Source organism: Lolium perenne, chromosome 7, assembly GCF_019359855.2.
Source record: "Lolium perenne isolate Kyuss_39 chromosome 7, Kyuss_2.0, whole genome shotgun sequence".
Classification (NCBI taxonomy): Eukaryota; Viridiplantae; Streptophyta; class Magnoliopsida; order Poales; family Poaceae; genus Lolium; species Lolium perenne.
Window position 1 is genome coordinate 297684407 of NC_067250.2, and position 71602 is coordinate 297756008.

At 48.0% G+C, this 71602-nt stretch overlaps 2 protein-coding genes, 2 long non-coding RNA genes, 1 other non-coding gene and 1 pseudogene across 6 annotated transcripts; 2 read left to right on the forward strand and 4 right to left on the reverse strand.

Moving 5' to 3' along the window:
- LOC139833989 (metal transporter Nramp3-like) overlaps positions 1-6135 on the forward strand; it is an 8379-nt pseudogene extending 2244 nt beyond the window's left edge.
- Positions 6136-18212: 12077 nt separating this feature from the next.
- On the reverse strand, positions 18213-41245 carry LOC139833990 (uncharacterized). Its single transcript, XM_071824372.1, has 4 exons — positions 41198-41245; positions 29382-29910; positions 28702-29171; positions 18213-18233 (listed from the first exon to the last, which is right to left on the reverse strand). Exons 1-4 carry the CDS (start codon positions 41243-41245, stop codon positions 18213-18215), a joined length of 1068 nt encoding a protein of 355 aa, XP_071680473.1.
- A 5965-nt stretch (positions 41246-47210) lies between these two features.
- LOC127312099 (probable alpha-glucosidase Os06g0675700) lies at positions 47211-56471 on the reverse strand. 2 transcript variants are annotated; one of them, XM_051342559.2, is made up of 4 exons: positions 56239-56471; positions 49411-50075; positions 49096-49326; positions 47211-49024 (listed from the first exon to the last, which is right to left on the reverse strand). In XM_051342559.2, the coding sequence occupies exons 1-4, from the start codon at positions 56454-56456 to the stop codon at positions 47496-47498; spliced, it is 2643 nt and encodes an 880-aa protein (XP_051198519.1). In that variant the 5' UTR covers positions 56457-56471; the 3' UTR covers positions 47211-47495. The 2 variants fall into 2 exon arrangements, with proteins under 2 accessions (XP_051198519.1, XP_051198520.1); XM_051342560.2 differs by lacking the exon at positions 56239-56471 and adding an exon at positions 50564-50844.
- TRNAR-CCG (transfer RNA arginine (anticodon CCG)) lies at positions 50152-50224 on the forward strand. Its single transcript has one exon. It is a non-coding gene; the product is annotated as a tRNA-Arg (tRNA).
- A 5494-nt stretch (positions 56472-61965) lies between the features above and the next one.
- LOC139833354 (uncharacterized) lies at positions 61966-63621 on the reverse strand. The gene is made up of 3 exons (XR_011748964.1): positions 63376-63621; positions 63082-63274; positions 61966-62404 (listed from the first exon to the last, which is right to left on the reverse strand). It is a non-coding gene; the product is annotated as an uncharacterized lncRNA (long non-coding RNA).
- Positions 63622-65777: 2156 nt separating this feature from the next.
- Positions 65778-68330, reverse strand: LOC127312098 (uncharacterized). Its single transcript, XR_007858158.2, has 3 exons — positions 68029-68330; positions 67735-67927; positions 65778-67057 (listed from the first exon to the last, which is right to left on the reverse strand). It is a non-coding gene; the product is annotated as an uncharacterized lncRNA (long non-coding RNA).
- Positions 68331-71602: the final 3272 nt, after the last annotated feature.

A 71602-nucleotide genomic window follows, 5' to 3' on the forward strand; every position in this document is an offset into this window, starting at 1 on the left:
TGATTGGTAGTTCGTGCACTGAGTGCGATAAATCAGGGCCAGTTACCCCTGACGGACTATTGCAATTATTGTGGCACAAGTGTACGACCTCTGCAGAGTGTTAAACTATTCGAATAGCCGCGTCCGCGGTCATGGACAGTTGGAAAGGCCATACTGTTCCGTCATCAGAACTTTTCAAAAATGTGAATGGTGACTCGTGACTTGAGTTTGAAATGTGACTTTGACTTTGAATCACAACAGAGTTGTGGGAATGACACTAATGTTCCCACTTGAGTTAGTTAGACAATCAAAGAGTCTTTTATTACTAATGTGCTTATGAAATAAAACTGGCTTTATGCAAATGAACCTAGAGCTTAGCACCCCCTTACCATAGTTGATAGTACTTACATTAGTATTAGTTTGCGAGTACTTTAAAGTACTCATGGCTTTGTCCCTGGCTATTCAAATGGCCAGAATATGAAGATGAGCCCCAGTACCAGGATGAAGGACATCATGACGTCTACGATAACTAGGACTACTCCTGACGTCAACAGTTGCCTGTGGAACAAATGGACCGCAACCGCTACTTCGCTTCCGCTATGTGTTTTGTAATAGGATCTCCAGATCCACTATGTTGTATTAAGACTGGATCATGTGATCCTTTGTTGTAAGACGATCATGTTATGTAATGAATGATGTTCTGTGATATCAATCTATTATGTCTCGCAAAAACAATATTCCTGGGATTGCGATGTACGGCATAATAGGCATCTGGACTTAAAAATCCGGGTGTTGACAGATAGGTTCGCTTCTCTACCTTTGTGCTTCTCGTCCGGATATCATGTTAAGTGTGGGTATGTGCGCACGGTTTTAAGCGAATCCGAAGGAAAGCCATATCATGGCGGTGAAGAGGATCTTCCGATATTTAGTTGATACCCCAAACTTCGGTCTATGGTATCCAAGGGACACGGACTTCTCGTTGGTTGGCTTCACCGATTCGGATTGGGCGGGAGACAAGGTTGATAGAAAGTCTACATCCAGCGCTTGTCACTTCCTTGGGAGATCTTTGGTGTGTTGGTCCTCTAAGAAGCAAAATTGTGTCTCCGTCTCCACCGCGGAAGCCGAGTATGTTGCCGCGGCGAGTAGTTGTGCACAGATCTTATGGATGAGGCAAACCTTGCGAGACTATGGACTTGAGTATAGCAAGGTCCCTCTATTGTGTGATAATGAGAGTGCCATCAAGATCACCTACAATCCAGTTCTTCATGGTAAGATGAAGCACATTGAGATTAGGAATCACTTCATCCTGGGTCACATTGCTCGAGGAGATATTGTCCTATCCTTCATTGGCACCAAGGAGCAATTGGCGGACATCTTCACAAAGCCCTTGGATGAGAAGCGTTTCATTGAGTTGAGGCATGAGCTAAATATCATAGATCTGTCGAACTTCGCTTGACCGTCGTGCGCATATACCCATATTTAGCTAAATGTCTTGATGAAAAGCACGCATGAACATAGGGGGAGTGCGGTTTAAACTTATTGAGCTATCCCTCCCCCCATAATGCATAAAGAAATCCAAATCATACTCTATTTGTCAAATAAGTGACTAATGAGCTTCATGTTGAGTCTTAGTAGTGAGTCCTAGATATATCTACGCGACTTCACGCTATTATACTCTTACACGGTGGCTTCGGCCACCAACCTCCTCCTTGAGGAGTTTTTGGTTCTCTTTGGTTCTCTTTGACTTTCTTTTGTTTTTCTCTTCTTCTGCCTTTGCCTTCTTTTTCTCCATGTTTCTTTGTGGGAGATTCATCCAAGCTTGGCTTTTCATGTTGATTCTTGCAAGCTTGGTTGAGTAGTACCTTACCGGTCCTTGGGGCGCTAGCATGCTTCGTCTCCCTTTTTGGTGTTCCGATGCCAAAGGGGGAGAAGTTGATCTATTAGGACGGGTATTTGCATGGGGACTTATTCGTGGTAGTCTTTGGTCTTTGTTGTGTATCTTTTGTTGCATGGGGACTTATTCTATGGAGGCCCCTTATTGAGAGTTTGGGTTTTCTCAAGGCAAAGGTATGACAAATCCACCCAAAGCTCTTTGTGTTACCGTATGTTGCCTCCATAGTGTGCATATGCTATATGAACATGTCAAGTATCCTTGTTGCATATGTGCATGGTTTGTAGAATCTAGGGGGAGATGTTTCTCTAGGATGTGTGCATTTGTATTCAAATGCATATTTCAAATATGCACACATCTAGGGGGAGCTCCGTCTACTTTTTGCAAATCTAGAACCTTATCATAATATCTTATACTATATTGCAAATTCTTGTGTTGTCATCAAACACCAAAAAGGGGGAGATTGAAAGAGAAAGGTCTATATCCCGGGTTTTGTGTGTTTGATAACAACACTTGAATGAATTTAACCGTGTGCAAAGATTGTCTTTGATAGATTTGCAGGTGCACGGTGCCCTCGCTGAACACGTCATGATCGGAAGACTGAAGCGTAGCTTATAGGTTTTCTGGTTTTGTGTGTGTGTCGCGAGGTGACATGGTTGGAGAGGAAAAGAGGAAAAAGCAGTTTCTGCTTGACCGGTACTACCGGTACCAGGAGCGGTAGTACCGCTACCCTACTGGTACCGCCCTGCAGTACCGCTCTGGAGATTTGCACTGAAAAACCACACAGAGTGCGTTACGGTACCTCTACGGTACCATGAGCGGTAGTACCGCTTGAGAGCGGTAGTACCGCCTCGGTACCGCTTAGGTACCGTAACGCAAGTTACAGCACCACCGCTTTGGTACCGCTTTGGTACCGCGAGGGTCCAGGGACTCACAGAGGCCATTGCGGTACCTCAAGCGGTAGTACCGCTGTGAGTCCACGTGGCGAGATCTATGGGGGATTTCGAATCCAGAGCGGTACTACCGCTTGCCCAAGCGGTAGTACCGGTCGCGCGGAAACTGCACATAACGGTTGGATTTGGAGGGACCTATAAAAAGGCCCCTTCTTCCCCAGCTCGATTTTATCTCTTCTCTCTCTCTCTCTCTCCTCCATTGTTGCTGAGCTCAAACCTTGAGGATCTCCCCACCTACCCAATCAATCTTGCCCAAATTCGGAGGAGTGGTGGAGGAGGCCCCGATCTATACATCTACCAAGAGAGAATCCACCAATACCATCTAGTCCTTAGTGGATCTTGAAGTTAGGGTTACTATAGTGGGATCTTGGAAGAAGTGCTCCTATGGAGGCTAGCTTGGAGTTGTGCTAGCCCCATAGGGTGTTGGGAGCCTCCTAGTGTTGTGGAGCTCGCCCCAACCTTGTGAAGGAACCACCGCCTCGACCGGTGCCTTAGTGGAGAAGGGGGAGCCCCTTTGTGGAGCTCTCTCGAGGAAGAAGGTGAGGCCTTCCTTCGTGGTGTGGCCGTCTAGCCTTCGTGGCTAACACCTCCTCAACGCAGACGTACTCCCTTTTGTGGGAGGAACTGCGGGAAACAAACATCGCCTCGTCTCCGCGTCCCCCGGTTGTCCCGCTCCCTATCTTTACTATCATGCTTGGTTCCTTTGCTTGTTGCACTAGCCTAGGATCACACTAGGATCACCTCTATCACCAAAGCTATCACCTTTACTTCCGCACCGCACTAAAAATTGAAAAAGGATAAAAATTGCATAGCGACCATTCACCCCCCCTCTTGTTCGCTAAGATCCATTCAGAGGGGTCGGGCTGGGCCGGGAAAGTGTGGCGCTGATGCGAACGGCACCACACATCCTGCCACATCGGCTGGTCAACGGCGCGCAGCGTCGACCGCGCCACATCGGCATGGATGTGTGGCGCCGTTCGCATGGGCGCCACACAGAGAGGTGTGGCGCCGATGGCAAGGACGCCACACAAAAGGGTTAGTTCGGTAAAATAGTTTGGCCAGAGGGTTAGTCTGTGCTTTTCTTTCACAAATAGGTTATTTTTGTCAAAATCGCCGCGGGGAAGGAGCAAGAAGAATGGGGAATTTCGGTCAGTTCCATCGGCGAATTTTGTCCGGACACGCCGCTACGCGTGGGCGTACGTGACCGAGCGATCCTGATCGGACGGACGAGTCGAGGGAGCACTCTGTAAAACAAGACGGTGCCTGTGCAGTTATTAGATTTTTGCGTTCTGTATTATAAGAATCCTTCAAATCAAACATGCCCTTAGATGAGGATTTTTTCCACCGTTGCGCCAAGTGGCAGAATTCCATTATCTAAACATGTGCATCTGATGTCGTGACATGCATAGAATTTGCAGTTTTAATCCTGATGCCCCAAAATCAGTTTGTTTGCTAAATTTATTTCCGGATGCTTGATCTAGACGAGGAAAACTAATTATTGCTTGTTTTGTCCTATTGCAGAAAACTAGTTGGAAGAACTTATTTTCATACATAGGGCCCGGATTTCTCATCTCTATTGCGTATATTGATCCTGGCAATTGTAAGATTAGCTCTATGTATTGCTAATTTCAACTAGTTGGCTATCATTGTCATCTCACGATCAATAAAATTTGCCGATCTTGCAGTCGAGACGTACCTACAGGCTGGAGCACATTACAAATATGAGGTGCATCCTTTCTTCTCTTGTCTCTAGCATATTTTTGGGTACTGTCCATCCTATCTTTCCTTTAAAGTATGGAACTCTATAGATCAAACTTGCTATCTCATGATTATATCTGCAAGGAACCATAACTATCTCCTTTTGGTGCCAGCTTCTTTGGATCATACTTAATTACTTATCGCGTCCTGTGCTGCGCTTGTAATCCAGTCACTTGCAGCCAGCCTCGGGGTTGTGACTGGTCAGTATTATGAGATATGCAGCACTAGCACTTCTTTCTCTGCGCGTTTTCTTTTTCATGTGAATGTTGCTGGTATTTTTTATAAATTCCTCTGTATCATAGGGAAGCATCTTGTTGAGCACTGCAGGGCCGAATATCCCAAGGTCACAAATTTCATCTTATGGATTCTCGCGGAACTGGCTGTAGTTGCATGCTGAAGGTATTAAATGTGTAAAGTTGACCTTCTGTCGAATACGTTGCATTTTTCTAACTGAATTGCAAAGCTACCTGGATTCAATATTTTAGACGTTTCGGGATATTGCAGATGATGTCATACCATAAACCAAATCTATATTAAAATGGCAGTTTGTGATGTGGAAACTATCTGTTAAAGTTGCATATAACATACATTTTCAATTTTATGTGGACTCTGTGTTCTAATTTATCCTAATTGGCTTGGTGATTGCCTATTTATTTCAGTAATTGGAACTGCTTTTGCTTTGAACATGCTCTTCAAAATCCCGATATGGTGTGGTGTTCTCATAACTCGGCTCAAGACTACGATGCAGTTGTTCCTACAACAATACGGAGTAAGAGCATGCTCTGTTTTCTTTCACAATATTTTTCACAAGTTAGTATTTTTACCATAAACTTCCAGTGCTATTGGTAATTTATTATTTGCCTTTGATTGTTGACCTATTTGTTGTGACTTGTGATACAACAGAATCACTATTTAAATGTGCTTATAATGCGTTAGTTCAGAACATAGTTTTAAATAGCCGGCTACAGGCTATAGCTGCGGCCTCCCAAAACAGCTATAGCCTGGCTATAGCCGGCTATTTGAGGACTTTGACACCTTTTAGCGGGGTAATGCAGTTAGCCCTACCATGCGGGAAAGGCTATCGGCTATTTAAAACTATGGTTCAGAAGTAGTGCTTGTATTTGTCTTGTTTCTCATGTTACACATTGATTTCCTTTGTGCAGGTCCGTAAATTGGAATTTCTAATAGCATTTCTGGTATTCTTAATAGCAACATGCTTCTTGGTTGAACTTGGATATTCTAAACCAAATTCTTCAGAAGTTGTGAGGGGTCTTTTTGTTCCTGAAATTAAAGGAAATGGAGCTACAGGTCTTGCTATCTCACTACTTGGTGCTATGGTGATGCCGTAAGCTTCATATACCCCCAGTTCCCTCAAATATTTTTTTTAAAATTTCATCATCAAACCTTTTTCATGTTTTTGATAAAACAATGCAGGCATAATCTTTTTCTCCACTCAGCATTGGTACTATCAAGAAAAGTGCCACGATCAGTTCATGGGATCAAAGTAATCTTACTTTACCTTAACCCATTTTGTTAATCATTCTCATAATTGCACATTCCTATGTTGACCACGGTTCGAAAAAAGAAAATCCTATGTTGACCTGGATTTGTCAAACCTTGCTGGTCTGCTCTATTAAATTGACTCATACAGTCTATGTGTTCAGAGCATGTCTTGTTACTAATTTCAGACATACAAGACTTCGGCTGATCAAGTGCTGGAAGCCAACAGGCTCACAGCCAAAGTTCAAAATGAGAACACACTCCTGAAGGATGAGCTGAAGAAGTTGAAAAAGAAAATGAAGGACGAGAAAGAAGCTAGACGCGAGGCTTTCATCATAGCCGATGAAAAGGAAGGTGTTCTTCGAGAGTCTATCACGAACTTGCTAAGTAAGTTTCCCTTCATACTTTGCATGGTACTCTTTTCAATAATATCTTCTTGATTGCTTATTCATAATTTTTCCAGGTACTGCCGATATGTCTATCGACCGTACGAGTAAGCTTCGAGAAGATTCAATGTCGGATGCCCTCTCGTTTGCTACTGATTCCAGCAACCAGGTCCAGGGTCTTTTGAAGAAAACCAAGGGGGCTTTGTCAAAACTATTTTCGATGATGTTCCCGAAGTTGGACCAAAATAAAACCCTTGGAGAAATGGCGGATACCTTCTTCATCGACTCTTCCGAAGCCATAGAGGTATTGAAGTGGCGCTCCCATCTTTACGGGGCGGTTCTTACTTTCCAGCTTTTAATGGGGCATGGACTAGGTTCTGAGTTGGAGAAGCTGTCCAAGGCGTTGCCAGTAGATGCCAATGACTGTCTAGTCAACCTCGAGCCTTTCAAGCAATCGTTAGTGCTATGCGCCAATCGACTCCTCAAATTAGTTGATGAGGACAAAAACAAGGCTGCATCTGAAGCTTCTCCTGATTCATCGTCAGCTCAACCTTGAATTAAGCCTGGCTCGCTTGTTGTAATTTCGGATACAATTTAGTATTATTCTATACTGGCTCTGTTGCTAGTATCAACAATCTTTTGAATGTAATATATCCTCCCGATGGGAGTTTTTTTCGCCTTTTATCGACACCTTTCTAAATTAAGAATTTTGCTGCAGATTCCTTCAACTTCTTCTCGTGTCGAAACTTCTTTGAATGGTGATGAATCTGAACTTGTCAGTCGCTTACGCGATCAAGTTTCTCGGTTGAACAAAGACATATCCAATCTTCATGCTATGGCAGCTTTGGTGAAAAGAAAAAGTGAAATTGCTACTGCGGTTGAACATCATGCTTTGGATCGTCTCCGTGTTGCCACTGAGAGTTTAAGCTGTAAGCCATCGACCACCCTTGTTTTCAGCTGACTCATTCGTTGAATAATCTTCTGCTGATTTAATTCTTTGACTTCAACAGTCGTAGCTTTTGATGAATCAGAAGAGAACAAGCGGATCCATGAAAAGATTGCAGCGATGACCGATGTTACTCACCCAAAGCATGAACTGTGGTCCAATCGGTCAAAGGCTGTAGCCATAGCTAAGTTTGAGCATCGAGTCGAGAAGGTGCATTATTACTTTGACAAATATCACGCTCATCTCTCCATGGTGTGGAAGACTATGTTTCCATTGGATCAAGCACCCGAGACTTTATCTGCTTTATTCAATCGGTTCAAGACTCCAGACAGAATTCGATTACTGGTGCGTAAGGAACTTCTTGCTGGAGCCGAACTTGCACTTGCTTCAGTCTTAGCATGCCACCCAACCATAGATTTGGAAGCCATAGCAAACGCTAATGTAAGATTAGATCAATATTATTCCATAGCCAGGCATCCTGCATACGTTATTATTTCTCGAATGGAAACAGGAGTCGAAAGGGATTTGAAGGCCCGAGAAGACCAAGAAGCCTTGCCATGATGAAGTTTTGTAAAGATTTTTCCTTTTTATGATGACCTTGCGTTGCAAGGAGTAATCCCGTATGTACTTGATGTGTTTTTAAACATCATTTGTTTTTGAACTTATTAGTTCGATTGAAAAGCTTTGTCGAGGGCAACTGAGTGATCAAGTCAGTTTGCTCACTCGACGACTCTGTTATAATTGCATTATTTGCAGAGTCGATTCGTAAGTTTCGTAAGAGCGACACCCTTCGAGTAAACGAGGGATTTAGGCGCTTTATTTATTTGGCTTCGTAATACGGTGCACCGGTATGAGCCTTTTTGTAAGTAATATTGTTTCCATCAACTGCAGCACTCGCGAATTTACTTGAGGCTTGGATGGTTTGTAATGTATCGATAACCATAGCTCCCGGTGGGAGTATTAATTAATTATCGATACTGTAGTAATTCCTTGCAGCCCCCGAGTATTATCGAGTCGGCTGTGTGACACGTAGTTTTAGCCGAAGCTCCCGATGGGAGTAGTAATCAATAAAAGGGACCCGAACATCCGTTCGAGTAACGAAATAATAAAGATGTAAGCTGAACCAGAAATTTTACTCATAATATGTAACGGGCTAAGAAGCCTTCATGTAGCGAAGAAGAAAAGGTCGAATTCTATGCGTAGAATCGTCGCAAGTGTGCAACATTCCATGGGTTCCCAACATCTTTGCCCGAAGTAGGGTTCTTGAGACGATAAGCTCCTCCTGGTATTACTTCAGTGACGATGAACGGTCCTTCCCATGGAGATTCGAGTTTCAAAGCTCTTTCTTGTTTCAGTCGTAATACCATATCACCAACGCCGAAGCTTCGGTTGCGAACTCGTCGACTGTGGTAATTCTGTATCGCCTGTTGATATACTGCCGTTCTGGCTAAGGCGATGTCTCGAGCTTCATCAAGGAGGTCCACAGCATCTTGTAGTGCATGGATGTAATTTGTCTCTGTATATGCAGCCACCCGTGGAGCTTCAAAGCGAACATCGACTGGTAAAACTGCTTCGGCTCCGTAAACAAGGAAGAACGGAGTATTCTGTGTTGACCTATTTGGTGTAGTCCGCAAGATCCAAAGCATGGATGGCAATTCTTCGACCCAAGCTCCAGCTGCACCTGTGAGGTGCTTTTTAATGCCATCGCATATTAAGCCATTGATCCTTTCCACTTGCCCATTGGTTTGAGGATGTGCAACCGAAGCAAATTTGAGTTTGATACCACTGTCATCACAGAATTGATGGAATTCCTTGGAATCGAAATTAGTTCCATTGTCTGTAATGATGCTATGAGGCATACCGAAACGACAGGTTATTCCTTTGAAGAATTTGATGGCAGTTTTAGCTGTTTGGTTTGTGACTGGCACGACTTCGATCCATTTGGTGAACTTATCGACTGCGACCAATAGATGTGTGTGTCCACCAGGTGATGATCTCGGCAGTGGACCAACTTGATCGAGTCCCCATTGCGCAAAGGGCCAGGCCAAAGGTATTGTCATTAGATCCGTTGCAGGCGCATGCGGCTTTGGTGCGAAACGTTGACAAGGGTCACACTTCCGAACCAAATCTCGTGCATCGGATGCTGTTGTTGGCCAATAAAACCCCGCTCTGAAAGCTTTTGCTACGAGAGCCCTACTACTTGCGTGATGACCACAAGTTCCTTCGTGTATTTCTCGAAGTAGAGCCTTTCCATCGTCAATAGCGATACACCTTTGAAAGATGCCAGAAATGCTTCGCTTATAAAGTTCACCATCCACTATGGTAAAGGCCTTAGACCGGCGCACGGTGCGCTTGGCTTCCATCGGATCATCTGGTAATCTTTGTTCCATCAAATATGCTAAAAAAGGCTCAGTCCATAGAGGTTCGAGGAGAAGGACTTGCTTTTTAGGTTTTAGCGTGGGATCTTCGATATCTTCCTGGAGCACAGCTCCCGAGCCAGCAGTCGACACTTCTGGGGGTGCCGAAGTTTTTTCTTTAATGGATCTTTGAGCAATTACTTCATAGAAGACTCCATCTGGAACAGGGGAACATGTGGACCCTATGTTGGCTAAAGCATCGGCCTCCTCGTTGCTACCCCTACCGATGTGTTTTAGCTCGCAGCCTTCAAATTTGGCTTCCATGGATTGGTATAGCTTGATTTATAAGCAATCATGTTGTCACTGACTGCGTCGCATAAATTCATCGACTGCTGTATCACAAGATTTGAATCTCCATAGATTTCCAAACGAGTTGCTCCGCATGCCTTGGCCATACGCATCCCGTGTAATAGTGCTTCATACTCTGCTTCATTATTTGTCGGCAGTGGAAAGTTCATCCTCAGAATATATCTCATTTTGTCTCCTTGTGGTGAGATCAGTACTACTTCGGCTCCTGCACCTGTACTCCGCTTCGATCCATCAAAATACATCGTCCAAGATCCGGACATGTCGGGTGCTGCCGGGATTTGCGACTGAATCCAATCAGCCAAGAAATCGGGAATGACCTGAGATTTAATTGCTGTCCGGTTAACATAGGTTATGTCATGTGGCGCTATCTCGATAGCCCATTGAGATACTCTGCCCGTAGCCTCTGGGTTGGTGAGTATGTTCTTCAATGGTGCTTCGGTTACCACGATGATCGGATGCTCTGCAAAGTAATGTCGTAGCTTGCGCGCTGTCCTCCACATGGCATATGCCAGCTTCTGGTGATGAGGATATCGCTGCTTTGCTGGTGTGAGTACCTCGCTGAGGTAGTAAACAGGACGTTGTACACCATGGACTTTCTCTGCCTCTGCTCGCTCGACAACAAGTACTGTGCTAAAAACCTGCACCGTCGCAGCTATATACAGCACCATTGGCTCCTTTTCCTGTGGAGTTACGAGTACTGGGGATGTTGATAGGATCTTTTTTAGGTTATCGAAAGATTCCAGTGCTTCAGTTGTCCACTCGAACTTCTCAGATTTCTTCATTAACTGATAAAAGGGCAAGGCCTTTTCTCCCAATTTTGCGATAAATCTGCTAAGTGCTGCCAACCGTCCTGCCCATTGCTGCACCTGATGCAAATTCTTTGGCGGTTCCATGTCGAGAATAGCTTTGATTTTTAAAGGGTTGGCTTCTATTCCTCTAGCTGAAATAAAGTACCCGAGTACTTGGCCTCCTGGTATCCCAAAGAAGCATTTCTTCGGATTCAGCTTTATTTTGTATCTGTCGAGATTGTCGAAAGTTTCTCTCAGATCATCGATGAGGGTAGCTGCATTTTTGGTTTTGACGACGATGTCATCGATGTAGACTTCAATATTCCGACCAATTTGCTCTCCAAGGCAAGCTTGCATGCACCGCTGCTGACGTGCGACGGGGATTGCAACGGCGCCAGAAAGTAGCTTCCTTGTGACGGTAAAGCACTCGTCCGTTGGGAACCCCAAGAGGAAGGTGTGATGCGTACAGCAGCAAGTTTTCCCTCAGTAAGAAACCAAGATTTATCGAACCAGTAGGAGATCAAGGCCACGTGAAGGTTGTTGGTGGAGGAGTGTAGTGCGGCGCAACACCAGGGATTCCGGCGCCAACGTGGAACCTGCACAACACAATCAAGATACTTTGCCCCAACTTAACAGTGAGGTTGTCAATCTCACCGGCTTGCTGTAAACAAAGGATTAATCGTATGGTGTGGAGAATGATGTTTGCTTGCAAAGAACAACAGAGAACAATGATTGCAGTAGGTTGTATTTCAGATATAAAAGAATGGACCGGGGCCCACAGTTCACTAGTGGTGTCTCTCCAATAAGATAAATAGCATGTTGGGTGAACAAATTACAGTTGGGCAATTGACAAATAGAGAGGGCATAACAATGCACATACATATCATGATGACTAATATGAGATTTACTTAGGGCATTACGACAAAGAACATAGACCGCTATCCAGCATGCATCTATGCCTAAAAAGTCCACCTTCGGGTTAGCATCCGCACCCCTTCCAGTATTAAGTTGAAAACAACAGACAATTTCATTAAGTACTGTGCGTAATGTAAACAATACAAATATCCTTAGACAAAGCATTGATGTTTTATCCCTAGTGGCAACAGCACATCCATAACCTTAGAACTTTCCGTCACTGTCCCAGATTCAATGGAGGCATGAACCCACTATCGAGCATAAATACCCCCTCTTGGAGTTACAAGTATCAACTTGGCCAGAGCCTCTACTAGCAACGGAGAGCATGCAAGATCATAAACAACACATATATGATAGATCAATAATCAACTTGACATAGTATTCCATATTCATCGGATCCCAACAAACACAACATGTAGCATTACAATAAGATGATCTTGATCATGATAGGCAGCTCACAAGATCTAAACATGATAGCACAAGAGGAGAAGACAACCATCTAGCTACTGCTATGGACCCATAGTCCAAGGATGAACTACTCACGCATCAGTCCGGAGGCGGGCATGGTGATGTAGAGTCCTCCGGTGATGATCCCCCTCTCCGGCAGGGTGCCGAAGGCGATCTCCTGAATCCCCCGAGATGGGATTGGCGGCGACGGCGTCACAGTATGTTTTCTCGTATCGTGGCTCTCGGTACTAGGGTTTTCGCGATGGAGAGTTTAAGTAGGCGAAGGGGCAGAGTCGGGAGGCGCCCGAGGGGCCCACCCCATAGGGCGGCGCGCCCAGGGCCCCCACCGCACCGCCATGTGGGGTGGCCGCCTCGTGGCCCCTCTTCGTCTCCTCTTCGGTCTTCTGGAAGGCTCCGTGGAAAATAAGACCGTGGGCTTTTGTTTCGTCCAATTCCGAGAATATTTCCTGTGTAGGATTTCTGAAACCAAAAACAGCAGAAAACAGAACTGGCACTTCGGCATCTTGTTAATAGGTTAGTGCCGGAAAATGCATCAAAATGATATAAAGTGTATATAAAACATGTGAGTATTGTCATAAAACTAGCATGGAACATAAGAAATTATAGATACGTTTGAGACGTATCAAGCATCCCCAAGCTTAGTTCCTACTACGCCTCGAGTAGGTAAACGATAACAAGGATAATTTCTGAAGTGACATGCTACTATCATAATCTTGATCAATACTATTGTAAAGCATATGAGATGAATGAAGTGATTCAAAGCAATGGTGAAGATAATGACTAAACAACTGAATCATATAGCAAAGATTTTTCATGAATAGTACTTTCAAGACAAGCATCAATAAGTCTTGCATAAGAGTTAACTCATAAAGCAATAAATTCTTAATAGAAGGTTTTGAAGCAACACAAAGGAAGATATAAGTTTCAGCAGTTGCTTTCAACTTCAACATGTATATCTCATGGATAATTGTCAACACAAAGTAATATGATGAATGCAAATAAGCAAGTATGTAGGAATCAATGCACACAGTTGACACAAGTGTTTGCTTCTAAGATGGAAAGAAGTAGGTAGACTGACTCAACATAAAGTAAAAGAAAGGCCCTTCGCAGAGGGAAGCAGGGATTACTCATGTGCTAGAGCTTTTATTTTGAAAACATGGAAACAATTTTGTCAACGGTAGTAATAATTCACATGTGTTATGCATAAGACATCCTATAAGTTGCAAGCCTCATGCATCGAATACCAATAGTGCTCGCACCTTGTCCTAATTAGCTCGGATTTCCATGGATTATCATTGCATTACATATGTTTCAACCAAGTGTCACAAAGGGGTACCTCTATGTCACCTGTACAAAGGTCCAAGGAGATAGATCGCATTTGATTTCTCGTTTTTGATAGATCTCAACTTGAGGACATCCATACCGGGACAACATAGAAAACAGATAATGGACTCCTCTTTAATGCATAAGCATTCAACAACAGATAATATTCTCATAAGAGATTGAGGATTAATGTCCAAACTGAAACTTCCACCATGATACATGGCTTTGGTTAGCGGCCCAATGTTCTTCTCTAACAATATGCATACTCAAACCATACAACTCATGGCAAATCACCCTTACTTCAGACAAGACGAACATGCATAGCAACTCACATGATATTCAACAAAAGTTGATGGCGTCCCTAGAAACATGGTTACCGCTCAACAAGCAACTTATTAAGAAATAAGATACATAAGCGACATATTCTTTACCACAATAGTTTTTAAGCTACTTTCCCATGAGCTATATATTGCAAAGACAAGGAATGAAATTTTAAAGGTAGCACACAAGCAATTTACTTTGGAATGGCAGAGAAATACCACATAGTAGGTAGTTATGGTAGACACAAATGGCATAAGTTTTGGCTCAAGGTTTTGGATGCACGAGAAGCATTCCCTCTCAGTACAAGACTTTGGCTAGCAAGGTTGTTTGAAGCAAACACAAGTATGAACCGGTACAGCAAAACTTACATAAGAACATATTGCAAGCATTATAAGACTCTACACTGTCTTCCTTGTTGTTCAAACACCTTTACCAGAAAATATCTAGACTTTAGAGAGACCAATCATGCAAACCGAATTTCAACAAGCTCTACAGTAATTCTCCACTAATAGGTTCAAACTACATGATGCAAGAGCTTAAACATGATCTATTTGAGAGCTCAAAACAATTGCCAAGTATCAAATTATTCAAGACCATATACCAATTACCACATGAAGCATTTTCTGTTTCCAACCAAATAGCAATAAACGAAGCGGTTTTCAACCTTCGCCATGAACATTAAGAGTAAAGCTAAGAACACCAGTGTTCATATGAAACAGCGGAGCGTGTCTTTCTCCCACACAATGAATGCTAGGATCCGAATTTATTCAAACAAAAACAAAAATAAAAGCATACAGACGCTCCAAGTAAAGCACATAAGATGTGACGGAATAAAAATATAGTTTCACTAGAGGTGACCTGATAAGTTGTTGATGAAGAAGGGGATGCCTTGGGCATCCCCAAGCTTAGATGCTTGAGTCTTCTTCAGATATGCAGGGATGAACCACGGGGGCATCCCCAAGCTTAGACTTTTTACTCTTCTTGATCATATTATATCATCCTCCTCTCTTGACCCTTGAAAACTTCCTCCACACCAAACTCAAAACAATCTCATTAGAGGGTTAGTGCATAATCAAAAATTCACATGTTCAGAGAGGACACAATCATTCCTAACACTTCTGGACATTACTCAAAGCTACTGAAAGTTAATGGAGCAAAGAAATCCATTCAACATAGTAAAAGAGGCAATGTGAAATAAAAGGCAGAATCTGTCAAAACAGAACAGTCCGTAAAGACGAATTTTTTCGAGGCACTTAACATGCTCAGATGAAGAAGCTCAAATTGAATGAAAGTTGCGTACATATCTGAGGATTACTCACGAAGTTTTTCAGAATTTTTAGATTCTCTTACAGAGAGAACAGCTCAAATTCGTGACAGCTAAAAATCTGTTTCTGCGCAGAAATCCAAATCTAGTATCAACCTTACTATCAAAGACTTTACTTGGCACAACAATGCAATAAAGTAAAGATAAGGAGAGGTTGCTACAGTAGTAACAACTTCCAAGACACAAATATAAAACAAAAATTGCAGAAATAAAATAATGGGTTGTCTCTCATAAGCGCTTTTCTTTAACGCCTTTCAGCTAGGCGCAGAAAGTGTAAATCAAGTAACATCAAGAGAAGAAGCATCAACATCATGATTTTCCTTAAAAACACAACTTGTCACAATAGGTATCTTAGATGCTCCATTATCTAAATTTCCCATAGTGGTACTAAGGGCTTTATCAATTTTAGGCTTATAATAGTTCTTTGGCTTAGGCACCTTAGAGACATACATGAACTTTTGCTCCTTACCCACATAAGCTTTCTCCTTAAACTTAAAAGAAGAAAAAGTTGAACCCAAGGTTCCCATAGCTTCTTCAAGTTCACCAATCCTATGGGTTTGATTATCATGGATAGCACAAGTTTCTAAGACAGCAATTCTTTCATTAATTCCTCCTAGAGATTTATCAAGTTTATCAGTGTTATCAAGTAATATTCCCAATTTAGTCTCAATACTTGGAAGATTTCTCTCTATGGCCTCCAACTTTTTCATGACATCTTCAAGAGAGATTTCAATTTTAGCTTCATTAACAGGTGGTATTCCAACTAGACTCTCAATAATGCAACTAGCTTCTAAAGCAGGAGTGCCTAGGAAATTACCTCCCGCGAGAGTATCAAGAACATACCTATTCCAGCTAGAGATACCAACATAAAAGTTCCTAAGGAGGATAATAGTGGAGTGTTTCTTAGTGCACCTATGATGAGCATCACTAATTCTATACCAAGCATCTTTAAAACTTTCTCCCCCTTGTTGCTTAAATGAACGAACTTCAACTTCAGGATTACTCATTTTAGCAATAAAAAATAAACTAAGCAAAACCGAATTAAGTAAAGTAAAACAAGTACTAATTTTTTTGTGTTTTTGATATAAAGAAAGCAAACAAGACAAAAAATAAAATAAAGCAAGACAATAAACAAAGTAAAGAGATTGGATGTGAGAGACTCCCCTTGCAGCGTGTCTTGATCTCCCCGGCAACGGCGCCAGAAAATATACTGGCAGTTGCCGCGGGAGTTGGCAATCTCTGTGGTGTAACTTTTCTTCAGATTCCCCGGCAACGGCGCCAGAAAATATAGCTGCTGACGTGCGACGGGGATTGCAACGGCGCCAGAAAGTAGCTTCCTTGTGACGGTAAAGCACTCGTCCGTTGGGAACCCCAAGAGGAAGGTGTGATGCGTACAGCAGCAAGTTTTCCCTCAGTAAGAAACCAAGGTTTATCGAACCAGTAGGAGATGAAGGCCACGTGAAGGTTGTCGGTGGAGGAGTGTAGTGCGGCGCAACACCAGGGATTCCGGCGCCAACGTGGAACCTGCACAACACAATCAAGATACTTTGCCCCAACTTAACAGTGAGGTTGTCAATCTCACCGGCTTGCTGTAAACAAATGATTAATCGTATGGTGTGGAGAATGATGTTTGCTTGCAAAGAACAACAGAGAACAATGATTGCAGTAGGTTGTATTTCAGATGTAAAAGAATGGACTGGGGTCCACAGTTCACTAGTGGTGTCTCTCCAATAAGATAAATAGCATGTTGGGTGAACAAATTACAGTTGGGCAATTGACAAATAGAGAGGGCATAACAATGCACATACATATCATGATGACTAATATGAGATTTACTTAGGGCATTACGACAAAGAACATAGACCGCTATCCAGCATGCATCTATGCCTAAAAAGTCCACCTTCGGGTTAGCATCCGCACCCCTTCCAGTATTAAGTTGCAAACAACAGACAATTGCATTAAGTACTGTGCGTAATGTAAACAATACAAATATCCTTAGACAAAGCATTGATGTTTTATCCCTAGTGGCAACAGCACATCCATAACCTTAGAACTTTCTGTCACTGTCCCAGATTCAATGGAGGCATGAACCCACTATCGAGCATAAATACTCCCTCTTGGAGTTACAAGTATCAACTTTGCCAGAGCCTCTACTAGCAACGGAGAGCATGCAAGATCATAAACAACACATATATGATAGATCAATAATCAACTTGACATAGTATTCCATATTCATCGGATCCCAACAAACACAACATGTAGCATTACAATAAGATGATCTTGATCATGATAGGCAGCTCACAAGATCTAAACATGATAGCACAAGAGGAGAAGACAACCATCTAGCTACTGCTATGGACCCATAGTCCAAGGATGAACTACTCACGCATCAGTCCGGAGGCGGGCATGGTGATGTAGAGTCCTCCGGTGATGATCCCCCTCTCCGGCAGGGTGCCGGAGGCGATCTCCTGAATCCCCCGAGATGGGATTGGCGGCGACGGCGTCACAGTAAGTTTTCTCGTATCGTGGCTCTCGGTACTAGGGTTTTCACGACGGAGAGTTTAAGTAGGCGAAGGGGCAGAGTCGGGAGGCGCCCGAGGGGCCCACCCCATAGGGCGGCGCGCCCAGGGGCCCCACCGCGCCGCCATGTGGGGTGGCCGCCTCGTGGCCCCTCTTCGTCTCCTCTTCGGTCTTCTGGAAGGCTCCGTGGAAAATAAGACCGTGGGCTTTTGTTTCGTCCAATTCCGAGAATATTTCCTGTGTAGGATTTCTGAAACCAAAAACAGCAGAAAACAGGAACTGGCACTTCGGCATCTTGTTAATAGGTTAGTGCCGGAAAATGCATCAAAATGATATAAAGTGTATATAAAACATGTGAGTATTGTCATAAAACTAGCATGGAACATAAGAAATTATAGATACGTTTGAGACGTATCAACCGCTGATAAGTTGCACCTGCATTTTTCAGTCCAAAAGTCATGACATTGTAACAGTAAACGCCATGCGGAGTTATGAATGCGGTTAACTCTTGGTCTTCTTTCTTGAGCTTGATCTGATTATACCCTGAGTAAGCGTCGAGGAAGGAGAGACGATCGCAGCCTGCTGTGAAGTCGACTATTTGATCGATGCGAGGCAGCGGAAAATGATCCTTTGGGCAATGCTTGTTGAGGCTTGTGTAATCGATACACATACGAAGAGCTGCCGTATCTTTCTTTGGCACCATGACTGGGTTAGCTACCCATTCAACTTCTTTGAGCTCTCGAATAAAACAAGCCTTGCGGAGTCGATTAACTTCTTCGCCAAAAGCTTTTCTTTTTGGTTCTGAGAATCGACGTAACGTCTGCTGTACGGGTTTAGCTTTAGGGTCAACATTGAGGGCGTGCTCAGCGAGTTCCCTGGGAATACCTGGCATGTCGGATGGTTCCCATGCAAATATTTCCCAACGCTCACGAAGGAACTCGATGAGCGCGCCTTCCTATGCATCAGCAAGATTTGCCGACGTGTTGACCGTTTTCTTCGGGTCAGAAGGATGCACTTGTTGTTTCTTTGCTTCTTTGCAACGTCAAATTCGTCGGATTTTACGTTCCGATTATCGGCAGGAGGCTGTGTGTGATCTGTAACAACGTCGAGTGCATTGAGCTCTTCCTTAACTCCAAACTTTGAAGCAATCTTCTGGAAATCCCTGTCGCAGTTATCAAAACGAGAAAAACTTCCGTGAACGGTTATTGCTGTCCCGTTATTGCCTGGCATCTTCAACTTTAAGTATGCATAGTGAGGTACCGCCACGAATTTGGCAAACGCTGGCCTGCCAAGGATGGCATGATACTGTGACTCCCAATCGACTACTTCGAATTCGAGTTTCTCCTTCCTGAAATTGCTAGGTGTGCCGAAGACTACATCCAGCGATATTTTGCCAAGGGGGTAAGCGGGTCGGGTCGGGATGATGCCATGGAAGCCTGTATCAGATTCTTTTAGCATATCAACCGTTAAACCCATTGCCTTCATTGTGCTTGCGAATAGTAGATTCAAACCGCTTCCTCCATCCATGAACACCTTGCTCATGTTGTATCCTCCAATCTGCGCCTCAAGAACTAAAGCATCGTGACCGGGCCTTGGAACAGCTGTCGGGTGATCTGCTTTGCTAAACAGTATGCTTTGATCTGACCATTCGATATAATTAGGTACCTCGGCCATAGCAACCTCTGCGTATTTTACTTCCCGTGAGAACTTTTTGGCTTCTCTCTTCGAAAAGCTAGTTTTATGGATCATGTTGACCTGTCCTCGGGACGCGGGATATACTTCGGTTGGTATGTACACATCTTCTTCTTCCGGCAGGTATTGCTGCTGCTGCTGTGGGTGACTATAAGCTGCCGCCTTTTTTCCGCCGAACGAGCTTTTGCTTCTGTCTCAGTCCTTAGGTCACCGCAAAACTTCTGGACTTCAAGGAACTGCCGACAATTTTTGAGCAAATGAGTAGCCTTTTCGAGGTTATCCTTTGGGTCGATGTAAGAGTGCAAGTAACACGGTGCTTCAAGCTGCTCCGTAGCCGATAAGTAAGGCATACGAAGGCGGTTCTTGCTTGATTGCACATTGTAGCATCCTCGTTCGCACTGTCGAAGGCGGCTCGCAGCTCGCTTCTCTTCTTCACGGCGTAGATCCCTTCGTCTCTTCCGTTGCTCCTCTCTGCTACCAAAGCTGCTTCGACTGCTCTCGCCATTATTCCCAGGCAAGGCTGCCAAAGCTACTGGTGAAACAATATTATCTGGAACCGAAGTCCTTAGGCTTGGCGTGTTTCAACTGGGAAGTCGAAGAAATCCTCTGGAGTCGATGATGAAGTGGACACCACCGAAGGTCGTATCCATGTTGCTGCGTGACTCCGAAGAGATTGGACGTGAGGCCTCAGTATGTGGTGTGAACTCGAAGGATCCACAACGAACTGAGTTTCTTGGGCTTGGTGGCATTGGTGAATCCAGCACGAACGTGTAGGATAACGTTGCATAGAAAACAAAAAATTTCCTACGGCGAACACGCAATCCAAGCCAAGATGCAATCTAGAAGACGGTAGCAACGAGGGGGTATCGAGTCTCACCCTTGAAGAGATTCCAAAGCCTACAAGATGAGGCTCTTGTTGCTGCGGTAGACGATCACTTGCCGCTTGCAAAAGCGCGTAGAAGATCTTGATCACGATCGGTTCCGGCGCCACGAACGGGCAGCACCTCCGTACTCGGTCACACGTTCGGTTGTTGATGAAGACGACGTCCACCTCCCCGTTCCAGCGGGCAGCGGAAGTAGTAGCTCCTCTTGAATCCGACAGCACGACGGCGTGGTGTCGGTGGCGGTGAAGAAGTCCGGCGGTGTCGGGGGGAAGACCCCGGATAGGGCAATGGACGCGGAGCAGCCGGCTGGCCACTGGCCGGCTCGCGGCAAAGGCCGGCTGAGGAGCAGCCGGCTGGCGCCGTGGCCGGCTGGTCCGGAAGCCGGTTGGCTCTAGGTCCTAGTCGGCCTGGCTGCGGCCACCAATGCTGTAGCTGGGCCGGCTTCTACAAGCCATATCCGACTGGGGTTTGTACCTCAGACCGACTCGAGGCTGGCGAGTCTTGCACTGGAAGGAACCGGGTTGGTGATCCGGGTTCCCAAAGTCCACGCTGACTCCATCTTCCGTAAAGCGCGGGCACCGTGGAGCAATAGTGCCACGCGCCGGACAGGCCGTCGGGGCTTACGACGATCCGTATCGCTACATGGGCGACGGCGACAGGGACACCTCCTCCATACCGCTGACCGTGGCAGCCGGATGGGACAGGCCACGATGCTCAACCACTCCTGACGTCACCGCCTCGGGAAGGAGCGGAAGCCGAAGCCGGCCAAGCCGGCCAGTAGACTATAGGGTCTTATGTGTAAAAGTGCTGGTGCCTATATAAGCCGCACTACCCCTCTAGTGCAGGGAGGATCGATCATTCTATTGCTTTCACCTACCTGCAGAGCTGCCCTGTGAGAGAGACCATCGTCTCCCTTAGCCTCTCAGGGCCAGCCGGACACAGCTCTAGGAGCACCACTGTACTGTGTGATCATCATATACACTCATAGCAGGAGTAGAGGTTTTACCTCCACCGGGGGGCCTCGAACCTGGGTACGTCGCCGTGTCGCTCGTGCCCATACCCGCTTCCGGATACCGCCGTGAGATCCCTCAGGAACCACTTCGATTAGCCACCCTATGGCATATGCCGTGACGATACCACGACATTTGGCGCCCACCGTGGGGCCTTCAGCATCCTCGGCCGGTGTCTTCATCCGGACGGGCCTCACCATCACCACCGGCGAGCGAGTCGCCAGTGCTTGATGCGGAGATTCGGCTCCCTCAATCGCGCTGGCCGACAACGCTGGCTGCTTCGCTGACCGGCCCTTCCCAGCCGGCGGCAGCGTCATCTCCTTCGGCGGCTTCGACGTTTACGTCGCCACCGTCGCACCGCCGCGCTACCCGCGGCAGGTGCTGCGCTGCGCTAGCCCTCCTCCGCGAGCCGGCAGCAGCGCTCCCGCCAGCCCCGCCGTCGTGCAAGTCATGATGGCTGGCGACGAGCTCCCCGAGAAGAACCCGCGCACCCGCGGCCCCGGCTTGGAGCGCAACATCGACCCCAACGCCTCCGGCTCGGGCCCGAAGGCGCCACCGCCACCGTCCCGGCTGGATGCAGTCCGGGCAAAGCTGAGCACCCCGCTCACGCCTGGCGGAGATCCCACCGCCGTCGAGGCGGACCTGGAGGCGCACCGCCAGCTCCTCCTCAAGCAAACCGAAGAACTGGCTGCTGCTAAGCGCCAGATGGAGATCACCCAGCGCGAGTACAACCGCGCCCACGGCCTCACTCCAGGCGGCGACGAGCCAAGCCGAGCCGGCCATATCCGCCGCAGGGGCCGCGACCTTGGCGCTGAGATCGCCCGCGACGGCGCTCCTTCGCCGGCTCCGTCCATGGAGCTCCCCGTCTACAACACGCCCGACAAGAACGTACGTGCGGCAGAAGCCGCCGCGGAAGAGCTGAACCGCCTCGAAGGCGAAGAGTTACGCCGCCAGACCAGGCGGGTGACTGAGCTGCTTAACGCAGCCAACAGGCAGATCGCCGACCCCAGGTATGTCAACGCCCCCAGAGCTTCTCACGCTCGTGGAGCTGCAGGCAACGACAGGGAAGGCGCCAGGGACACGGCCGAGTCCGCCTCCCCAGGACCAAGCCGACGCCATGACTCCCGGGCCACGCACAGCTCGGGCCAGCCAAGCCACCAGCCGAGCGGCAGCGGCCGCAGCCGGCCCCCTCCAAGCCGGAACCAGGAGCAAGACTCCGGGCCCCGCCGTCATCACCGGCCGGCTCCAGAAACAAGCGGCGCGCGCCAGCCGGCACACTCCCGGCTGGGCCCGCGCATCGAGCCCGCCGACGCCCGAGATCGCCTCGACCGGCTGGTCGAATCCCGCATTGCGGAAGAAGAAGCTCCAGCCGGCCCAAAGTGCTTCGGGCCCCGCATCGCCAACGAGCCCACACTCGAAGGCTTCACGCTCCCCCGCGACACCCCCAAGTACGACGGCACCGCTAAGCCGGAGGACTGGCTGCAGGACTACTCCACCGCAGTCGGCATCGCCAAAGGCAACAAGCGCTGGGCCGTGCGCTACTCCCCCCTGATGCTGGTCGGCTCCGCCCGCACATGGCTCAACAACCTGCCAGCCGGCAGCATAAACGGCTGGCTCGACTTCGAAGCGGCCTTCATCAGCAACTTCACCGGCACCTATCGCCGGCCGGGTCGCCCCCAGCAGCTCGAGATGTGCAAGCAGGGCCCCGACGAGACGGATCGCGCGTACCTGACGCGTTGGTGCGAGATGCGCAACTCCTGCGAGGGCGTGCACGAGATCCAGGCCATCAGCTTCTTCATGGGAGGCTGTCGGCCCAACACCATGCTGTGGCACAAGTTGCGCCGCAGTGACCCCAAGTCGATGGCCGCCTTGATGGCCATCGCCGACAAGTACGCGCCGGGCAGAGGAAGCCGGCAAGGCGCCGGCTGATATTTCACCGGCTCCAGCAAGGCGGGACAACAACAGGCCGGCTGAGCACAAGCCGGCCGAGGGCGGCTCGCATGGCAGCCGGCGGGACAACTACCGCGGCAAGCGTCACAGCGACCAGCCGGACCGCCGCACGGCTCCGCCCACGTAGCCGCCGTGGCAGACAACGCGGCAGGCGGCAGCCGCCGCCAGAAGCAAGACCGGCAGTGGAAGCCGAAGTACACCTTTGAGCAAATGCTCGACTCGCCGTGCAAGTACCACAGCGGCAAGAACCCCTCCAACCACACCACCCGCGATCGCCACTTCATGAAGCGGCCGACAAGCGGTGAACCTCTACCGCCTCCACCCCGCCTCCACCAGCCGGCGGGCCGGTGGCCAAGCCGGCGCAGAGAACGCCAACCTCGAGCACCACGAGGCTAACCAAGTGCACCATGGCGGCCGATATCTGGCCGAAGACGCCACCTACATCATCTTCACCTCCGAGCCCGAGGACAGGACGAGCCAAGAGCGCCGTTCCCTCGAGGTCAACGCGGTCATACCGCCGGTCCCCCAGTACCTAAACTGGTCAGAGCAGGCCATCACTTTTGATCGCCGCGACACGCCGGCTGTCCTGCCAAAGCCGGGCAGCTACGCCATGGTCCTCGACCCCACCATCGGCACAACCCGGCGCAGCGTGCGTTTTTCGCGCGTCCTCATCGACGGCGGCAGCAGCATCAACATCCTCTACCGCGACACCGCCCGCAAGCTGGGCATCCAGGAGGCCGAGTTGCGCCCCACCCCCACCGTCTTCCATGGCATCGTGCCAGGCCATTGCTGCCAGCCGATCGGCCGGATCACGCTGGAAGTGATGTTCGGGCAGCCGGACCACTTCCGCACAGAGAGAATCGAGTTCGAGGTGGTGGACCTCGTGAGTCCCTACCACGCGCTCCTGGGCCGGCCGGCCCTGACCAAGTTCATGGCGGTGCCCCACTATGGGTACCTGAAGATGAAGCTGCCTGGCCCCAAGGGGGTCATCACCGTAGCCGGCGACTATCGCCGCTCCATGGACTGCGCCACGCAGAGCTCCAAGATGGCCCAGACGCTGGTCATCGCTACCGAGAAGCAGCTCATCCACGACGCCGTTGCCCTCGCCAAAGCCGCGCAGACAGACATGCCGGCTGCAGGCAACCCGGCTGGGATGACTCACTTCCAGCCGGCCGACCACACCAAGAAGATCCTGCTGGACCCGGCGCAGCCGGACAAGTTCGTCACCATCGGTGCCGGCTTGAACAAGAAATAGGAAAGCGAGCTCACCAGCTTCCTCCGTGAGAATCGGGACATCTTCGCATGGACTCCAAGAGACATGCCGGGTGTGCCGAGGGAGTTGGCTGAGCACCACCTCCACGTCCGGCCTGAAGCCAAGCCGGTGAAGCAGCCACTCAGGCGCTTCGCCGAAGAACGAAGGAAGGCCATCGGTGAAGAAATCGCCCGGCTCCTAGCTGCCGGCTTCATCATGGAAGTGCTGCACCCGGACTGGTTGGCGAACCCGGTCCTGGTGTTGAAGAAGAACGGCTCCTGGCGCATGTGTATCGACTACACCAGCCTGAACAAGGCGTGCCCAAAGGATCCCTTTCCCCTGCCGCGCATAGATCAAGTCATAGACTCGACTGCCGGCTGTGAACTGTTGTCTTTCCTAGATGCCTATTCAGGCTACCACCAGATTCCTTTGAATCCGGCTGATCAAATAAAGACTTCGTACAATACACCCTAAGCGGCTTACGGCTACACCACTATGACATTCGGCTTGAAAATGCAGCGCCACCTACCAAAGGTGCATGCAAAAGTGTTTGCAGGATCAAATCGGCAGAAATGTTCACGCATATGTGGATGATGTCGTTGTAAAAACCAAGGAGATGCCTACCCTCCTTGACGACCTGAGAGAAACCTTCACCAATCTGAGAAGATTCCGGATGAAGCTCAACCCGGCCAAGTGCACATTCGGCGTGCCGTCTGGCCAGCTCCTCGGCTACCTCGTCTCTCAGAGGGATTGAAGCCAACCCGGACAAGATCAGTGCCCTGGAGAAGATGGAACTGCCGCAGTGCCTCAAGGACGTCCAGAAGTTTGCTGGCTGCCTGGCCTCCTTGAGTCGCTTCGTCAGCCGGCTGGGGGAGAAGGCACTGCCCCTGTATCAACTAATGAAGAAGGCGGACAAATTCGTCTGGTCACCGCAGGCGGATGAAGCCTTCCGTGACTTGAAGCGCGTGCTCTCAACCGCGCCAATCCTTGCAACGCCGGCTTCAATGGAGCCGATGCTGTTGTACATCGCAGCCACCAACCGAGTGGTTAGCGTTGTCCTGGTGGTGGAGCGCAAAGAAGCCGAAAACAGAGAGAAGCTGGTCCAGCGCCCAGTCTATTACCTCAGCGAAGTGCTCTCCCAGTCGAAGCAAAACTACCCCCACTACCAGAAGGTCACCTACGGCGTCTACATGGCGGCCAAGAAGCTCAAGCATTACTTTCAAGAACATCCCATCAGGGTGGTTGCCACAGCGCCTTTGGCGGAAATCATCGGCAGCAAGGATGCCAACGGCCGGGTTGCCAAGTGGGCCCTGGAGCTAGCCGCCCACACTATCCTCTACGAGCCACGCACAGCCATCAAGTCGCAGATCCTCGCGGACTTCTTCGTCGACTGGGCTGAGATGCAGTACCTGCCGCCTGTGCCGGATTCCACACATTGGAAGATGCACTTCGACGGCTCGAAGATGCGCAACGGCTTAGGAGCCGGCATCGTCATCACCTCTCCCAAGGGAGACCGGCTGGACTACGTCCTGCAGATCCACTTCGCCGCATCCAACAATGTGGCGGAGTATGAAGCGCTCATTCATGGGCTGAAGCTGGCCAAGGAGATTGGCGTGCGTCGCATACTCTGCTTCGGCGACTCCGACTTGGTCATACAGCAAGCATCTGGCGACTGGGACGCGAAGGACGCCAACATGGCCTCATACCGCTTCCACGTCCAGCAGCTATCCGGCTTCTTCGACGGCTGCGAATTCCACCATGTGCCACGAGCAAACAACGAGGCGGCTGATACCTTGTCCAAGATTGGCTCAACCCGGCAAGCCATTCCGCCGGGTGTCGCCTTGGCGGTCCTCAAGAAGCCGTCCATCATACCGTCACCGGACTCGGATTCAATATTCGTGCCGGCTGACCCGGGGGCTTCATCGCCCAAGTCGGGGCTAACAAGGCGATCCCGCCGGCTTGGATGGCGAACCCGGCGACTTCTCAGTCGAACCCGGGGGCTTCATCGCCAAACTCGGGGGCTAGCAAGCCGAACCCGCCGGCTAGCAAGCCGGACCCGGCGACCATGCAGTCGAATCCGGAAGCTCCCACGCAGGAGGCCCTGTTGGTCAGCGTATTCGAAATAAGATGCGTACCTTCATGGGCACAAGAATTCCTCTCCTACCTCACCGACGGTGTGCTGCCTGATGATAGAGTCCAGGCCAGGCAGATTGAGAGAAGGGCCAAGGCCTATACCATCATCAACCACCAGCTGTACAAACGCAGCGTAAGTGGGGTGTTCCAGCGGTGCGTCGAGCCGGCTGAAGGGATTGAACTCCTACGGGAAATCCATCAAGGAGAGTGCGGACATCACGCCTCATCCAGAGCCATAGTGGCCAAAGCCTTCCGACACGGCTTTTACTGGCCGACTGCGCTCAGAGACGCAGAAGATCTGGTGAAGAAGTGCAACGGCTGTCAGCGCTTCGCAAAGCAAAGACACCAGCCGGCTTCCGCCTTGAAAACCATCCGCATCACATGGCCATTTGCCGTATGGGGCTTGGATATGGTGGGCCCATTCAGAACAGCGCGAGGCGGCATGACACATCTCTTGGTGATGATTGACAAATTCACCAAGTGGATCGAAGCCAAGCCAATCAAGAAACTGGACGGGTCCACAGCCATCAAATTCCTCAAAGAAATCATTGTGAGATTCGGCTACCCCCACACCATCATCACCGACAACGGCACCAACTTCTCCCAAGGCATCTTCTCTCGCTATTGCGGGGAAATGGGGATCCGGATGGCCCTATCTTCTGTGGCACACCCAGAGTCCAACGGACAAGTGGAAAAGGCTAACGGCTTAGTCCTAGCCGGCATCCGGCCCCGGCTGGTGGAGCCGCTCGAGCGAGCAGCCGGCTGCTGGATTGAAGAATTGCCCAATGTGCTGTGGAGCCTGCGCACAACGACAAATCGCTCAGTCGGCTTCACACCATTTTTCCTCGTATACGGGGCCGAAGCCGTCCTGCCAACTGATATCGAGCACGACGCGCCAAGGATCAAGCTCTACACAGAAGCCGAAGCCAAAGAAGCTCGCGAAGATGGAGTTGACCTGGTCGAAGAGGCCCGGCTGCTGGCTGAGTCTAGATCTACTATCTACCAGCAAAGCCTCCGACGCTATCACAGCCGGAAGGTCCAGCCCTTAGCATTCCGAGAAGGAGACCTAGTGCTCCGGCTGATCCAGAGGACAGCCGGACAGCATAAACTGTCATCCCCATGGGAGGGTCCCTTCATCGTGAGCAAGGCGGTAGGCAATGATTCCTACTATCTCATAGACGCCCAAGAGGCTAAGAAAAACAAGCCGGACAAGGCTGACGAGGAGACTAAACGTCCCTGGAATGTCAGGTTACTCCACCCATTTTACGCATGAGAGCAGGAATGTACGTATCCCTTGTATCCCCTTTGTGAGTTATGAAAAAGCTTGCGCCAAGAGCGCCGTTTCCGACAAGTTTTTCGCGTACTTTACCTTGTTTCGCCAATTGGCTTGAACCCTCTCACGCGGTCGGCTCAGTAACGTGATCCGATTTCCGACAGCCGGCTTCCGATCCAGCTACAGACCGCAACCCGGCTGTCCGGCTGGCGGGAGTAAGGCCTAGGAAGCCGGCACGCGAAAAACGACTAAGGGAAAGAGTAAAAGCGAGTTGACTTGCAACTTTTCATATAAGTGCCGAATTGCCGAATTCAGCTCGTTCGACTGAAATACTGTCGGCCTCACCCAGCGGCCCGCTCTTGATCCGGCGACGGACCGCAAGTCGGACGTACGACCGGCAAGGGCACAGCCAAAGAGTGGGGCGGATGGAAAAAAGCGAACGAGTCGAAAGAAAGCAACTCGGCACATAATTGGTTAACAAACACATTAAAGTGTGGCATAATTAAAAGGCGATAATATTGTCTTACATCTGCACCCGGCATCCCGGGGATTTAATAAAATTGTCTTGCAAAGGAACAACTGAAAAGCAGGAAATCTAAGCCGGAGGGGCATCAGTGGAGCCGGCGGCCGGGTCGTCCTCAGGCACACCTTCCGCCTCCTCATCATCCATGTATTCTCCATCGGATGGAGGAGGGTTCGGGTCCGCGACGAAGAGCGTCTTGTCGACGAAGTCGGCGATGGTGCTGGCTCGAGCAAGGCGGGCGGCCTTGACGTCGGCTGGGAGCTTGTCCTCCACGCCGGCTCGCCGGAACTCAAGCTGCCCCAGGTCCACCTCGTTGTACCAGGAGAGGACGAAGGACAGCGCCATATCGGCACCGGCGCGCGTGGCCGACTCCTTCCAGTCGAGGAAGCGGTCCGGCGCCTGCTCCATCGAGGAGATGAGGCCGGAGATGTCTTGCGGCGCCGCCTCCCCAGGCCACAGCATGGGCACCAGCTCTTCGGCCGCCTTCCGCAGCTCCCAGCCGAGCTTGGTGACGGGCTCGATGCGGGCAGCCATGGACGCCAGATGGTCCTCCATGGAGAAGTACTCCGAGCTGCCCTCGCCGGTTTCCCGCCTCCTGGAATCGCGCGCGACGCCAACGGCTGCCAAAGCCGCCTCCTGCGTCTCCGGGAAGGCCGCTGCAAGAAGAAGAAGCAAGTCAGAAACCATCAAAGCCGAAATAAGCTGAAAAATGCAAATTTTCGAAGTCCTAAACCAAAAGGAAAAGCCTGGCGGCAGCCGGCAAGAACCGACTGCCACCAGCCCAAAGATGAGGATAACGAGGAAAAGCCTGGCGGCAGTCGACAGCCGAAAGCCGGCAAAGGGAAGGAACATAAAGATGCACTCACCCGCCAAGCCGCGATCAAGCGCGCTAAAATCGTCGGTCCAACGCTTGGCGGTAGCCGTCAGCTCTGTGGACTTGGCAGTGACCTCCTCCTGCAGCGCAAGTCGCTGCTTCTCCACCTCCGACAGCCGCCGGCTCAGATCATCCACCTTCTCCTTCTCCGCCGACCTGAGGGAGTTGAGCTCGGTGATGTGGTTCTTCTCCAGCAGGCGCAGCCGTGTCAGCTCCTGCTCAGCCAGCTTGAGCTTGCCGGCGGCGGATCGGCCCGCCTCCTCGCTCTCGGCGCACTGCGCGCGAGCGGCTCGGAGATCCGACTCCAGCTGCGGGACTTTGGCGGCTTCAGCTGCGGGGCGGCCGGAAAGAAATATCAGCCAACCAAGATTAAAAAGAAAATAAGACATCAAGTCGGAAGAAGCGTAGAGCTCACCCTTGACGACCTCCAGCTCACGAGCCAAGGCGGCCCGCTCGATCTTGGCCCGGTGGTAGCTGGTCACCACCTGGTTGTACAAGAAGGTGCGCCGCTCCTCAACCGTCTGAAAGAATCAGTTGTTTAGACGAAACCTGGACCGGCTTCAGGCAGCCGGCCCACGTCTCGGAGGGCTACCAGGACAAGAAAATCGCAGAAGAAAAGAAAACACACCTTCTCAGCATCCTCCAGCGTCGCCAGCTGGGCAAGGGTCTCGGCGGCCTTGGTCTTGAGGCTGGCGCGATAGCCGGAGAAAAGCATCTTCATGGGCGCCGTGCCAGGCTGCCCCTCCCGGCTGAGTACCTCGCAGGAGTTCGCCTGATGCCACGCCTTCTCCATGGTTCCTGCCGAGCCGAAGCTGGAGTCGGAGGCGGACGGCACAGCCACCAGCCGGGCACCCTTGGCCACATGAAGGCCCTCAGACGGGCCCGCTGGGCCCTCCGTCCTCACCAGCGCGCGCGAGTCAGCGCCCCCAGTGCGCGCCGGCTCGTCCCTTGCCGGCTCCTGCCTGGCCGGCTCCTCTGGTGTCGGCTGCGGCGGCGGCGTCGTTCCAGGCGCAGCGGATGGCCCAGCCGGCCCAGTTGTCTCCGGCGCCTGGGGCGCCCCCTCCGGACTCTCGTCCAACTCCACCACGGTGGGCCTGCTGCCGGCTCCGGCCGCAGGCGGCGCGGCCCTGCCAGCGCCAGTCCTAGGAGCAGCCCCGCCGGCTCCGGCCCCGGCTGAAGGCGGCATGCCCCGCCCGGCCCCAGCGGCTGGGTCCAGAAGAGGTGTCCGGCGCGGGAACATGTCGTCCAGCGTCGGCTGCCGCGTTGGCTCGACCCGCGTGCCGCGATCGGGGCGCGGAGGCCGCCGGCACGGCAAAGGAAGAAGCCCCTGCCGCAGGCGGCGGCGGCGTGGGTGCGCGCGAGGAAGGCTGCGGCGTCTGCTCCCTCCTCTGGCGCGGAAGCGGCGACACAACGCGCGGAGCTTGCCGGGAGCCGCCGCCCTGGGCAAACTTGATAGGGGCCCTAGCCGGATAAACAGAAAGATAATAAGCACAAAAGTAAGGAAAGAAAAGGAATCAAACAAGAAAAAGAGAGAGAGAACTCACCCGGCTTGCTCCGGGACCTTCTTCGGCTGATGCCGGCGCTGTTTCTTCGCCCTCGACTCCGCGGCGGCGGTGGAGCCGGCTCTCTTCGTGCCCTTGGGCGCCGAAGTCGCCGTGGTGCTTGGCGGCCTCGTGCGCAGAGGCACGGCGGGATTGGCCCCGTGCCGGACGTCGCCGGCTCCTCCTCCTCCTGGTGCTCGGTGAAGGGGGCGGATTGTGCTCCCCTGGCCGCCTAGATCAGCGCCTGCGGCAGGTCGTCGTCGCCGGCATGGTCGCCGGCTTGGTCAGCCGGATCGACGAGATCCGGCGTCCACCTCTTTGTCGCCGTGTCGCCGTCCTCGGCGTTCGGCGCTCAAAACCTAGAAAGAAAAACATGAGCATATGACAAGCCGGAAGTCGGCAGAAGAAAAGGGAAGTCGGCCTCGCAGCCGCAAGCCGGAAAATGGCAAAGACACGAAGCTTACCCGCGCCGGTGGATGGTTCCTGTCGCAGGGCACCAGCCCGTAGCTCCAGTCCTCCGCCAGGTTCGCCTTGGTGATGTGGTTCACCCGGCTGGCCACCTGGGCCTTGGTGAGCGGCACCTTGGACGTCCGGTTCGGATCGAACCGGCCGGACATGTGCCCGATCTTGTGGGTGCGCATCTGGAGCGGCAGCACCCGGCGCTCGGCGATGGTGCAGAGAAGATCTTCGGCAGTCAGCCCGCCAGCGGTGGCTGTCGCCAGGAGATCCCAGAGCAGGTTCACCTCGGCGTTCTGGTCCGTCGAGCGGGCGTTGTGGCTCCAGTTGATCCGGCCGACTGGAGGAGCCGGAATGAACTCCGGCTGGTTGATCCGGTCGACGAGCTCCCCCTCGTTGCGCACGTAGAAGAATGACATTTGCCGCTTCTTCACCGAGTCGACGGTGGGGATCTTGGGGAAAGGCGTACCAGGCCGGGTGTAGATCGCGGCGGAGGCGCTGGCTCGCAGGCGGCCGTCGTTGGTCTGCGCCTTCAAGAAGAAGAGCCGGCTCGAAGTCGATGTCGGGCCACAAGCCGGCGTAAGCCTCCATGAACGCTACGAAGCAGCTCAGGAGGACGCACGCGTTGGCCGGCAGGTGGTGCGGCTGAAGGCCGAAGTGGTCGAGGAATTGCCGGAAGAACGGCGAAGCCGGCAGACCCAGCCCGCGGTCGAGGTGCGCGCCGAAGACGATGCGCTCGCCGTTCCTCGGCTCGGGCTCCGTCTCCTCGCCGGGCACCCGCGTGATGACCGACTGCGGGATCCGCCGGAGGCGTACCAGGCGCTCGATGTCGTCCTCCCGCATGTAGGAGCCCCTCCACGATCCGCTGGGGGACGCCATTGACGAGGTCGAGGAAGAAGATGACCAGGAGAGGCTGAACGGCGAGGAAGAACCTTGCGATCGCGGCGGCGACAGCGGCGGCTGAGGACGCTCCGTCGAGACGCGCGGCCCCGTGGCGCCGGATTGGCGGAGTGGCGGCGGCGGATCGGTGGAGATTCGCCCGCCGGAGTTCGCCAGCGGAAGATGTTCGCCGGAGCAGCAGCGAGCTCGAGCGCGCAGAGGATAGCGATGGGAGCAAGAGTGCGAGGAAGAAGAGAATGGCAAGTGGCCGCCTCGAGGCGCTCCCCCGCGGCATTTATAGCCACCCGACGCGGGCGGTTGGCCTCCAAGTGGCGGTCGTGGGCCGTAACTCCCCGGATTTACTGCGCCGTAACTGCACGTAACTCCTCCCACGTCCACGACGGTTATCGGAAACGGCCACACCACGTCGCCCACTACCGCACCGGATCCGGGGGAACATTGATGTGACCAGACGAACCGACCGACGGGCCAGGCGTCAGACCCGTCAAGTCGGGCGCAGGACCCGAGGCGGCGGAGGCTCCGGCGCGCCGCAAGCCGGAGCCGGACCAAAAGTTCCACTCGAACCAAAATTCATCAGCAAGGCGGAGGCGCCGTCAGATCTTGCAAGAAAGCAAAAACTGTACAAGTGTAAAAAGCGGCCGGCTGGGAAGCAGCCGGCAGGAACGAGCCGGATGAGGGCGCAGCCGGCTGAATGGAAATTCTCAGTCGGCCCCTCCAAGTGCCGTCTAATATACTCGAGAAGCCAGGAAAACCTGCCTAGGTCCTTCTAAACGCAGGACCTTGCCAGCTTCGGGGGCTAATGTCGGGGGGAAGACCCCGGATAGGGCAATGGACGCGGAGCAGCCGGCTGGCCACTGGCCGGCTCGCGGCAAAGGCCGGCTGAGGAGCAGCCGGCTGGCGCCGTGGCCGGCTGGTCCGGAAGCCGGTTGGCTCTAGGTCCTAGTCGGCCTGGCTGCGGCCACCAATGCTGTAGCTGGGCCGGCTTCTACAAGCCATATCCGACTGGGGTTTGTACCTCAGACCGACTCGAGGCTGGCGAGTCTTGCACTGGAAGGAACCGGGTTGGTGATCCGGGTTCCCAAAGTCCACGCTGACTCCATCTTCCGTAAAGCGCGGGGCACTGTGGAGCAATAGTGCCACGCGCCGGACAGGCCGTCAGAGCTTACGACGATCCGTACTGGCTACAGTGGCTGACGGCGACAGGGACACCTCCTCCATACCGCTGACCGTGGCAGCCGGATGGGACAGGCCACGATGCTCAACCACTCCTGACGTCACCGCCTCGGGAAGGAGCGGAAGCCGAAGCCGGCCAAGCCGGCCAGTAGACTATAGGGTCTTATGTGTAAAAGTGCCGGTGCCTATATAAGCCGCACTACCCCTCTAGTGCAGGGAGGATCGATCATTTTATTGCTTTCACCTACCTGCAGAGCTGCCCTGTGAGAGAGACCATCATCTCCCTTAGCCTCTCAGGGCCAGCCGGACACAGCTCTAGGAGCACCACTGTACTGTGTGATCATCATATACACTCATAGCAGGAGTAGAGGTTTTACCTCCACCGGGGGGCCTCGAACCTGGGTACGTCGCCGTGTCGCTCGTGCCCATACCCGCTTCCGGATACCGCCGTGAGATCCCTCAGGAACCACTTCGATTAGCCACCCTATGGCATATGCCGTGACGATACCACGACAGGCGGAGCTTCGCTAAGCTACGCGGGAGATATGGAGGAGAAGGGGGCGGCTAGGGTTTGGGAGGGGGTGGCCGGCCACTCAAGGGGGCGGCCAGCTTGTGGTCTTGGGGTGGCCGGCCCCCTCCCTTGGCCCCTCATTATATAGGTGGATCCCCAAGTGTTGGTGTCCAAGTCTTCGAATAAGACCCGAACCAAAAACCTTCCATAAGAGGGGAAACCTAGCCCAACTAGGACTCCCACCAAAAGGTGGGATTTCCACCTCCCATGTGGGGGGTGGCCGGCCCCCTATGGAGGAGTCCACTTGGGACTCCTCCCCATCTAGGGCTGGCCGGCCATGGAGGTGGAGTCCCATGTGGACTCCACCTTCCTTGGTGGTTTCTTCCGGACTTTTCTAGAACCTTCTAGAACCTTCCATAGAACCTTCCGCGACATTTTATTTCACATAAAATGACATCCTATATATGAATCTTATTCTCCGGACCATTCCGGAACTCCTCGTGATGTCCGGGATCTCATCCGGGACTCCGAACAAATATTCGAACTCCATTCCATATTCAAGTACTACCATTTCAACATCCAACTTTAAGTGTGTCACCCTACGGTTCGAGAACTATGCGGACATGGTTGAGTACTCACTCCGACCAATAACCAATAGCGGGATCTGGAGATCCATAATGGCTCCCACATATTCAACGATGACTTTAGTGATCGAATGAACCATTCACATATATTACCAATTCCCTTTGTCTCGCGATATTTTACTTGTCCGAGGTTTGATCTTCGGTATCACTCTATACCTTGTTCAACCTCGTCTCCTGACAAGTACTCTTTACTTGTACCGTGGTATGTGGTCTCTTATGAACTCATTCATATGCTTGCAAGACATTAGACGACATTCCACCGAGAGGGCCCGAGTATATCTATCCGTCATCGGGATGGACAAATCCCACTGTTGATCCATATGCCTCAACTCATACTTTCCGGATACTTAATCCCACCTTTATAGCCACCCATTTACGCAGTGGTGTTTGGTGTAATCAAAGTACCTTTCCGGTATAAGTGATTTACATGATCTCATGGTCATAAGGACTAGGTAACTATGTATCGAAAGCTTATAGCAAATAACTTAATGACGAGATCTTATGCTACGCTTAATTGGGTGTGTCCATTACATCATTCACACAATGACATAACCTTGTTATTAATAACATCCAATGTTCATGATTATGAAACTAATCATCCATTAATCAACAAGCTAGTTTAAGAGGCATACTAGGGACTTCTTGTTTGTCTACATATCACACATGTACTAATGTTTCGGTTAATACAATTCTAGCATGATATATAAACATTTATCATAAACATAAAGATATAAATAATAACCACTTTATTATTGCCTCTAGGGCATATCTCCTTCAGTCTCCCACTTGCACTAGAGTCAATAATCTAGATTACATTGTAATATACCTAACACCCATGGCATTCTGGTGTTGGTCATGCTTTGCCCTAGGGAGAGCTTTAGTCAACGGATCTGCTACATTCATATCAGTGTGTACTTTGCAAATCTTTACTTCTCCATCTTCGATGTACTCGCGAATCGAGTGGTAACGCAGCATGATATGCTTCAGCCTCTTGTGTGACCTTGGCTCTTGTGCATTGGCGATGGCACCCATGTTATCACAGTAAATGATTAATGGGTCCAATGCACTAGGAACCACACCGAGCTCTACAATGAACCTCTTCATCCATACCGCTTCTGATGAAGCCTCTGAAGCCGCTATGTACTCTGATTCTGTTGAAGACTTCGCCACCGTGCACTGCTTCGAGCTTGCCCAGCTTACTGCAGCACCATTCAATATAAACACGTACCCAGATTGTGACTTAGAGTCATCAGGATCAGTGTTCCAACTTGCATCGGTGTAACCGTTTACAACGAGCTCTTGGTCACCTCCATAACAAAGAAACATATCCTTAGTTCTTTTCAAGTACTTCAGGATATTCTTGACCGCTGTCCAGTGTTCCATTCCTGGATCACTTTGATATCTGCTAGTCAAACTAACAGCATGTGCTATATCCGGTCTAGTACATAGCATGGCATACATGATAGATCCTACTGCCGAGGCATAGGGGATATTACTCATCCTTTCTCTTTCTTCTGTCGTAGCCGGTCCTTGAGTCTTACTCAATACCTTGCCTGGTAACATAGGTAAGAACCCTTTCTTACTTTCGTCCATTCTAAACTTCTTTAGAATCTTGTCCAGATATGTACTCTGTGATAGCCCTATTAGGCGTCTTGATCTATCTCTATAAATCTTGATGCCTAATATATATGATGCTTCACCAAGGTCTTTCATTTAAAAAACTATTATTCAAATAACCTTTAACACTTCTTAATAGTTCTATATCATTCCCGATCAATAATATGTCATCTACATATAATATCAGGAATGCTACAGAGCTCCCACTCACTTTCTTGTAAATACAGGCCTCTCCATGACACTGTATAAACCCGAAGTCTTTGATCACCTTATCAAAACGTCGGTTCCAACTTCTTGATGCTTGCTTCAGTCCATAGATTGAACGCTGAAGTTTGCATACTTTGTCAGCATTTTTAGGATCGACAAAACCTTTGGGTTGTACCATATACAACTCTTCCTCAATGTCTCCATTAAGGAACGCCGTTTTGACATCCATCCGCCACGTCTCAAAATCGAAAACTGCAGCTATTGCTAACAAACTCCTCACAGATTAGAGCGTCGCGACCGGTGAGAAAGTCTCCTCGTAGTCAACTCCTTGAATTTGTCGGAAACCCTTTGCGACAAGTCGAGCTTTATAGACAGTAATATTACCATCAGCATCTGTTTTTCTCTTGAAGATCCATTTATTCTCGACAGCCTTTCGGCTATCAGGTAAGTCTACCAAAGTCCATACTTTGTTATCATACATGGATCCCATTTCGGATTTCATGGCTTCTTGCCATTTGTTGGAATCTGGGCTCATCATCGCTTCTTCATACGTCGCAGGGTCCTCATCATTGTTATCCACAATCATGACATTTAGACAAGGATCATACCAATCAGGAGTGGTACGTTCCCTTGTCGATCTGCGAGGTTCAGTAGTTTCCTCGTTCAAGTTTCATGATCATTATCATTAGCTTCCTCTCGTTGCCGGTGTAGGCGGTACAGGTATAACTTCCGCATCGCGCTACTCGATCAACGAGTATAGATTCATTAATCTCATCGAAGTTCTACTTTTCTTCCAATACTTCTTTAGTGAGAAATTCTTTCTCAAGAAAGGTTCCGTTCTTAGCAACAAAGATTTTGCCTTCGGATCTGTGATAGAAAGTGTACCCTATAGTTTCCTTAGGGTATCCTATGAAGACGCACTTCTCCGCTTTGGGTTCTAGCTTGTCCGGTTGTAACTTCTTTACATAGGCTTCGCAACCCCAAACTTTCGTGAACGACAGCTTAGGTTTCTTGTTAAACCATAATTCATACGGTGTCGTTTCTACAGATTTTGATGGTGCTCTATTTAAAGTGAATGCGGCTGTCTCTAATGCATAACTCCAAAATGATAACGGCAAATCAGTAAGAGACATCATACTACGAACCATATCTAAGAGAGTTCGATTATTTAATGCCTCGGACACACCGTTTCGTTGAGGTGTTCCCGGCGGTGTCAATTGTGAAAGTATTCCGCATTTCTTTAAATGCATGCCAAACTCATAACTCAGATATTCACCTCCACGATCAGATCGTAGAAATTTAATCTTCTTGTTACGTTGATTTTCTACTTCACTTTGAAATTCCTTAAACTTCTCGAAAGTTTCGGATTTATGTTTCATGAAATAGATATACCCATATCTACTCAGATCATCTGTGAAGGTTAGAACATAACGATAACCACCGCGCGATGCTACGCTCATTGGTCCACACACATCGGTATGTATGATTTCCAATAAGTCAGTAGCTCGCTCCATCATACCAGAAAATGGAGTCTTTGTCATTTTTCCCATTAGACATGCTTCGCATCTATCAAGTGACTCAAAGTCAAGTGATTAAAGTAATCCATCAAGATGGAGTTTCTTCATGCGTTTCACTCCAATATGACCAAGACGACAAGTACACATATAAGTAGAATTATCATTAAGTTTAATTCGTTTAGCATCAATGTTATGTATATGCGTATCACTACTATCGAGATCTAACAGAAATAAGCCATTCTTTTGTGGTGCTCGACCATAAAAGATATTATTCATAAAAATAGAACAACCATTATTCTCAGACTTGAATGAATAACCGTCTTGCATTAAACAAGATCCAGATATAATGTTCATGCTCAACGCAGGTACATAATAGCAATTATTTAGGCTTAAAACTAATCCCGAAGGTAGATGTAGATGAAGTGTGCTGATCAAGCGATCACATTGACCTTGGATCCGTTTCCAACGCGCATCGTCACTTCATCTTTCAGCAGCTTGTCATTTATTCTTTAGTTCCCTGTTTCGAGTTACAAATATGAGCAACCGAACCAGTATCAAATACCCAGTACTAGAACGAGAACCAAGAAATGAACATCTATAACATGTATATCAGATATACCTTCTTTCTTCTTCTTGACAAGGCCGCTCTTCGTATCAGCCGATACTTGGAGCAATTACGCTTCCAGTTGTCCCTTCTCCTTGCAAAGAATAGCACTCAAGATCGTGCTTAGGGCCGTTCTTAGGTTTCATAGGAGGCGTGGCAGCTTTCTTGCCACCCTTCTTGAATTTTCCCTTAGACTTGCCCCTGTTTCTTGAAACCGGTGGTCTTGTTGACCATCAACACTTGGTGCTCTTTCTTGATCTCAATCTCAAGAGCTTTTAGCATGCCAAAGAGTTCAGGTAACTCCTTGTTCATGTTCTCGCATATTGTAGTTCATCACAAAGTTCTTGTAACTTGGTGGCGTTGATTGAAGGACACGATTAATCCCTACCGTTAGGAATCACTATTCCCAAGTCACTGAGTTTCTTCGCATGCCCGGTCATGGCGAGCATGTGCTCACTAACGGAGCTGCCTTCTTCCATCATACAGCTGAAGAAATGTTTCGATGCTTCATAGCATTCCAGGGCCGCATGAGTCTCGAATATAGCTTTCAGCTCATTCATCAACTCATGAGGATCATGGTGCTCAAAACGTTTTTGAAGATCGGATTCCAGATCGCACAGATGGCACACTGAACTTGAGAGTACCGAGTTTTCCGAGTTGCGTAAACAGCTTTTACTTCATCGGTTTCATCTTCTGCAGGAGGGTCACCTAGCGGTGCATCAAGCACAAATTGCAGATTTCCGCCAGAGAGGAAGATCCTCACATGACGGAACCAAATCGGTGAAGTTGCTACCGTTGCTCTTAAGTTTCTCTTTCTCTAGGAACTGATTAAAATTGATTGGGGACGCCATCTCTACAACATATATTTGCAATAGTTTAGACTAAGTTTATGACAAATTGAGTTCAAATTTTAATTCAACATAATTAAAAACCTAAGTGAACTCCCACTCAAAAACAATATCCCTCGCATTGTCTTAGTGATCACACGAACCAAATCCACCGCACCTAAACCCGATCATCACGAGAAAAGGTGTGATTTCAATGGCGAACACTCAAAGTGTTCATCATATCAACCATATGATTCATGCTCTACCTTTCGGTATCACGTGTTCCGAGACCATGTCTGTACATGCTAGGCTCATCAAGGCCACCTTAGTATCCGCATGTGCAAAACTGTCTTGCACCCGTTGTATGTACTTATTGAATCTATCACACCCGATCATCACGAGATGCTTCGAAACGACAAGACTTGGTAACGGTGCTACTAAGGATGAACACTTTATTATCTTGAGATTTTAGTGAGGGATCATCTTATAATGCTACCGTCGCGATCTAAGCAAAATAAGATGCATAAAAGGATTAACATCACATGCAGTTCATATGTGATATGATATGGCCCTTTTGTCTTTGCGCCTTTGATCTTCATCTCCAAAGCACGGACATGATCTCCATCATCTTCGGGCATGATCTCCATCATCATCGGCGTAGCGTCAAGGTCAATGGCGCCGTCTTCATGATTGTTCTCCATGTAGCAACTATTACAACTACTTTGAAATACTACTCAACATGAAATTTAAAGACAACCATAAGGCTCCTGCCGGTTGCTACAATACAATAATGATCATCTCATACATATTCATCATCATATTATGGCCATATCACATCACCAAACCCTGCAAAAACAAGTTAGACGTCTCTAATTTGGTTTGCATATTTTACGTGGTTTAGGGTTTTCGAGAGAGATCTAATCTACCTACGAACATGAACCACAACGTTGATACTAATGTTTTCAATAGAAGAGTAAATTGAATCTTCACTATAGTAGGAGAGACAGACACCCGCAAAGCCTCTTATGCAATACAAGTTGCATGTCGAACGAGGAACAAGTCTCATGAACGCGGTCATGTAAAGTTAGTCCGAGCCGCTTCATCCCACTATGCCACAAAGATGCAAAGTACTCAAACTAAAGATACCAAGAGCATCAACGCCCACAAACCATTGTGTTCTACTCGTGCAACCATCTATGCATAGACACGGCTCGATACCCTTTGTAGGATAACGCTGCATAGAAAACAAAAATTTTCCTACGGCGAACACGCAATCCAAGCCAAGATGCAATCTAGAAGACGGTAGCAACGAGGGGGTATCGAGTCTCACCCTTGAAGAGATTCCAAAGCCTACATGATGAGGCTCTTGTTGCTGCGGTAGACGATCACTTGCCGCTTGCAAAAGCGCGTAGAAGATCTTGATCACGATCGGTTCCGGCGCCACGAACGGGCAGCACCTCCGTACTCGGTCACACGTTCGGTTGTTGATGAAGACGACGTGCACCTCCCCTGTTCCAGCCGGGCAGCGGAAGTAGTAGCTCCTCTTGAATCCGACAGCACGACGGCGTGGTGCTCGGTGGCGGTGAAGATGTCCGGCGGAGCTTCGCTAAGCTACGGGGGATATTTGGAGGAGAAGGGGGCGGCTAGGGTTTGGGTGGGGGTGGCCGGCCACTCAAGGGGGCGGCCAGCTTGTGGTCTTGGGGTGGCCGGCCCCCTCCCTTGGCCCCTCATTATATAGGTGGATCCCCAAGTGTTGGTGTCCAAGTCTTCGAATAAGACCCGAACCAAACACCTTCCATAAGAGGGGAAACCTCGCCCAACTCGGACTCCCACCACAAGGTGGGATTTCCACCTCCCATGTGGGGGTGGCCGGCCCCCTATGGAGGAGTCCACTTGGGACTCCTCCCCATCTAGGGCTGGCCGGCCATGGAGGTGGAGTCCCATGTGGACTCCACCTTCCTTGGTGGTTTCTTCCGGACTTTTCTAGAACCTTCTAGAACCTTCCATAGAACCTTCCGCGACATTTTATTTCACATAAAATGACATCCTATAAATGAATCTTATTCTCCGGACCATTCCGGAACTCCTCGTGATGTCCGGGATCTCATCCGGGACTCCGAACAAATATTCGAACTCCATTCCATATTCAAGTACTACCATTTCAACATCCAACTTTAAGTGTGTCACCCTACGGTTCGAGAACTATGCGGACATGGTTGAGCACTCACTCCGACCAATAACCAATAGCGGGATCTGGAGATCCATAATGGCTCCCACATATTCAACGATGACTTTAGTGATCGAATGAACCATTCACATATATTACCAATTCCCTTTGTCTCGCGATATTTTACTTGTCCGAGGTTTGATCTTCGGTATCACTCTATACCTTGTTCAACCTCGTCTCCTGACAAGTACTCTTTACTCGTACCGTGGTATGTGGTCTCTTATGAACTCATTCATATGCTTGCAAGACATTAGACGACATTCCACCGAGAGGGCCCAGAGTATATCTATCCGTCATCGGGATGGACAAATCCCACTGTTGATCCATATGCCTCAACTCATACTTTCCGGATACTTAATCCCACCTTTATAGCCACCCATTTACGCAGTGGTGTTTGGTGTAATCAAAGTACCTTTCCGGTATAAGTGATTTACATGATCTCATGGTCATAAGGACTAGGTAACTATGTATCGAAAGCTTATAGCAAATAACTTAATGACGAGATCTTATGCTACGCTTAATTGGGTGTGTCCATTACATCATTCACACAATGACATAACCTTGTTATTAATAACATCCAATGTTCATGATTATGAAACTAATCATCCATTAATCAACAAGCTAGTTTAAGAGGCATACTAGGGACTTCTTGTTTGTCTACATATCACACATGTACTAATGTTTCGGTTAATACAATTCTAGCATGATATATAAACATTTATCATAAACATAAAGATATAAATAATAACCACTTTATTATTGCCTCTAGGGCATATCTCCTTCAGAACGCTGCTGACGTGACTGGGACTGCCGATGACATGCCTTGTACCGACAGGTTTCCCACAGACGGCGCCAATTGTTGAGGGTACTCCTCGGCAATGCCCTCCATTTGGGGCTTAGGGTAGATGGAATCCTGTAGGCTGACACGAGACATCGGTTATCAAACAAGCGGGGAGAGAGATTTACCCAGGTTCGGGGCCCTCGATGAGGTAAAACCCTTACGTCCTGCCTGTCTGATCTTGATTATTGAAATTATCAAGTTACAATGGGGTAGCCGAAGGCTTCGACTACGATCTCGTCGAGAGGCTAAGTTCTACGATGACCTAGCTCTAGATTTGCGGTGGTTATGGCTATAATAATTGTGTGTCCCTCGGCAGACCCTCTCCTAGCCCTTATATTGGGTGCTAGGTCTCAAGAGTTCTATCCAGGTTCGACTAAGTTACAAAGAGTTCTACGTGTAAGCTTTCCTTGTTTCTTCGTCTTCTTGCCTTGCTCGCCAAGACTCCTTCCTTGGAACTGACATAACGGCCCACCTTGGTCAATGGATGTTCTTCATGGGCCCCTGGTTGGGCCATAAGAGGTAGCGCAACACTAGTTACCCAAAGGGTAATGCCCACATCAACCGGAGTACTCGGTAGATATCAAGAAAATCTAGGCTTTGAACACTGGAAAATGGTAAAGAAGGCATTGCATTATGTGAAAGGCACAAAGAACTACATGCTAATATACAGAAGATCTGATTCCCTAGAAATAAGAGGGTATTCACATGCAGATTTTGCGGGAGATAAAGATGATAGAAAATCCACATCCAGATATGTATTCACTCTCGCAGGGGGAGCTATTTCGTGGAGAAGCTCCAAACAGACAATAGTTGCATCATCCACGATGTATGCAGAATTTATAGCATGTTATGAAGCCACGGGGCAGGCATTATGGTTAAAGAAATTCATACCCGACTTGAAAGTGGTAGATTGTATTGACAAACCACTAAAGATGTAATGCGACAATGAGCCTGCAGTATTTTATGCTCACAACAACAAGTCGAGTAATGCTACGAAACCGATTGAGGTTAAGTATTATGTTGTGAAACACAAGGTCCAGGATCAAACTATAAGTCTCGAGCATATAAGGATAAAAGATATGCTTGCGGATCCGCTAACGAAAGGTTTACCACCCAGCGTGTTCAAGGAACACGTAGCCGGCATGGGTTTAAGGGAAAGTCTTACCTATCCTAGATCATAAGAGGCCCAAAAGTAAAAGAATTTGTTTCAAAACAGAGAAGTGTATTGTGGCTGTCTGATTTCATCGGCAATAGAGCTGTGACGATGAAACATGCCCTATGGACTGATCTAAAATGAAACGAATAAAATAAAAGTATGAAGTTAAAAGTAAAGTTGAGATCAAAGGGGAGAATGTTAGGTTGATCCACCACGTACGAGCCCAACGGCTCGACGTGCCCTTTGACCGCGCCCTGATCGGGGGCGCTCAACCTTTCACTGGTTGGTGAGCTCCTGTCGCCGCAGCTATATAAAGAGGTGGGGGGCCAGCTGCACAAGGTACGAGGTTGACTGTGCGCCCAAGCCCCCACCGGACATCCCTACCTATCTAGGGTTAGCGCGTGCCGACGGGAAGCTCCACCACCGCCGCCACTACCTCACTCACGCGCCGCCGTCGCCATCAACGTCGGCGGGATCCTCCTCCAAGGGAGAAGGTAAACTAACAGTATATCTCTCTCCCTCTCACAGTACATGAACACATTTCGTTACAGAGATAGTCAGCACCCGTTATTAGATCTACCCTAGTCGATCTAGAAAAGTTAACAGTTCACCCCCATAATTTGGATCCCAGTACTCATTATGATTGCATCTAACTGGCACTCCAATGCAGATTACTGTGCTAACATGGGCGATCGGTTCTTTTATCATGATCATCAACATCTATTTCCTGATAACAAGCTTTGTCAAGCTGCTCCTCCACAGTAGAATGTCCACAGTCTCCCAAGTATTCGCAGGAATCTTTGGGTTCCTCGACATGCTCATATATATCGCTGCAATTCTCTACCTTTTTTTTCGTGAAAACGCAAAAGCCTTGCGTTTCGATGCATTGATAGAAAAAAAAGGTTATATGTACAAGTCCTCGAGAGGACTAACACCCCGCCATACAACTCGACCCAAGAAAAAGAAAGCTAATCAAGGGGAGTAGCTGATGAACACCCCGAGCTCCCGTGTCCGCCCATAGCTGTGCCTCAGCCTTGATGTCGCCGAACAGAGAAGTCACCGAAGGTTGCGCATTGTCGAAGACCGCAGCGTTCCGGTGTTTCCATATCCACCATGCAGTAAGCATGATTATCGATGAAATGCCCTTGCGCAGCTGGCATGGGGCGGTCCGCACCACCAGCGACCACCATTCCGCGAAGTCACCCTCAACCGTGGGAGGTCCCGAGGTGGATCGTATCCACGAGAGGACCTCAAACCAGACCGTCCTGGAGAAAGAGCACCCAGTGAGTAAGTGCGTCATGGTCTCCCCAGACTGATCGCAAAGCGGACACCTAGGCGCGTGTGGTAGACCTCGCCGTGCTAGCCTCTCACCCGTCCAACACCTATCAAGGCATGCCAGCCAAATAAAGAACTTCACCCTCGGCGGCGCCCGGGACTTCCAATTCAGTCTCCAAGATCCTGAGATGATAGCCCCCTGGAAGAGTGTGTCATAGCATGATCGAGCCGTGTATTGGGCATCCGTCGTCCAGCGCCAAATCAGCTTGTCCTGGTCCGTTGACAGCGGTATGTCTCTGAGCCTGCCCCACATCTGCACGTACTGCCAAAGTGCAAGGGCGCTCGGCGCGCCGACTATGTTAGGGATCCAAGCGCGTCCAACCAGAGCTTCGCGTACCGTACGCGCCTTTCTGCGGCGTTTAGGTACCAGCGCGTACACCTCAGGCGCCATCTCCTTGATGGACATGCCATCCAGCCACCTATCTTCTCAGAAGAGGGCAGACTCTCCATTACCGACCACCATCGAAGTGTAGGCCGCAAAGACATCCCGTTCCACCTTAGAAAATTGCAAATCGAGCCCGCGCCAAGGTCGCATGGGATCAGTATGCATCCTCCAAATCCAGCGCACCTTCAGGCTGATTGCAATGCGCGCAAGGTCGGGGATCCCCAGGCCCCCAAGCCGCAGCGGCCGACACACCCTGGACCAGTTGACATGGCAGTGTCCACCGTTGGCATCTGCCCTGCCTGCCCACAGGAGCCCACGCAAGACCTTATTGACTTGCTTCAGCGTCTTCTTATCGAGGCTTAGTACCATCAGCTGGTGCAACGGAATCGCTGCGAGCACCGCTCGGATCAGCGCCAATCGCCCCGCCCTCGGCATCATGGATGCCCGCCAGGTGGGGAGTTTGTCAGCTATCTTGTCCACCAGAGGCTGGAAGGACGCAGCCGACAGCCTCCTGATGGAAAGCGGGATGCCAAGGTACTTCACTGGGAACGGCGCTAGCTGGCACTCCATGAGCCCCGCAGCGCCGTTAGCCTCCTCATCCGAGCACGCGATGGGAGAGACCGAGCATTTGGCAAAGTTGGTGTGCAGCCCCGATGCCTGCCCAAAGAGTCCCACAATGCCGCGGACAGCACGCAGCTCTGTCTCATCCGGATGGCAGAAGATCACCACATCATCTGCATAGAGGGACACCGATGTCACCAAGTCCCGGCGCGCCAAGCGTCTCAGGATACCCAACTCAGTGGCCTTGGCCGCAGTGCTGTTAAGCGAGTTCATCATCAAGACGAACAACGATGGCGACAAGGGGTCCCCCTGTCTCGTGCCCCTCCGATGCCGATGGGGGCTCGGTCGCCGTCGAGCAACACCCTGGTACTCGCCGTGGATAGCAGGATGGACACCAGCTCGCGGAACCTCGGCCCAAACCCAACCTTGCAGAGGAACTCCATGAGGAACCCCCAAGATACAGAGTCGAAAGCGCGCGCTATGTCCAGCTTGAGCATCACCCGCGGCTCCTTCTCCCGGTGGAGGAATCTAGCAGTCTGCTGGACCAACATAAAGTTGTCGTGGATGCAACGCCTGCGAATGAAAGCGCATTGGTTGCGATCCACCAGCGCCTCCATCCGGGGGGCCAACAGAGTAGCCAGAGTCTTAGCCACCAGCTTGGCGAAGACGTGTATAAGACTAATCGGCCGGTAGTCACCCAGCGCCGCCGCATCCGGGCGCTTAGGCAGCATGATCATCAGCGCCTGATTCAGACCTTGGAACCTCATGCGCAAGCTTGGTCTGATCACGGGAGATGAGGCGCCGTCGGTGGCGGCCCTGGAAGCTTACCACAAGATGTATGAGCTACCCCTAACGGATGATATGATCGAGGCAATCGCGGAGTTCTATGGATGGTCTCTACCTCGTCTTCCGGAAGAACAGGAAGTGCACCTTGCCAGTTGCCATTGCTAAAAAATGATTCCACGTCCGGGGGCGCAGTCCACGCCGAGGGAGAAGGTTCTCAGCTGGATCATCTTCCCCGGGAGGATATATCCAGCATGCAGCTTCCTCATGAGCGGCCTGCATCTGATCTGGACTAGACGTAGTAGCCGCAATGAGGAAACTATATATTTTTTTCTGATGAGGACGGTGCAGTAGCTGCATAGCTGAAGAGCTAGGTGTCAGGTATTGACGTAGATAATCCTAGTGGTTTATATAGTGGCCAAATTGAAACCTTTCAAGCGGCAAATAATATTCCCCATATTATCGATCTTATACAAGTGGATTGCTATTATCTAAAATTCTACACAAAGGAATAAAAAGCTTTTTGCACCATCAAATGAGTGCTCATGATGAATTTTCATTTTTCAAGAATGACAGCAGCGTCTGACTCATCTCAAGGTGAAAAATGTTTACCTTCTGTGCACACTGAACATTTGTGATAGTACAAGAATTGCTTCACATATGACAGTTAATGAACTAAATTGCTAGAACGATCAACTAATTGATGCCTTGATAAACTTCGATTTTTTTTTTGATGCCTTGATCGTGCCATATATTTGGGCCTCAATTTCTCGTCTTTATTCAATCCAATCTTATACACCAATGCTCAAACTGTCTAAAGCTTAATAGGACATGGCGACCTTCAGCTCAAATTCCTCTCCGACGACGAGAGACAGCCCGCCGACGTGGGCGGCGCCGAGCCCTCCTCTGCTCCTGTAACTGGTGCTGACTGCCCTATTGAACTGCACCGCCGCGCCGTTGACATAGACGGCGAAGTTTCTGGCCGGCTCTGTTGACTGGAGCCCCATGATCACCACCTTGCTGATCACCAGGGTCCGGCTCGGCGCGTACGAGTTGTGCACCACCTGCGACCTCAACCTGATCTTGCCGTCGCTCCACGTCGCGCAGCTGAACTTCACCAGGCTGAACTCGCTTCTCGCCCCGCCCATCTCCGGCGACTCGCCGTCGTCCAGGAACAGGTCCCCGGCGGCCGTGCCGTCCTCCGCGAGCGCGACCAGGAGGTGGAACGGCGTCCGGCGAGCCTGGGCCGTCGTCATCGCGCTCTGCTGCAGCGGGAGGATGCTGCCGCCGGCAACGTGCACGTACGGCGAGTCCGGCAGCGCAGGGAGCGTCACGCGCTCGCCGGAGCGCGTGTCGACGGCGAGCGAGTGGTTGTAGAGGCAGAACCACCGGCCGGCGGGGAAGTATGCGTCGACGGTGGTGGCGCCCTGCTCGAGCACCGGCGACACGAGCACGCCGCGGCCGAGCAGGAACTGCCTGTCCACGCCGTACGTGGCGACATCCTCCGGGTAGGAGAAGAAGAGCGGCCGCGCGATGGGCGCCCCCGTGGTGTGCGCCTCGTGCATGAGCGTGTACATGTACGGGAGCAGCCGGTACCGGAGGCCGAGCGACTTCCTCGCTGACGCCGCCACCGACGCCCACAGGTACGGCTCTCGCCGGACGGTGCCGATCGCCGAGTGGTCCCTGGCGAACGGGTAGAAGGCGCCGAGCTGGATCCACCGCCCGCAGAGCTCCTCGGTGGTTTCGCCACCGAATCCACAGATGTCGGCGCCGATCATGGGCACGCCGAAGAGGCCGAAGCTGAGCATGGTGTTGATGGAGTATCGAAGGTCGTCCCACGAGGCGTTGTTGTCCCCCGTCCAGTGCGCGGTGTACCGGCCGGAGCCGACGAAGGTCGACCTGCTGAGCACGAATGGGCGGCGGCCGGTGTCCCTGAGCAGCGCGTGGTTGGTGGCGCGGGACTCGAGCAGGCCGAAGAGGTTGTGCGCGTCGTACTCGGAGACTCCGCCGTAGTGCATGGCGGATGCCGGCGTCGTCTTGTTGTTGATGGGGCGGTGGTTGCCGCTGTTGTTGATCCGGTAGGGCGGGTCGTCGAGCGCGTTGAGCGGGACCGGATCGTAGAAGTTGGAGATCTCGTTCATGTCGATCCACAGCCCGTCGACGGGGATGGTGCGCCGGAAGATGGAGATCTCGTTGGCCCAGAACTCGGCGGCGCGCGGGTTCATGAAGTCCGGGAAGTAAACGTCGCCCGGCCACACGTTGCCGAGGAAGTTTGTGCCGTTCCGCTTCAGGAAGATGTCCTGCTGCATCCCGCGGATGAATGTCCCGTAGGTCGGGTCGATGCTGATCCCTGTACAATTCTCAAATCGATCAGCCACCATTCTTCGTACTGTACATTTGCTTGCCGTTGTGTGTACCTACCTGGGTCTAGGATGAGGACGTATTTCTGGCCGTCCTGGTGGAGGCGGTCGACGAACGGGCGGAGCTCGGCGTAGCTGAAGTTGGCCGGGTTGAGGGTGAAGTCCTGGAACTTGTTCATGTAGTCGATGTCCGTCCACATGACCTCCAGCGGGATCTTGGCCTTGGCGTAGCCGGCCACCACGCCCTTGAGGTCATCCACGTTGAGGTACCCGTACCTGCACTGGTGGAACCCTGCAGCGCCACGCCATGCCACGCACGTTCAAGAAACAGAGTGGAGCAAGAAGAAGAATGCAATGTCAGTTGTCAGGTTCGTACCAAATGACCAGTACGGCATGGGGGCAGGGCGGCCGACGAGCTGGGTGTACTGGTCGACGACGGCGAGCGGGGACGGGCCGGCGAAGAAGTAGAAGTCGAGGACGCCGCCGATGACCTTGTAGGTGACGCTGGAGCCGCCGTAGAGGACGTCCATCCCATTGCTGTTGAGGAGGAGCACCCCGTGCGCGGCGCCCGGGGGCCGCACGTCCATGTAGAAGGGGTGCGAGCCGTAGAGGTTGAGGTCGACGTTGGCAGCGGCGATGTCGGCGGTCCAGAGCGTGAAGGTGTCGTTGTGCCGCAGCCGGAAGCTGCGCTTCGTCTGCTCGCCGAGACCGTACAGCGACGCCCGGCCCGCGGGCAGCGCCGAGGTGAGCTCGAGGTACCGGTCCTTGAAGACGAGGCTCGGGGAGGTGTCGAAGAGCACGTCGCCGGTGGAGCGGCGGGACACGGTGAAGCGGAACGGCGACGCGTGGATGGTGAGGACGAGGTCGGAGCCCGCGGTGGACAGGACGCGGGTGCGCGGCGGCGAGGCGGAGCTGTCCTGTCGCGGCGCGTCGAGGTGGACGCCCTCCGGCGCGGGGCGCGGGATGATGTCCTGGGGCACCTCCCATCGCGGGTGGTCGGCGTCGGTGATGCGGACGCGCAGCCGGGTGTCCGTCTCGAGGCTGCCAACGGCATTGCAAACAACAGAAACGGTAAGTTCAGTAATAGGAAGGAAGATTACGAATTCTTCAACGAAGTGGTCGCATGGCCTAATGGATAAGGCGCTCGCCTCCGGAGCGGGAGATTCTGGGTTCGAGTCCCAGTGTGATCGTTTGATCCTCAGACACTTCAGTCTTTTTTGGCTGTCCGTTAAGTTATCATTTTGCCCTGTACTCTAACAGTCTTTTCTACCACTTACTGTCTGGTGGGTAATCCTAATCATTTCTTAAATCAGCTCTGATCTTACATAGAAATGAAGAAAAATCACAAACCATCGGGATCTTTTCCTGAACTAATTCCAGACCCTCCTAAAAACTCTAGCTCTGCACTCCCTACATTACTCTTAAACGCTACACCGAATGATCATAACTGATCAGTGACCAGGAAGCTAAAGCTGATCATACCCCCTAATCAACGGTGCGATCATATCATATTTCATACTACTACTTGCCTTGCAGCGAGGGAGAGCCTCTGCACGTCTGGCCCGAGCTCTGCGAGCGCCGGCGCATCACCGGCGAGCTCCAGCCGCGCCGACAGCGCGCTCTCCGACCCGGCCACCGACACGACGTCGTACCCGCAGCAGCCATCGCCCCGCGCCACGGCGAGGAGGATGAGCAAGAGCAGACAGCTAGCGGGCGCAGAGCGCGGCGTCGCCATCAGAGAACGCAGGCGAAGCGAAGACGACACCGGTGTGTGCAAGAGGCCGGCAGCAGGCCAGCTGAATAATCAATACGAGACGGGATACGCGCCAGTATAAATAACCAGTGGCGATCGATCGATCAATCAATCGTACAGGGATCGATAGCGACTTTGTCGGTGTGGAGTGCGGACTCACTCTCGAAATCGTTCCGGCCAGCTGGGGAAAAATATTGCACGTTTCTTCAGATCATACAGCACCGCGGTACGGATCATCAGTTTTTCAACACTTTCTTTTTAATAGAATCTTGCAGAGGATGCACCTATTTCCCAATAAAACATTTTTTTTAAATTTAGCTCGTAGGTGAAGACGCACCTATTGCCCAAAAAACATTTTCAAAAATGTTTTAAAATTCTGGAGAAAATATCGGGTCTAAATCCAGACATTCTATGTTCGCATATACATTTTACGGAGAAAATGCAATTTTTATAGGCGGTGTAAAAAATATAATTGTCATTGCTGCACAATAGCTATTTGCGAGAGGTTCCGCCAGCAAACTCCACTGCGAAATTCATGCCTGAAGATTGCTGGATCGTGTGGGATTTGGTCGTGCGCACCTGTTTTTTTCTGACGGTTTGGTTTCAGAGGCAGCGTTTTGAAGCACTGCTGGCTATTAATATCAAGGGGCACTTTCTCGTTTCCTGATGCTGGTGGAGAATGTAATGGAAGCCGAGATCTAAAGGCTAGTAATGGTGGTTCGAGCTGGTTGGCGATGAGGAATTGGCTTGGTGATTCATGGATTGAAGCAACAACACAATAGAAGTTCATAGTCTTCTCTTTCGGGGTGAAAATCGAAGGTATATCATTAATTGGTTGTGCCTATCAATGTTCTTCTTGAGGGCATTGTTTTGAGAGCGAGAACTTTCTTCAGGGTGAAAACCTAAGATCTATGATCGGGCGACGATGTCGCTTGTGCACTATTATCTTCTTGGAGGCGCTGCTTTTGGAGAAGTTGATTTCTAGTGCTATCTTGGTGGTGTTAGTACCGCTGTCTCAAGGAATAGATCATTGTAGCGAAATCTTTCTTTTTTGAAATTATTCTTTTTTTTTGGCTTTGTTCGTCCATAATGCCACTAGGGCAATGGCGTTGTTCAAGAAGCTGGGTGTAATTGATATCTTCGCGATATTAACATATGTTTTTTGTCGAAAAAACTATTCACGAGATTTTTTTTGTTCTTTTGACACATTCCACACTAAATATCTTTTTCCATAAAACTTTATATGGTAACATAGAATGAACACACAAGATTTTCTCTGAAATATTTTGATTTTTAAAATGCATTTGAAATAAACGGAAATTATAAGTGCGTCTAGTAGATCTATAAGCCAAAACACCATGTCCATTATTACAACCAATGTTCTAATAACATCTTATCTTATATTCCGGGACGGTGGGAGTACTATAAAAGTGGCTACAGGTGTATACGAAGTACTCCATTACTGCAACCGTTTACTACAATCTAGTAATTCAGGAATATAACAGAGAAAACTGAATGTGACAAGGTCCTGACAGAAAACGCCGGCAGATCCCTGACACCAATAATCTTGGATCCACTTTTAAAATGAACTGAAGTATATCAGTTTCTATAAATAGATCCTGACAAGATATTCAATTGCAAGGTGGCCACACCTGCTTATCCCGTATCATGTCAGGAGACAGAAGATCAAGATAACAATTACTAATCTGTCTTCCCCTTTACTGGAGTAGTATTTTTATGCAAGTTGTGGGACTGGTCTCACGGGGGCTAACACTGACGTGATTTACTTGAACTAGCGCCGAAAATTCATTCTCCAATACAATGGTAGATATACTAACCGGTATAAACGTGATAAGAGCATCTCCAGTCGCGTCCCCCAAAGCGTCCCCCAAAGGGATTTGGGGCGCGCCGGAGAGAAAAAGTGTTCCAGCCGCGTCCTCCAAAGCCCATTTTTGTCCGGCGCGCCCCGATACGGTGTCCGGCGCTCCGAGCCCGTCCCCGTCCCACAGGGGACGCACCGTGGACACCGGACATAACGAAAAGCGAGGCGAACCGACGCGGGCCCGACCCGTCAGCGACACAGGGAAAATTCGTCTCACACTCCCGCCAAATCCCGCCGCTCCCGCCAAATCGCGCCTATACCGCCGCGCATTTCAGGCCTCCCAAAACATATCCCGCCGCCGATTCATTTCTCCTATCCCGTCGATTTCTTTCTCCCTCCCGCCGTCCACCCGCCGTCCACCCGCCGCCGCTACCCTCTCCACATGGCGCCGCCGACAGCCCCCAAAAAGATGGCGAAGAAAGCGGCCAAGAAGCCGCCGGGCAATGGGACGAAAGGGGCGACAGAGCAGACGCACCATGCACAGCAACAGGCAGATCACGACGAGGTCATCGTGCTCGACGGGCCTGCGTCGACTCAGGATACGACGTCGTCGCCCAACCCCTTCCCCTTCTTCTAATTTGCATGCACCACCGGTCTGTAATATGATCGCGCGCCCAGTACTTTGATCGATCGCCGCTACTCTGATCGCGACGAATCGGCGGGAACGATCTCTTTTGAATGCATCTATTTGAATTTCTGATTGGGGGCGGCGTTTGGGGGACGCGGCTGGGAAGCGACATCCCCCAAACGCGGCACGAACAAAACACGTCCCCCAAACGCTCGATCCGGCGTGATGCTCTAAGCATACCAATGCCATTGAATTGGCCTAGTCAAAAAAATGAAAAGGAAATAGTACAAAATTTCGCTACTCTCCCAGTTTCAAAATGTTAGGCGCACTTTATTTTGCATGGTCTTTGGTGTACCACTTTGATCCTTATATATACAGTTATATGGATTGGAAATGCACAAATGATACTATTTTTGTATTTGTTTTGTAATATTTTTTAGTATCATATATATGTGTACTGATTTTGTAGATATACGATAGAGGGATGAAAGAGGAACTACATTTTTTTTTTTCAAAATGGAGAAACGAGGGGGCTACACTGATATCAACGACTAAGTCTACCACCTGAAATCATACATGTAAAACTAGATCCTTAGGGGAAAAAACTTAATGAAAGTTGTCCAAAGTCCAGAAAAAAAACAAGACCCTGCGCTGGCTCCACCCGCTCCGACGGTGCAATAGGCAACTAGTTCTAGCTTGGCGCAATATGCAACCTAATACGCGAAATAATACTCAATGAGGGTTCTTTTGGGTGAGAACCAGACATGTTCTTTAAGTTTTCTCGAATGATTTAATGATTATGATTTTAGGAAGTGACAACCCTCCAAATCAGCTAGGGTGGCGCTAAAGTCAAGCTAAATGATAGTATAGAGTGCAATTGTACATGGGTTTTATTTAGACGCATTATGCTCAAACCGCCATAGCTCGCTACTTAAAACACTGATTGTTTCATCTATCATACCGTTTCTATTTGTTATACTGTTTTACTCAATTGGTGAAGCCATACTACAGTTCAAGAAGTCACACCCCTGCATATGTCGTTGGTGTAAATGCAATAAATATTGAAAATTCCAAATGTTTTCTGACTAACCCACATAAAAGAAAAATAATATTGTACCGAAAAGGAAGGGTGTGTAGGGAAACTTTTCTGAAATTTCAACTTTAGACTTGGCATGAGTTTGAACGAAATCGGTTAATGCGAGCACACATTGTTTCATTTGAACTAAACGTGTTTATGTGTGCACACCAAATAGATACAACAAAGAGACGTGTTATAAATAACCAAAGACATAACACATGATTTTCAGATAACAAAATAGCACAACCCTCCAGCACTTCTCACATCACATCACATCACATGACTCCATTCACAATTACCACTAGGTTTAGTCAAAATCAAGGTTTGTAAAGTTTGACCAAGAATAGAAGAAGAAAAATCAACATTCATAATATTAAATGGACATAATTTAAAAGTATATTTTATAATTAGTATTAGTACAGTAAATAGATTTTACACTATAGATGGTGTTGTATTTTTTCTAAATATTTGAAAACTTTGTAAAATTTAACTTTAACTAGACCTAAAAGTGTGTGGTAATTGTAATCGGAGAAAACCCCCTTCCCTCGAAAAGAGAAAAATGCTTTGGTGGGGTTTTTTCTCCACCATCGAGCCAAGCGAAAGAATTCTATTAATTAAACATTATGAAACTACGTACTGGCCAAAGGAATCTTAAAAATAGTGGTGAAGGACAAGGCGATTTGGCAGGAACAGCATGGAACTATACGGACCAAATCGTGGATTTGTGCATGTGACCACCTTATCTTCTGCACCTTTGTTGGCTTTCTTTTGGTTTGGTCGGCTTCGGCGAGGGTTCTGCGTTATACACGCGCAAAATCATGGGCTAAAAGTTATCAATAATATGTGTGTGTACGTGATGTATCTTCTACTGAAGTGCAGCTGTCGTGCCGTGACCGCTCCCTGATGCCGATCGACCGACTGATGGCGATGTGTGCGGTTCGAGAGCAGTGCACAAATCTTTGGAGGATTTTCTTGATAGTTCCAGTAGCTAGTACCAGTACAGTAGTACTAGCCGTAGTCTGGACCAGAGAGCATCAGATTTCCTAGTGTAGTGGCCGGTATACACGGCGTCAAAATCAGATTTCTGACTTTTGGGCGAGACTTTTGTGAACTCGTCCGAAAGGTTATATATTGTCACTGTTGCATCGTGAGAATTCCGACACGCGCGTGTACCCGGTGCAGAAAAGTTCATCCTAGGTAGATTCCGAACCACACCACACGATAACTACGTGACCGTTGATTCCGTCTTAAGCCAAGTTCAGTCCAGAAAAAAGTGACTCAATTTTTGTTTTTGTTTTGCGGGTGACTCAAATTTTGTTTAGATACGCCGTGTGGAATCTAGATTCATCCGTATGTAGAGAAAGTTGGGTCACTTGCTTTCGAATGGATGGAGTAATAACTAATAAGGACCGTCATAACGAGCGGAAGTGCCTATAGAATCAATGCGCTAACCGACTAATCGAAAAGTCCGAACCGATAGAACTGGGCTAGTCAATATATTATTTCAGCACCTCTGTTATGTCTAGGTTGTTTTAGTCTTTTAACGTGGGTTTGATTTAGGCTGTAGATTTTTTAGTAGTATGTGGACCTATTTTTATCTTGAGACATTTAGCTCCGTTAGCATATATAGTTGATGCGCTAACTAACTATTCCAAAGACCAAACCCATGAAACTGTGCTGCAGGTTCTTTTCTGTGGTGGACGTTGCAACTTGCCATGCGGCAGTTATCTTTATCCAAATTGGCCACCATCATACACTTATCCAACAACGGGCGATGCATTGGCTCCACATGATTAAAATTCTCAAAACTCAATAGTATAATATTTTTCAAAAATAAATGTCGACAATTCCGTCAAAAAAAAAATGTCGACAAACGGTAACTCTGTCTGGAAAATGCGAAAGTTGTCAAAACCGAACACGAACCTGGCGTACACGTCGAGCTTCTCGACGTCGCCGGTGGACACGCCGGCGCCGGCCGCTGCTACATCGGCGCGGAGCCGCCTTCCTCCCCGGTCCACGTTTATGGCCGCGACACGGTACCCGCCGCCGGCGAGCTGCTGGTCCTCGGACTGGGAGCAGGAGCGGGACGCAAGGCAGAGGAAGAGGCAGAAACAGAGGAGCAGCTTCGGCCGTGTCCCCATCGGATCGGACGGGTGCTAGGTAGTCCACCTGCGCTGCTGTATGCCTGTATCTGACTGCACTTGGTGGAGGGAGGTGGCTCCGTTCTTATAGAACCCTCCGCCGTCCAAACGGACCAATGGTTTGGCACTTTGGCTATCTTCTTCCCCGCCCCGTGGTGCACGTTTTGGTCAATCGAGTGAAACGATCGATCCGTGTGGCCAACGTCGATCATGGCGGAGACGCGAGAGCTGGTGCACGTACGCATGGGTGAATGGTGCGACTTTTCGTCTTCCAGAGCCCTCCATCATCGGCGGCTGCATCGGGACTGCTCCTGATAAGATTCTTCGTTCTTTCTCAACTTCAGCTTCAGACCAGACACTGATCAACATGGCGGCTAATGGTCTACGGCCTAGCCTCTTGGCAAAAACCTCTTCGTGCGAGTTCGTTGATCTCTATCTATAAGCCTGCTCGTATTTCGACTGTATACGGCACCATGGAATTTTGTTTTGAAATGCAGACACAGGAGCCAGGAGCCAGAAATTTGGCTCGATGTGCCTTTGTGGCCAGCTTTCCTCCGGCTAGGGTAGTTGTGATTCCTGAGAATAATTTGGTGACGACGAGCTATGTACTCGGACTCTTAAGCCACCGTGTGTGCTGCAACAATGTAAAGAGATCATGTAACATGCTAGCACATGATTTAGCACAAATGGTGATGAGATCTGCGATATTTAGCATGGGCACTTGCCCCACCCGACATTGCTAGACTTATCGTCCAGAAATGCTATCTATTATTCTTCAGAAATTATATTCCTGTAAGGGTGCCCGCGGTAGCAATTTTTGATGTGGGCTCTAGCAATTTATATATTTTTATCTTTTCGTGAAAATACACTAGTGTTAGTGCTAGATCGGGCGGCTGCCATACCCGTTGCCTCGTCGTTTTTAATTCCTAATGGTCACGCCATATGCGTGTCCTTATATTATTTAATATGAAGAATGCACTTTAGATTCCAGGTGTAGATGCTCCCTTTATTCAAAAAACAAATTTCAAAATTTCATAAAATTCGGGAACAAAATTATGCTCATATATCTCCACATTCTACATGCTCACTTGCAGTTTCATAACAAATTGACATTTTTCGTGGCCTGTGCAAAAAAGACAAACAAATGCCTCTCAATATTCCTTATTTTAGCACCAAATTTTGTCTTTTTTGCACAAGACAAATAATAATTCGGTTTTTCATGAAACTACTTTGTGAACATGTAAGATATAGAGATGTATGCTCAACATTTTCTTTTGAAATGTTTTGACATTATTTAATATGCTTAAAATGCATTTTAAATATAGGAAGCATATGCACCCAGGAGCAAAAACACCATGTTCGGCTCTCTTTACCCTAAAAGAAAGTTTTGGTCCACATCATCAGGGGCGGACCCGGGTTATGGTTGCAAGGGTTACATGACACGCGGTAAAAATTAAAACCTCTGATACATTCCATCCATTTATAGTATGTGACACCCTCAACTTTAGGCGAAGAATGTGTGTGGCTAAGAGAGCGACATTGGGCCATTTTTGTTCTAGGTCCACCCCTGCACATCGTCATCTTGCACGAGGATGTCTGGATTGGTCAAATGGACCTAGTGCATATTTGGTTGCTGCGGTGACCTAGCATACCGCTGCATTTTGTAGTATACAAGTCGTTGATATGATATTTATGAAGGGACTTCTTCACAAATATCACACCTCTCAGAGTGGTACAACAGAAACATTGCAGGTCATAACACTCCAGATTATATTACAAGCATGGGTCTTAACAAGTTGGTATTCTCACATGTCCGATGAGAACACCCTACGATATTACTTAAGTAACATTACAACTCAAACTTAATAGACATGACGAGCTCAGCAACTTATTTAGGTAAGTCACTACGCTGCTCGGCTCCGAGATGTCTAGGGTAAGACTCTACTCCTCCGCCTCTGTGTCATCAACTTCGTAGACTATCTCATAGTCCATGACTTCAACTCCTCCCGAAAGGTCTGGCTCTTCATAGACCACATCGTAGTCGCCTTCTGGTGCTCCGGTGTCGGCCTCATCTTCATGCTCATAGTCTAGCAAGGGTGTCGAAAGAAAGTGAGTACAGAGGTACTCAGCAAGTTCAAAAGAGAAAAGGTGTATGATGCACTAGTTACGACCATTGATCATAAAATCTCAGGTCAATGCATGTTTCGCAAACATTTCTTCAAAACATTTATTTTATTCTGAAAACTATGTGTAACCCCCCAAATTTTCAAAACAAAGAAACATTCATTTTCCCTATTTACAAATTTTGGAACCAACAAAAACTTTTATTAAACTAAGTTAGGAGCATAGTGCTCATACATGTGTGTGATGATTCTTGCCATGATTGTTTGTTGAAGTATTTTGGAAATGATCTTAAACCCTAAACCCTACCCTTTTCAACATCAAAGAGAAACAAATAAAAAGAAAACACAATAAGAGAAAAAGCATATGAGAGCAAATAGCTATCTTTGCAAATAATTAACTATGCCATATTCTACCTTGTTTAGATGACTTGAAAAACTTCAACAAACCCAACCTAGTAATCATCAACTAAATCAAAGGTGAAACAAAAAGGAAATAAAAATATACATAGGGTCATATGTGGGCATATAGCCAAAAATGAAATTATTGTCTTATGCCACCTTTACCTTACCAAAATGGTTGGAAACCATTAATAAACTTAACCTAACACTTAAGGAATCCAAAACCTGTAGGATAACGTAGCATAGAAAACAAAAAATTTCCTACCGCGAACACGAAATCCAAGCCAAGATGCAATCTAGAAGACGGTAGCAACGAGGGGATTGTCGAGTCTCACCCTTGAAGAGATTCCAAAGCCTACAAGATGAGGCTCTTGTTGCTGCGGTAGACGTTCACTTGCCGCTTGCAAAAGCGCGTAGAAGATCTTGATCACGGCGCCACGAACGGGCAGCACCTCCGTACTCGGTCACACGTTCGGTTGTTGATGAAGACGACGTCCACCTCCCCGTTCCAGCGGGCAGCGGAAGTAGTAGCTCCTCTTGAATCCGACAGCACGACGGCGTGGTGTCGGTGGTGGTGGAGAAATCCGGCGGAGCTTCGCTAAGCGTGCGGGATGTGGTGGAGGAGAGAGGGGCGCTAGGGTTTGGGAGAGGGGGGGCGCCGGCCACTATGGGGTGCGGCCACCTTGTGGTCTTTGGGTGGCCGGCCCCCTCCCCTTGGCCCCTCATTATATAGGTGAAAGCCCCAAGTGTTGGACTACAAGTCTCCGAATAAGACCCGAACCCAAAACCTTCAATGTGATAGGGAAACCTACCCAAGGTGGGAATCCCACTTGAGGTGGGATTTCCCCCTTCCATGTGGGGGGGGGTGGCCGGCCCCCATAGGGGAGTCCACTTGGGACTCCTCCCCCTTATGGTTGGCCGGCCATGGGAGGTGGAGTCCCTCCGGGACTCCGCCTTCCTTAGTGGTTTCTTCCGGACTTTTCTAGAACCTTCTAGAACCTTCCATAGAACCTTCCGAATCATTTTCAAACACATAAAATGACTTCCTATATATGAATCTTATTCTCCGGACCATTTCGGAACTCCTCGTGATGTCCGGGATCTCATCCGGGACTCCGAACAAATATTCGAACTCCATTCCATATTCAAGTTCTACCATTTCAACATCCAACTTTAAGTGTGTCACCCTACGGTTCGCGAACTATGCGGACATGGTTGAGTACTTACTCCGACCAATAACCAATAGCGGGATCTGGAGATCCATAATGGCTCCCACATATTCAACGATGACTTAGTGATCGAATGAACCATTCACATATGATACCAATTCCCTTTGTCACGCGATATTTTACTTGTCCGAGGTTTGATCATCGGTATCACTCTATACCTTGTTCAACCTCGTCTCCTGACAAGTACTCTTTACTCGTACTTTGGTATGTGGTCTTTTATGAACTTATTCATTTGCTTGCAAGACATTAGACGATATTCCACCGAGAGGGCCCATAGTATATCTATCCGTCATCGGGATGGACAAATCCCACTGTTGATCCATATGCCTCAACTCATACTTTCCGGATACTTAATCCCACCTTTATAACCACCCATTTACGCAGTGGCGTTTGATGTAATCAAAGTACCTTTCCGGTATAAGTGATTTACATGATCTCATGGTCATAAGGACTAGGTAACTATGTATCAAAAGCTTATAGCAAATAACTTAATGACGTGATCTTATGCTACGCTTAATTGGGTATGTCCATTACATCATTCATATAATGATATAACCTTGTCATTAATAACATCCAATGTTCATGATTATGAAACTAATCATCTATTAATCAACAAGCTAGTTAAGAGACTTACTAGGGACTCATTTGTTTGTTTACATAACACACATGTATCAATGTATCGGTTAATACAATTATAGCATGGTATATAAACATTTATCATAAACATAAAGATATATAATAACCACTTTTATTATTGCCTCTTGGGCATATCTCCAACAGTCTCCCACTTGCACTAGAGTCAATAATCTAGATTACATTGTAAGGTACCTAACACCCATGGCATTCTGGTGTTGGTCATTGTAGCGACCTCACCTTTTAAGGTGCCGATCTCTGTGCGTATCTGTGCTAGTCCCTGGATCAATCGCTAGCACACACAGTACAAGATGTAATACCAAGAAACAAAGGTCTTTATTACATCGTATGATCCAGAATTTACATAAAGGATTACAAATTGCATAGCACAAGACTAGCATATCATCAGAGTTTCACAACGAATAAACATAGACAGCATGGAGTCCTTCGTCTTCATGTGCCACAGGCGAGCATGTTGAGGATAGACTCGTAACCCTAACCATCGTAACTCACTCGTCTTTTAAAACATCTGCAACATGAAACGTTACAGCCACGAATGGTCAATATTTTGAATGTATTGGCAAGATGACACTATAGTGGACTCAAATGGCAACCTAACACTTAAGTGTACATTTGGCTGGTAGAGCTCAGGCATAATTTGCATAAAGCCAATTTTTCCCTATCATTTATCAAAACATTTTCTTTCAGTCTAATTAGCAGTAACATTGGTAAAACCCCAATGTACCAAATTAACAGTACCATTGGTAAAGCCCCAATGTACCTTCCTACCCTTGTTCACCCATCAAATTTTATTTAAGAAATTGGGATGAGGAGATCTTCGAACAAGGACTTGTCAGTTCGCTCAAGTTGTCCATAACCGGGGACACGGCTAAGTACTTAGATTTTTACACTCTCGAGAGGTTGTACACCTTTACCCACATGGCCAGGTCAATCCTTCTACCTCGATGCACATTTTGCTCAGAGGATGTGCAGCACCGTGGCCGAGACCTTCGTGTGTAATCACCCGAACCATTCCCTAAGGGCCCCGTTCCACCTACGGTATCCTCTACCACCACCTGGCCCCTAGGATCCGGGTTCATACAACATACTTTGTCAAGCCAGAGCCATAGTAGCATGTGGTTGTACGGGAAGCTAATGAGCAAGGTTTGTCTACAATCTCTTTAAGCCTGGGTGACTTTCCGCAAGTGTGCACTAGCACCAGGGTCTTGCCCCCTGATACAGCCACCCTCTCCATAACTCCACCATTCACCCAGGTAATTTATTAAACTTAGTTGTTTTTCCTTAACCTCTATCAAAACATTTTCCATGGCATAGCAGGTAACAACTAAATTTAATGGCGGCTAAAGGAGTCTAGGAGTGGTGTAGCTAAACTACTAGGATTTATTAGCAGGCATAAAGCATAAACCCTAGACATGTCTACTATAAAAACACTACGGTGCAAGAATTAAAACTGGGACTTTTGGTGTGTGTCACTTGCCTTGGTGAGAGAATGAGTTGGTACACTCTTCGCAGACACACTCGTTGCAATCAGCACAACCACAATCTACAAACAAATATTTTCACTCCATAAACACATAGCAACACATATACAATCACAAAATAAATAAAAAATATGGATGCAATATGTGGATTAAACATGAACAACACACTTAATATGTTCTCTGGTTTCAACTATATGCATGATGCCATGGCAAAATTTTAGTGTTGAATTAATAATTAAAAACATTTCATATCATTAGAAAAGATCTACAACACTAAACAAATACTACAAGAGAAATGTATAGGTAACATTTTTTATTTTCTAATGCTACTGTACAGGGGGTTCAAATCTCTGCTAAATGCAAAAGGAATTACTTCAAAATAATTTGTAGAACTATTTATATAGCCAAAATACTCTATTTGAGTTTCTGCAAAAACTGTGTAAAAATATGATGCAAAAGTGCAATATTATGTCACTAACGTATTCTACACATTTTTCTGAGTTCAGGGACATCTTGTTTGCTAAATTTCGATAAACGGAACTAAAGTTATGATTTTTCTAAGATTGGAGTATATCCTGCCTAGAGTATTCGAAAATTATAACCAATATGACAAGTGGCAGATTCTAGTTGGTCAGTACCCCTTCATCTAAGTGATGTATTACCAGCCTTAGGATCTAGATCCTGTGGTTGCTAGGAAGAAGTAATAGATGAGAGAAAGAAAAAATGAAAAGAGGCTCACGTAGAACACAGGTCACTGGAACATATGGTCGTGGTCGATGCAGTTGATGTTTCCGTGCTTGATGGCGATGGTGTAGCATACAACGGAGTTCGTCTTCGCAAAGGGAACTCGATGACGAAGTTGCGGACGTCGAGGTGCAGTAGTTCGCCGGAAATCGCTCGCCGGAGACTACAGTCGAAATATAGCGTCGTCACTGTGGTGCACCAAAATTTGCGAAATAAAGTCTGAGAGATGCGCCATGAAAAGATAGGAAGTTTGGAAGAAACTAGAGATCAAAATATGGACTGTGCTTACTGCAATCGTCCCGGGAAGTCGCCGGTACCGTGAACTTACGAGGTGAAATTGGAGCAGCCTGGTGGCTCTCTTGGTGTGACGTTTGGGGGGAATTAGAGAGGAGAATCTGAGGCTTAAATAGGAAGAAACGGTGCGTCAAATGGTGTCTTAAATCGCCTGTAATCAACGAAGGAGGAAATGCAAGAAACTGCAAAACTTAAACGTCCGTGCGTGACTCCTCAGCTGGAGCTTGATGGCGACGATGATGTGGTGGTGGGGCCCAGATCAGAAGAAAAGAAAACAAAATTGAACGCGGACGGCGGGCTGCTGTGTTCGATTGCTTTCCTGGGCATACATGCACACGTGACACGGCCATGTCTGGCTCTGGCCGGTGCCCCGCTCTCTCTCTCTCTCTCTTGTTTTGTTTTTCTTTACTTCTCTTCTGTTTTGTTTTCTGATTTAATATTTGGAATTGATTTGAAAAACCAGTTTGCTTCAAAAGTGTCTAAAACGAAGTCTGAAAATTTTAAGTAAAATACCGTTAGATTTCTTGTTGGGTGTAGAATATTTTGGAACCACTTTTAGTTTAAAAGAGAAAACATTTTGATAAAAATCGAATTTGGCACAAAGGCCTATATAATTTTATTTGCATTCCTTCGGGTTTAAGGTTTCTTTATAAACTTGAATTTTGCTCAAAATTTCTAGGAAATGCAAAGATGCCATGATGCTTATGAATGCAATGCATGTTTTTGAAAACTCCGTTTTTGGAAAAACTTTTTAGGAAGTTTTAGTTCCTTGTCAATTTTTCAACCAAGACAAACAAACAAGCTTAGATTTTATTTTTATTTCACATTCCAAAATTTGGAAAATTTCGGGATGTGACAGACTACCACCCTTAAAAGAAATCTCGTCCCCGAGATTTGAAGAGGCTAGAAAGGAAATAGGTTTGGCATATGTCGAGATGGGCTACCACCCTTAAAAGAACTTTTGTAGCTAGACTAGGCCTTGGGCTCATGCTGTGTTCATCCTTGGTATGACTTGGCACTGGGGCGTCTCTTCAAAATCTATGGCTTTTGACCTTCAATAGGTGGTTGGTTATTCACATATAGTGAACAACATATCTCTTGAGTCGGCTTTTCCTTATGGCTGGGTTTCTAAACCCTATGGGCTGGCTGTTGAACTACTTTTTACAGAAGGGGTCACTCTTTTGGTCAAACCGAAAACCAATGTGAGAGTACTTCAAGGCATCCTTCATCTTCTTACTTGAAGGTCTTCCACTATTTTTCATCTAGTGGTTGGGTCTTCAAACTCACCGTAGTCCTACGCTTGGCAACACTTGCCTACTGTAAGGGTATAATATATCTCCACCCTAAGGTTCAGGCTTATCAGCGGTGTCTCTCTTGTAGGTATGTCTCTCTAGATTTACCATTCCTCATAACAAGAGCAAACAATATGAGTAGTCGTCATGGGGGCCAATCCATGTCGCACCCAATCATTACCTTCTATTCAGTTTGGTATATCTCGCATTCTAACTCTTGGTCAACCTCACAAGTTTGATAAAAAAAATCCATGGAGAATTGAATCAATGTTTCAATCCCCATTATTGAACTGTTTTGAAAACATTTCTATCGATCCTTAACTAGGGGTTTGCGTATCTCACACTCTTCGGTTCTTCATCTTGATAAGAACATCAAGGTTGGTTTTGCTAATGTTGTCTTTATGGCAAGTTGCCGATAAAACATTCTCTGGGTTGGATATAGATGAGAATAGATAGAAGGATTCTAAAGAAGATTCCTACCCTCAACACAGCAGATCAAGCCAAATCATCTTACAAACAACATTCTAACAAGCATCAAGCAACAGGGTTCAAACACAGACAAACTAGTATGGTCATACCACAATTTGGTACGATCAATGTGTTATTACTATATCGTTGGTACGATGAAAGATAACTAATGGTGGTCTCTTCTATTTCTATTTTGGATGTTTCGAGTTTCTATTCTACTCCATCGGTGTTTGTTCGTGTGTTGTGCAATCTGCATCGAAGTATTTCTTCAAGTTGTTCATTGGTCTTCCATGAAACCCTTCTTATGGAGTCGAAGAAAGTCACCTGAAGCAGCAGTCCCTCATTTCAGGCACAAGGTCATCATCTCTACTTCCTTGATGGTTCCATAAGGTAGGTCATCTAAGGCAAGAGGAAAAACATTTTTGAAGATGGAATAGATAAGAGTACTAGAAGTTTACAAAGCACACATTTTTTTAAAATAGGATTAGACACAATTTTCATCCTTGGGTTTTTTCCTATTTCTAATCCAAACCTAGGGTCACGAACCTATGGTCAACACAATGCTCTGATACCATCTGTAGCGACCTCACCTTTTAAGGTGCCGATCTCTGTGCGTATCTGTGCTAGTCCCTGGATCAATCGCTAGCACACACAGTACAAGATGTAATACCAAGAAACAAAGGTCTTTATTACATCGTATGATCCAGAATTTACATAAAGGATTACAAATTGCATAGCACAAGACTAGCATATCATCAGAGTTTCACAACGAATAAACATAGACAGCATGGAGTCCTTCGTCTTCATGTGCCACAGGCGAGCATGTTGAGGATAGACTCGTAACCCTAACCATCGTAACTCACTCGTCTTTTAAAACATCTGCAACATGAAACGTTACAGCCACGAATGGTCAATACTTTGAATGTATTGGCAAGATGACACTATAGTGGACTCAAATGGCAACCTAACACTTAAGTGTACATTTGGCTGGTAGAGCTCAGGCATAATTTGCATAAAGCCAATTTTTCCCTATCATTTATCAAAACATTTTCTTTCAGTCTAATTAGCAGTAACATTGGTAAAACCCCAATGTACCAAATTAACAGTACCATTGGTAAAGCCCCAATGTACCTTCCTACCCTTGTTCACCCATCAAATTTTATTTAAGAAATTGGGATGAGGAGATCTTCGAACAAGGACTTGTCAGTTCGCTCAAGTTGTCCATAACCGGGGACACGGCTAAGTACTTAGATTTTTACACTCTCGAGAGGTTGTACACCTTTACCCACATGGCCAGGTCAATCCTTCTACCTCGATGCACATTTTGCTCAGAGGACAGGTGCAGACCGTGGCCGAGACCTTCTGTGTGTAATCACCCGAACCATTCCCTAAGGGCCCCGTTCCACCTACAGTATCCCTCTACCACCACCTGGCCCCTAGGATCCGGGTTCATACAACATACTTTGTCAAGCCAGAGCCATAGTAGCATGTGGTTGTACGGGAAGCTAATGAGCAAGGTTTGTCTACAATCTCTTTAAGCCTGGGTGACTTTCCGCAAGTGTGCACTAGCACCAGGGTCTTGCCCCCTGATACAGCCACCCTCTCCATAACTCCACCATTCACCCAGGTAATTTATTAAACTTAGTTGTTTTTCCTTAACCTCTATCAAAACATTTTCCATGGCATAGCAGGTAACAACTAAATTTAATGGCGGCTAAAGGAGTCTAGGAGTGGTGTAGCTAAACTACTAGGATTTATTAGCAGGCATAAAGCATAAACCCTAGACATGTCTACTATAAAAACACTACGGTGCAAGAATTAAAACTGGGACTTTTGGTGTGTGTCACTTGCCTTGGTGAGAGAATGAGTTGGTACACTCTTCGCAGACACACTCGTTGCAATCAGCACAACCACAATCTAGAAACAAATATTTTCACTCCATAAACACATAGCAACACATATACAATCACAAAATAAATAAAAAATATGGATGCAATATGTGGATTAAACATGAACAACACACTTAATATGTTCTCTGGTTTCAACTATATGCATGATGCCATGGCAAAATTTTAGTGTTGAATTAATAATTAAAAACATTTCATATCATTAGAAAAGATCTACAACACTAAACAAATACTACAAGAGAAATGTGTAGGTAACATTTTTTATTTTCTAATGCTACTGTACAGGGGGTTCAAATCTCTGCTAAATGCAAAAGGAATTACTTCAAAATAATTTGTAGAACTATTTATATAGCCAAAATACTCTATTTGAGTTTCTGCAAAAACTGTGTAAAAATATGATGCAAAAGTGCAATATTATGTCACTAACGTATTCTACACATTTTTCTGAGTTCAGGGACATCTTGTTTGCTAAATTTCGATAAACGGAACTAAAGTTATGATTTTTCTAAGATTGGAGTATATCCTGCCTAGAGTATTCGAAAATTATAACCAATATGACAAGTGGCAGATTCTAGTTGGTCAGTACCCCTTCATCTAAGTGATGTATTACCAGCCTTAGGATCTAGATCCTGTGGTTGCTAGGAAGAAGTAATAGATGAGAGAAAGAAAAAATGAAAAGAGGCTCACGTAGAACACAGGTCACTGGAACATATGGTCGTGGTCGATGCAGTTGATGTTTCCGTGCTTGATGGCGATGGTGTAGCAGACAACGGAGTTCGTCTTCGCAAAGGGAACTCGATGACGAAGTTGCGGACGTCGAGGTGCAGTAGTTCGCCGGAAATCGCTCGCCGGAGACTACAGTCGAAATATAGCGTCGTCACTGTGGTGCACCAAAATTTGCGAAATAAAGTCTGAGAGATGCGCCATGAAAAGATAGGAAGTTTGGAAGAAACTAGAGATCAAAATATGGACTGTGCTTACTGCAATCGTCCCGGGAAGTCGCCGGTACCGTGAACTTGCGAGGTGAAATTGGAGCAGCCTGGTGGCTCTCTTGGTGTGACGTTTGGGGGGAATTAGAGAGGAGAATCTGAGGCTTAAATAGGAAGAAACGGTGCGTCAAATGGTGTCTTAAATCGCCTGTAATCAACGAAGGAGGAAATGCAAGAAACTGCAAAACTTAAACGTCCGTGCGTGACTCCTCAGCTGGAGCTTGATGGCGACGATGATGTGGTGGTGGGGCCCAGATCAGAAGAAAAGAAAACAAAATTGAACGCGGACGGGCGGGCTGCTGTGTTCGATTGCTTTCCTGGGCATACATGCACACGTGACACGGCCATGTCTGGCTCTGGCCGGTGCCCCGCTCTCTCTCTCTCTCTTGTTTTGTTTTTCTTTACTTCTCTTCTGTTTTGTTTTCTGATTTAATATTTGGAATTGATTTGAAAAACCAGTTTGCTTCAAAAGTGTCTAAAACGAAGTCTGAAAATTTTAAGTAAAATACCGTTAGATTTCTTGTTGGGTGTAGAATATTTTGGAACCACTTTTAGTTTAAAAGAGAAAACATTTTGATAAAAATCGAATTTGGCACAAAGGCCTATATAATTTTATTTGCATTCCTTCGGGTTTAAGGTTTCTTTATAAACTTGAATTTTGCTCAAAATTTCTAGGAAATGCAAAGATGCCATGATGCTTATGAATGCAATGCATGTTTTTGAAAACTCCGTTTTTGGAAAAACTTTTTAGGAAGTTTTAGTTCCTTGTCAATTTTTCAACCAAGACAAACAAACAAGCTTAGATTTTATTTTTATTTCACATTCCAAAATTTGGAAAATTTCGGGATGTGACAGTCATGCTTTGCCCTAGGGAGAGCTTTAGTCAACGGATCTGCTACATTCAGATCAGTGTGTACTTTGCAAATCTTTACTTCTCCATCTTCGATGTACTCGCGAATCGAATGATAACGCAGCTTGATATGCTTCAGCCTCTTGTGTGACCTTGGTTCTTGTGCATTGGCGATGGCACCCATGTTGTCACAGTAGATGACTAGTGGGTCCAATGCACTAGGAACCACACCGAGCTCTACAATGAACCTCTTCATACATACCGCTTCTGATGAAGCCTCTGAAGCCGCTATGTACTCCGATTCTGTTGAGGATTTCGCCACCGTGCACTGCTTCGAGCTTGCCCACCATGCGGCACCATTCAATATAAACACGTACCCGTGACCGTGACTTAGAGTCATCGGGATCGTTGTTCCAACTTGCATCGGTGTAACTTGTTACAACGAGCTCTTGGTCACCTCCATAACAAAGAAACATATCCTTAGTTCTTTTCAAGTACTTCAGGATATTCTTGACCGCTGTCCGATGTTCCATTCCTCGGATCACTTTGATATCTGCTAGTCAAACTAACAAAGATGTGCTATATCCGGTCTTGTACATAGCATGGCATACATGATAGAGCCTACTGCCGAGGCATAGGGGATCTGACTCATCCTTTCTCTTTCTTCTGCCGTAGCCGGACCTTGAGTCTTACTCAAGACCTTGCCTGGTAACATAGGTAAGAATCCTTTCTTACTTTCGTCCATTCTAAACTTCTTTAGAATCTTGTCCAGGTATGTACTCTGTGATAGCCCTATTAGACGTCTTGATCTATCTCTATAAATCTTGATGCCTAATATATACGATGCTTCACCAAGATCTTTCACTGAAAAACTATTGTTCAAATAACCCTTTACACTGCTTAATAGTTCTATATCATTCCCAATTAATAATATGTCATCTACATATAATATCAGGAATGCTACGTAGCTCCCACTCACTTTCTTGTAAATACAGGCCTCTACATGACCTTTGTATAAACCCGAAGTCTTTGATCACCTTATCATAACGTCGGTTCCAACTTCTCGATGCTTGCTTCAGTCCATAGATTGAACGCTGAAGTTTGCATACTTTGTCAGCATTTTTAGGATCGACAAAACCTTTGGGTTGTACCATATACAACTCTTCCTCAATGTCTCCATTAAGGAACGCCGTTTTGACATCCATCTGCCAAATCTCATAATCGAAAAATGCAGCTATTGCTAACAAAATCCTCACATTTTAGCTGCGCTACAGTGAGAAAGTCTCATCATAGTCAACACCTTGAATTTGTCTGAAACCCTTTGCGACAAGTCGAGCTTTATAGACAGTAATATTACCATCAAAGCATCTGTTTTTCTCTTGAAGATCCATTTATTCTCGACAGCCTTTCGGCTATCGTGTAAGTCTACCAAAGTCCATACTTTGTTATCATACATGGATCCCATTTCGGATTTCATGGCTTCTTGCCATTTGTTGGAATACGGGCTCATCATCGCTTCTTCATACGTCGCAGGTCTTCATCATTGTTATCCACAATCATGACATTTAGACAAGGATCATACCAATGCTGAGTGGCACGTTCCCTTGTCGATCCGCGAGGTTCAAAGTAGCTATCTCATTTGAAGTTTCATGATCATTATCATTAGCTTCCTCTCGTTGCTGCAAAGTGTATAGGAACATCTTCCGGTACTGCACTACTCTGATCAACGAGCAGAGATTCTTCAATCTCATCGAGTTCTACTTTTCTTCCAGTCACTTCTTTAGTGAGAAATTCTTTCTCAAGAAAGGTTCCGTTCTTAGCAACAAAGATCTTGCCTTCGGATCTGTGATAGAAAGTGTACCCTATAGTTTCCTTAGGGTATCCTATGAAGACGCATTTCTCCGCTTTGGGTTCTAGCTTGTCCGGTTGTAACTTTTTTTACATAGGCTTCGCAACCCCAAACTTTTAGGAACGACAGCTTAGGTTTCTTATTAAACCATAATTCATACGGTGTCGTTTCAACGGATTTTGATGGTGCTCTATTTAAAGTGAATGCGGCTGTCTCTAATGCATAACTCCAAAATGATAACGGCAAATCAGTAAGAGACATCATAGAACGAACCATATCTAAGAGAGTTCGATTACGACGTTCGGACACACCGTTTCGTTGTGGTGTTCCCGGCGGTGTCAATTGTGATAGTATTCCGCATTTCTTTAAATGCATGCCAAACTCATAACTCAGATATTCACCTCCGCGATCAGATCGTAGAAATTTAATCTTCTTGTTACGTTGATTTTCTACTTCACTTTGTAATTCCTTAAACTTCTCAAAAGTTTCGGATTTATGTTTCATGAAATAGATATACCCATATCTACTTAGATCATCTGTGAAGGTTAGAACATAACGATAACCACCGCGCGATGCTACACTCATTGGTCCGCACACATCGGTATGTATGATTTCCAATAATTCAGTAGCTCACTCCATAATACCAGAGAATGGAGTCTTAGTCATTTTTCCCATTAGACATGCTTCGCATCTATCAAGTGACTCAAAGTCAAGTGATTCAAGTAATCCATCGGTATGGAGTTTCTTCATGCGTTTCACTCCAATATGACCAAGACGACAGTGCCACATATAAGTAGAATTATCATTTAATTTAATTCTCTTAGCATCAATGTTATGTATATGTGTATCACTACTATCGAGATCTAA

Coding starts and splice junctions, on each gene's coding strand:
- LOC127312099 (XM_051342559.2), bottom strand. CDS start 56,456: ATGGGGACACGGCCGAAGCTGCTCCTCTGTTTCTGCCTCTTCCTCTGC. Junction 49,327..49,410: donor CATGCCGTACTGGTCATTTG/GTACGAACCTGA, acceptor GTGGCGCTGCAG/GGTTCCACCAGTGCAGGTAC. Junction 49,025..49,095: donor CGTCCTCATCCTAGACCCAG/GTAGGTACACAC, acceptor AGAATTGTACAG/GGATCAGCATCGACCCGACC.
- LOC139833990 (XM_071824372.1), bottom strand. CDS start 41,245: ATGGGAGGTGGAAATCCCACCTTGTGGTGGGAGTCCGAGTTGGGCGAG. Junction 29,911..41,197: donor GGGAGTCCGAGTTGGGCGAG/GTTTCCCCTCTT, acceptor TGATTCTTTCAG/ACGGTTGAGGAGCGGCGCAC. Junction 18,234..28,701: donor TCGTCGACAAGACGCTCTTC/GTCGCGGACCCG, acceptor TGAAAAATGCAG/GTGCAACTTATCAGCGGTTG.